This window comes from Ornithodoros turicata, chromosome 7 (assembly GCF_037126465.1).
Source record: "Ornithodoros turicata isolate Travis chromosome 7, ASM3712646v1, whole genome shotgun sequence".
Lineage (NCBI taxonomy): Eukaryota > Metazoa > Arthropoda > Arachnida > Ixodida > Argasidae > Ornithodoros > Ornithodoros turicata.
In genome coordinates this window covers 8420805-8479875 of record NC_088207.1, presented here as the reverse complement: position 1 = coordinate 8479875, position 59071 = coordinate 8420805, and the positions used below count along the sequence as shown (strand labels likewise).

The 59071-nt window shown below is 45.5% G+C and overlaps 1 protein-coding gene across 1 annotated transcript; it reads right to left on the bottom strand.

The window, feature by feature from the left end:
• Positions 1-7808: 7808 nt before the first annotated feature.
• On the bottom strand, positions 7809-33978 carry LOC135399500 (chitinase-3-like protein 1). The gene is made up of 4 exons (XM_064631256.1): positions 33435-33978; positions 17281-17508; positions 11991-12302; positions 7809-8132 (listed from the first exon to the last, which is right to left on the bottom strand). Exons 1-4 carry the CDS (start codon positions 33909-33911, stop codon positions 7845-7847), a joined length of 1305 nt encoding a protein of 434 aa, XP_064487326.1. The 5' UTR covers positions 33912-33978; the 3' UTR covers positions 7809-7844.
• Positions 33979-59071: the final 25093 nt, after the last annotated feature.

Genomic DNA, 59071 nt, shown 5'->3' with positions numbered 1-59071 from the left:
GCACATCATTCACTCTAATATTATCAGCCACCTAGATAATCATAATCTTCTTTTCCATCGGCAACACGCCTTTCGTAAGGGTTAATCATGCGAAACCCAACTAGCCCAGTTCGTTCATGACCTCCACGATAACCTCGACAGTCGCTATCAAACTTATACCATCTTCTTAGATTTTTTAAAGGCCTTCGACCGTGTTCCCCGCAACCGTCTGTTACTAAACTCCGCCGTTTTAACATCGATGACCTCAACCTATCGTGGATCAATTCCTTGTTTCACGTTCTCAGTTTGTCCATGTCAGTGACTGTTGTTCCGCGCTCACCCCCGTAGTCTCTGGCATCCCGCAAAGTTCCGTCCTTGGACCTCTCCTATTTATGATATACATCAACGCCCTCCTTGACCGCCTTTCCTCCAACATAAGGCTGTTCGCCGACGACTGCGTCTTGTACAGAAAAATCACAACCGCGGCAGACACAATAACACTCCAAGATGATCTCAACCTCGTGGACCAGTGGTGCAAGGAATGGCTCATGCCTCTTAACGTCGACAAGTGTTGTCACATCACGTTTTGTCGTCGCATTCCTAAGTTTTCATGGCCGTACAGCATCAATAATACTAGCATCCCGTCAAGCTCTTCATATAAATATCTTGGTGTCGTACTTCAATCTAATCTTTCTTGGAACACGCATGTCTCCACAATTGCCGCAAAGGCGAACCGTACGCTTGGCTATCTACGACGGAATCTTCGCCTTGCCTCCCCCCAAGTAAAACGCCTTTCCTTACCCTCGTTCGACCACAGTTAGAATATGCTGCTGCTATCTGGGACCCCTCCGTCGCGTACTTATCTAATGAATTGGTATAACCTATCTATAATTGGTCCAAAACCGTGCCGCGCGGTTGATCACTAACGATTACTCCACTACCGCTAGTATTTCCCAGCTAAAGCTTCGCCTTGACCTACCACCTTTGTCAACCCGTCGTTACATTTCGAAGCTTTGCCTTTTCCACAAGCTCTATCATTCTGGCATTCCTTCGTTTCCCTACATCACACCAGCTCACTCCATCTCTCCACGCATTGACCACCATCTCAAGGTATCACGTTTCCGCTGCAGAACGACGGCGTTTTCTAACTCATTCTTTCCCAAGACAGGCGTTGATTGGAGTAACCTCCCCATCGATGTCATCTCTCACCTTCCCCCTGATCGCTTCCGCAGTTCACTGTCCACATTTGTTTCGTAATAATCTTCATTTTTTTACGTCACATATCGGTTACTGCATTAATTGGCACATTTTGGTTCGTTTGTTCTGTTATGTTTGTTCGCTTGTTCAGTTATGCTCTGATATGTTGCAGTTTATGTACTTTTTATTGCCTATTTTCTATTGTATTGATATGCTTTTTTCCGTTGCCACCTCTGCCACTCTCCCATGTAATGCCCTCTGGGCCCTTGGGATTAATAAATGAAATGAAATGAAAAAAAAAACTTCAACTACGAACACCACTCAAGGACGTTCTCACAAAGATAACGGAAGATTTCTGGGCTTTGTGGAACTTTCCAAATTGTTTTGGCGCGCTGGATGGGAAACATGTAGTCATCCAAGCCCCTGCGAAATGCGGATCTGCGTACTGTAACTACAAAGGCACACAGCATTGTTCTTCTTGCAACCTGTAACACAACATACAAATTCACTATGGTTGATGTGGGAGAATGTGGGAAAGTGATGGAGGCAACTTCCGCAACAGCTGTATAGGTGATGTGTTGAATGATTGCGAAAAACTGCCTGACCCACAGTACTTTCGGGGAACATCTGCGAGCACGCCTTGTGTCTTACTAGGCGATGAGGCATTCCCGCTAATGATGAACCGATTGCGGCCATATCCTGGGAGACGCTTACCGCTCTCTTCCAAAGTGTTCAATGACAGACGTTCCAGAGCAAGCAGGATTACTATAAATGCTTTCGGGATTCTCTCGAGTCGCTGGAGAATTTAACGACAGCCCATCAATGCCTCCCTCGAGACAGTGAATGCTATTGTGTATGCCACTGTCTGTCTGCACAACTATCTAAAGACGTGTGACGAAACAGAAGGAAGGCATGTGTACTGCCCTCCAGGGTATTCAGCTTATGAAGATGTGTCTGGCAGGGTACACATGGGACAATGGCGACAGAGTGTGACTAATGGCGATGCAGTGAGGGACATGCAGAGAGCCGGGTCCAATATGCATTCCAGATCTGCAAAAGAAGTCCGTGACACACTTGCACAATATTTCTGCTCTGCATCTTGTGAACTGCCATGACAGTATATAAAGTAGTACTGATGGGTTCACGTGCTGACTAAGACTGCAACTGGCTATGAACAAGTGAAGCAACGTTAATGATGTAATTCATTCATTCATCAAATGCAAGACTGAACAACACATTCTGCATCTGCATTTATGCACTCCACTTTTTTTTCCACTTCCAAGGAACGTAGTTTGTTCCGAAGACTCAATAAAAATAAAGTTTCTTCATCATCTGTGTCCAAATGAGGTCTGGTGCACCGTCCCCCATTTTGCATATTTTCAATTGCCGGCCTGAATATCGAGGCGAGGCTTTCTTCTGATGCCTTCCTTCTCTTCGGCGCTGGTCTTGAAGCTGGGGGTGTCGTCTCTAGACTTTGCAGCTCTTAGCTGTGTAGCTGAGAAAAAGTCTGAGATGACAGAAAGGGCCATCCGTACTGTCCTCTGAGCACAATGTTGTAATATTCAAAAATGTGCGCGTCAAATATGTATTTTTGGGACTACGTCTTTCTTGTCAACTTGTGAGTTTTTTGAGCGTATGCAATAAAAGCACCTGGTTGAGCGTGCAGCTCGAGCAAGACATTCCATAGCTATCACAAGATTGGGGTCGGACGTGTATTCTTTGACTGCCGTTAGCAATCTGTTTGTCTGCGACGTGGTAGACTTCCACCGATCCCTTGCAACACACAATAAGTGTGAAGACGTTAAATACAAAGCTATTTAGCTATGTAGTGCAGGCTTTTGTTAAACACTTAATTCCACCATCTCTCATTCTATTGTTGCTGGCGTAGTTAGGATTTGAGAAAACAGCATAAATTTGCAGCAGTGTTGTACCCACTACCAAAACATAGTAACGCAACGCCGCTAACCGCTGGCGTCACCCTTAGCCCTGTGCCCCCAGCGGCCAGGCCCCGAAGTCGCCGAATCGAATTTTCCTTTCTAGGTTCGAACCCCCCGTGGGGGCCTTAGTTGGGGAGAGTGTGGTGACCCAGTTTGGGGAACACATAAGGAATCGTCCTGTGACCTCGACCCCCCCCCCCCAGGGATTCCTCGACTTAGGGGTTTTTCACTGGCCAGTTTGGCCGAGCTTCGGAGTAGGTCAGTGGAAGGTGTCTTGCGAGGGGACCCTGGGGAGGAAGAGGTCACTCTTGCCTAGGACTTGGAGCAGATCGGACGCTGCAAGAATAAAGGCTGCAATGTGAGTTATTCCAAACCTGTGTCAGAGTCGTTCTTGGTTGGCGATACGGGACGTACCGATTACTTAGACCACACCGCGATGGGGAAGACTGCTTGCAGGAGCAAACCCCACAAACTACAGCACTGCTTTCGTGGCATATGCATCAGCTTTCAGAAAAAGGGACACATAACAATACAATCCAGTCGCGTCAGCTTGAGCTTGTCGGCTTAAGCTTGCTCCATTCTCGACATCTAGGTCGTGGTCATTCCACTGGGCCGTCGGACAAAGCTCGCGATCATCACTATACAGCTCAAAGTCCTGACTGGAATCCACTGCAGCAGTCTAAGGGATGGGTCCGCATACTACGTCTCCTCTAGCGGATGCACATTCTACCACACGGGCCACCTGACGAAATATCGTTCCATCACAACTATGTGTACGTTTTGAAGTCAAACCCAGGATACAAGCAAGCTGGTGTAATCTTGGGTGGTGCAACATGACCTTGAGTCTCAGGAGAACTCGAGACTTCCTCGTAGGTCTAGTCTCGCTCTTGCCCTCAGACTCAAGGTTATGTTGTATCTGTTTTGTGTACGTTCATGTTCTCTTCTCGTATCCTCCATCACACCGATCTATCACAACCCAGACGCTGCAATAAAATGTATTCTCGTCTCCAACGAACTACAGGGGGCGCTCTGCTCCTTTCAAAATGGCGAATGGAAGGAGTATCAGCGATAAAAGACTCTCTCTGTCCGATATCTTACGTTTTGTAAACCTCTCAGAAGATACCGGAGTTTGTAAACCGGAGTTTGACCGAAGGTGAAAGGCTACTTGACGCGGAACACGTGATACTACGCGGAAGGACTGAAGAAAGCACGTCGGATGTAGAAATTGTAGCGCTGTGCCTATCGACAAGTGCGCTGAAAGTGGATCCCCACAATGTGACAGCAAGCTTGAAAGCACAACGGGACTCCTTTCCGGTATCCAAGACCGGTTGCACATGCAAGGCGGGGAACTCGGAATCCTGTAAGCAAGTGAAGTCGGTGTGCTTTTGCTATGTAACAGGTACGTGTAACATTGACAATTTGCGCAGCATTTCTCCATTGACGAGTACCATTAACTTAGCTGACGTTACCGATCTCGTGCATTGTTTTTTTTTTCAGGAAGGGTGTGGCGAACCTGGACATTATAAGCTGCACTGATATTGAATGCTCGTGGAAAGTGAGGGGCGGGAAAAGGCCATACGACGAAGTTTTTCCACTCGAAAACTACTGTCACGTAAAGGGAGTTCCAGCCCCATTTGTGTCGCCAGCTGACAGATCTGACGAAGTCAAGAGCCCCCTTATTGCATTGTGTCCACATTCAGTCCTTGCAAAGCACAGGTGCTATATAAACGCATGCATTAAACAAACTGTACTAGAAAGTCTGTATCTACGAGCCATCGAGGTTCCCACTTTGATGCTCTGGTAGAAATGATAAGGTGTAAAGCCCATCATTCATGCATCAGTATTATTATGCAGTAGCATAATGTGTTATTCTGTACTTAGTGATTGCTCCTTAGGGTAGCTAGATTACATTCTCGTGCTGTGTGTAAGCATCGACCTTTTCTGTTTTTACTTTCAGTAAGAGGCAACGCACTGGGATTTTGACAAGGTTTGCTACACAGAATGAACCATGTTAAGAATCTTGGTTAGAACGAATGGGTTAGTAACACTAGTGTTTGTAATCTTAGCTTGCAGTTGAAGAACGTTCAAGCTGGCAACCATATCCCCGAAATACTGGCACACTGCAAGAACAGTGCAGTTCTTCAGGAAGTGTGTGCAAGCGACAACTCACCACATGAACCAAAAGTGATGAAATTCAACCAGGAACATATGTCATAATCGATGAAATGACAGCAGCAACACTCATAAGTGACACCTTGCACAGCAAGGTTCTGTGGTTCGAGCAGAGAAAAGTCGGGATAACTGGTAGGCGTTATTACTTCTCTTCGCATTCCAGTATTGTATCAACTGGTATACTGCTTGCAATACGATTATGCGCAGTTTGCACATTGTGGTGAAACGGTACCCAGACAGCCAACGACCGAGACTGTACTCGCTTTGCATTTTTCCACTCGACCACTTCTGGTTGTCACCAGTGTACGAATGTATTCTGTTTTCGGGAAGATTTTTTCCTAAAATATTAACCAGTGAATTGCAGATTGCAAGCAACGCTAGCTTGCAACGGTGTTGTGTCATCTGCAGTTCCATGTGATGTTTTATACTTTTGTAGGTTGTCAGTTGTGAGCACCGTAGTCACAGTAGAAGCGTAACGGGATAACTCAATTTTATTTGATAGGTTACATACTAGATATAGCATAAAATTAAACGAGCCGTGCGGCCACGCGTCCGCTTCCGTTCGTGCCTCGTGGTCCTCTCCCTCGCGCGTCGGCCGGTGCGCCTCCGTTGTCATCTGATGCCTGTATTTCGATAAGCAGCGATGCCTGGCGATAGATTCTTACTTCGCTAACAAGGTACAACATGCTACCCTTTATACACTTACAAGAAAGAAGACTGGAGAAAAAAGGTTCACACTCCACTACACGCCACAGTTACTGGCAATCAAAACACCCAGTATGGAATTGCCATGGAGGGCAAAGCACGCGAACTGTACAGACACCAAGCAAACCGTGAGACAGTGCTGTGTGGACTTGTGGTGCCTTCAAGTAATCCGTGGCTCGGTTTCACGCCAGATGGTATTGTGTTCCAGAACGGCATACCAGAAAGGCTACTGGAGATCAGGTGTCCTGTTAAAGGCAAAAAAAAAAAAAGAAAAAGAAAACACTGCCAACTGCTGTTGCTGCTGGTTGCAGTTCTCTCAAGGTGTGTTGATGTCTCTTAGAACCTCAACGAGAGACACACGTATAATGCACACGTTCAGCTTGACATGGCTCTTGTAGATGTTGAGACCTGCGACTTTGTTGTATATTCAAGTTTCGACAACACCATCTGTGTTGTTAAAGTCCCCTTCAACAGGGATATCTGCTTATGCATGCTTCTTCACTTAAAGGCTATATATTTTAAACACATTGTGCCCATTCTTTGTGACACTGAAGCAGACGTACAAAGGTGACTGTGCGTGAAGCTCTTCCATGTATAAAGTCAAAGACAAATGAATAGAGCATATGAAAAGCTTTACTGAGAGCAAATAAATAGTAAAGCAAAGAAGTACACACACTGTGCTACGAAGAATTTTTTCCGGCTATAAACAGAATGATAATCACAGTATCGTTTGGTCACATGAAGTAGACACATTTACTGAAAAGAAAACGACATAACTCTCAGAGGAAACACTCATCTGCCAGGATAGGTGATGACAAGTTCGTTAGAGCTGCTGCAATAGTAACTATATCATCAGCAAGCGGAATCATATGCCATGGAAGTCTATGACGTAGTATCTTAAAAATTTTCTTTCTGTCGATAGCCCTTTCAACGTCGACTCTAGCTGACGCTATGCTTTTTGTCAACAGTGCTTCCTGTTTTGTGAATTGCTTCTTCTGTCGAAGAAAGGGAGGTCTAAAAACACTTATGAAGTTTTTTGTACATGTAGAGTCAATGAGTAGAGTCCTGCAGAACCCGCGGGTACCCGCGGATGACCCGCAATAGACTGCGGATGCGGGTCTAAATCCGAGATGCATGCGCGGGTTGCGGGCGGGTTCGGGTGTAATTGGCGCGAGTTGCGGGTCGGGTGCGGGCAGGTATACAAGAGTCGCCGTACAGGTCGACTGTCTGGTAAACGTCCTAGTTCTGCAATAGGAAGGGAGTTGCCTCAGGACAGAAGCCGCCGATATTTGGAACAGAGACTGTTCTTCTTCTGCCCAGAAGAAGAACAGTCTCTGTTCGAAATATCGGTGGCTTCTGTCCTGAGGCAACTCCCTTCCTACATTCTACCGGTTCGCTGGATTTCTACCCATCTAGTTCTGCAATAGTCAGTTGAGCCATATCGTTTTCACCTCGGTGCCTCGAAAAACTCATTTTTTGTCCGAACGTGTGTTTACGTGTTTATCCCCGTGTGGAACAGCCTTCCTCCGCAGCCTGTTCTCTCAAGGACTAGCGCCATGTTTACAAACAGGTTGTCACCCGTGTATTCTTAGTGATATTTGTAACTGTCTAGTCTTTTTGCTTTCTTTTGTTTTGCTCACTGATTCGCACTGCGCCCGTTTTAACTTTTTTTTTCTAGTGACTTGAACGGTGTCCTCTCTCCCCAACGTAATGCCACATCACGACGCTGTGGGGTTTCCTGTAATAAATAAATTACCTCTTCTTGTTGCCCCATAATTGTGATCCTTCACACCCACATTAGAACACAGGCAGCCAACGCACGTTTACTGTTACAAAGTGCATTTATGTCAGGTCTCATTTCGTTCTCGCAGCTGTAGAGGAAAGAGCATCGCTGATGACTCGCGTGATAGGGTTGATTTCTCCGCACAGCCCACGATAGTCATCACTCGTGACATCCCACAGTAGAGCGCCACCTAAAGAGTGGTTCCGGACCAATGACATCTTTAATCCAATGCTGTCGGGGTCTTCATAGCTCACTCCGTCGTGACCCTTGAATGCAACGGGGTTGCCCCCAATGACCATGCGTCGCCATCCGGTATCGCGCAGCATGCTGCAGACCTCAAAGTACGCCAACACACCAGACTGAAAAGAACCAGAACCATCCATTTAACTATAGAAGGTGCATTTATGATCGTCCAACAGAGCCAAAATGAATCAAGCCATACGCCATATTACGCGTATTACGCCAGTATTTTTTTTTTTTTTCATTCTACTGAGCTGCAAAACGTCGATATTGAGAGTTCAAGCAACCAGGAGCTCGGCAAGAAAAGCCAGGGCTTGATGAATGTTTCACTGCGTTCGTATTCTTTAGTGTCGAGATAGCTTTGCGTCACGAACTAGTAGCTCTTGTAGATAAGAAAATGCACCTCAGAAGTTCGCAAAAAAAGAAAAATGCATCGGTCTCTGCCCTGCATAGGACTTAATTTGCATTGCATCGCTACAAAACATACTGTAACACTTCTTCCTTAACCAAGCGCGGGTAGAAGGGCTCGAACCGATCTCCTTCAAGCACTCTCACGATTTCGTGGTGGATTTGTCGGCGTTGTAAAAATCATCTCGATATCTGCGTCACTAGTTTGTGCACTAGGCAGCACCGAGACCCGATGCTCATACTCTGTCGGTATTTTTGTGGGTAACATTTGCGGTTGATCGGCTACGCCAAATGAGAAACAATGTGGAAAGCTACTGCTCTAGGGCATCGGTGCACGACTGTCTTTGTAACTGACACCGGAAGCCTGTGAGCCCCATGGAAGTATGGAAGTACGAATGCGTGTATGAGTGAGAGAATATGTAAGAGTGAAAGAGGGATGAGTGACAGATTGGTTGGTTTGTCCCTTCAGATGACGCACCCTTGCAAGTCGCTGAGGATGTGTGTTAGCTTATATCAATTGGTAAGAGCCTTGGAGCCGTAATCCAGAAGATGTGGGTTCGAGTCCTACAGCTGGCTAACCTTTTGAGTGACTTTCATCTACGTAATTAATTTCTGAGGCACTTGAGGCTTGGTCTGTATTTGTCCCCTCTATGTGTTTCTGCATCAGAACATCAATAGCCATTAGGAGTGTGAGTTTACGACCATGTCGCTTGGAACACGGTGTTTCTTTCCTGGCTGTATGAACACGTCCGGTGGTAACCGAGAAGCGACATTTTATTATATGATCACGCCCTCTCCACGACCTGCAGACGCTGTCCCTCCCACCGCTCGCCAAATGGCACTCAGTGATTGGACTTGTACGAGTGACGTTTCTTCCGAATTCCAGAGAGGGGAACTCGGCATACTCTCTACATATGGCGTCTGCTATCTGGCGCACCCGGCGTAAGCGTTACATACACGCTTCCTTTGTTAGTTCTCAGCCGTTTTGGAGCGTAAGTGGCACACCAAATAAGGAATACATTATTAATGAAGCGACTTGCAACGCCAAAAGTGTCATAGGCCCATATGTTTTTAAACTGTGAAACACCTCATCCCGTCGTCATGCATGTAGATGTTGTTCAAATAGCGCAGAAACTACGTTACTAATCCGCTTCGGATACGGCGTTATTGCCGGTGATGCGCGACGAGCAAAACTGCACTATAGTTTCGGAATCAACGGGACGAATGCGAAGCCCCTTAAAGGGCCCAAAAAGACCCAGCTGAAAACTTCCGCTATGGATTGACAGATTATGAAACTGCACCAGTAGTGAAATTCGAACCCACACCTTCCGATTTCCGGACAGAGGTATCAATAGCGTGCACCTAGTACCATGAGCGGCAAGACCTGGTCTTTCTGCTCATGGTAGCGGAACAAGAGGTAGCGGTAGCAAGGGAGAAGAGGCGTCATCGTCTCCCCCGCCTTCACTCACGGCACCTGTCGCTCGTGACACCAGTTCTTGTTCCGCTTCCTCCTGAACAGTTCAGTCGGCACCCAGTTATATCCTTTTTTCACGGGTTTTTCCACTACTTAGGCAAGCTTCTCTGCACGCAAAGAGTCGACGTCGCCTACTCAGTAAACCACAAACCCTAAAAATGAACGTGCTTTGTAAGATCCTCGATGAATAATGGCTGCACTGCAAAGCACGTACACAGTTCAAATATGTTGTATATCAGGCTAGCGAAAATTGCATCGGGTCGCCGTTGCCGTGAAATCGAAGGAGCTGAAGTCGCTGAAACTCTTGGAGGACACGTTGGTGCGCCGGAGTTGTTGAAAACGGAATTTTGCCCCACTGATACATTACACTGGCGGCGAGTACGGAAACAGTATAAATGCGTGCTTTATAAATTGATGGCAGATCTCATCTGTACCATACTATCCACCAGTGCGAGGTGACAACTTGCAATCCGTGTAACACGTGTCCAAGAAAATAAGCGTGTTCTTGTTGGGAGGTGTTTGGTAGCGGTTGCCGTAATAATGCGTCTCCTACTTGGATTCGATTGGATTGGAAAAGGGAAGAAAAATATCGAGAGGTTAGTCCCGTCCCAGTCACAACCGGCTATTCCAAAACGCGTTTGGGGGTGAAAAAAGAAAAAGATGGGCTACGAAAAAGAGAAGAACAAACAAACAAACAACCAAAAAGAGGAAACAAGAAATGGGTAGAGTGGGTGTAGCACGATAAAGCTCCTACTTTGTTATCGGTTTCCCGGCAGTATTGAACTGCAGTTACGCTGTCAAACACACGAAGTCCACACAAAGTCCATCGAGGCTGATGCGTTCATCACAGAATCTGTTGTAGTTTTGCGTCTACTGCGATTTATTAATGGAAGGTGTCATTGCTCTTGCGTAGTGCCACCGAGGACAAGTACGGTACTTCATGATAAATCATGACTCTTCCCGAAGCTCTGGAAGGGCACGCGGAGCTCAACGAGAGTTCTCTACACTCTTAAAAATGAACTTCGCCGCATATCGCGCTCCTAACCAACCATCATCTCGAATGATATCGTTATCTGCTCTGATTTGTTAAAAACGGGAGGCGTACGCCTTTTTTGTGACACTTATGCTCTTCATAATTGTCACAAAAAAGGCTTACGCCTCCAGTTTTCAACAAGTCAGGGTCGATAACGATATCATTCGAGATGATGGTTGGTTAGGAGCGTGATATGCGGCGAAGTTCATTTTTAAGAGTGTATGGGGAAATAATGGATTCTTGCTCTTATGTATGGAAACTTGTAACCTGGCCACTTTCTTGGTACATGTTCATGCACATATATCTATGCACCTTTGCATCGTGGTAACGGAGTTCACGCTCAAATGGATAACCCCTTCAGCTTCACACATTCTCTGTCTTCCCAAAAAGCATTCAAACGTTGTGTATAACCAGAACGATACAGTACAACACGTTCCATGCGTTCTGATGCTGTTCAGATGCATGAGGCTGCACAAGGCTGATACAGCGAATCACTAGTACAAATGGTATTTGCAATGCATTCTTAAGGGTACCGTCAACGTGCAATCTCACAAGATCTATCTAGGCCTTCAGTACCTTACTCTAGTAAACTTCTACTCTAGTAGCCTTCTAGGCCTTACTCTCGTTGCTCTCATTCTAAAAAAGTGCAATTGAAATAGTTTGAGTGCCGCTGCGTCAAACTGCGCACCAACTGTACATTGCTCCTGAGTTGCGGCGGAAAACTACAGTGCATGCGGACAACACTTGGTCTAAAACGTAATAAGTTGGCTACGTGTCAGCTGCGTAGACACCTGGAGCAGAAAGTCAACCGGGAACATAGATAGCTGTTGCTTGACGAATTGGGGATTATATCCCACCAGGCTATGCACCGAGCCGTTTTCCCTCCATTTTTGCTAGCAATTTAAAAATATTAAGCATTCTCCGTCACGTATTTGTACGTCTTGCGATGGGTCCACAAGCAACAAGACTACACCGTCAACACAAACTCTCTGTTTGCTGCTTAACGCCACATTTCAAGCAGAAACGGTGAAAAGTAAAATGTAAAACGAAAACTTGCTTTACATGATTTGTATAGGGGCCGGGCATCCCAGGAACTGTGTCGTTCTCTAGCACACGAAAGGAGAGTCCGTCCAGGGCGAGCGACGTCAACAGCTTCTTGGAGGCGGCACCCGTCGCAAGCACGGCAGATACCGTTTTCTTTAAGCCGTCAATTCCGCCAACCATGCGTTCACGCACAGCTTCGTACACGGGCCGTTCGCTGTCATAGTTACGAATGGCGACGTAGTGGACGTTTTGACTCAGATGCCGGCCGTGTATCTTTGATCGCAGGAGAGGGATGTCCGCTGGCACAACGATCACAAGCGTCATTCCCGTCTGAAAGGCGGGAGAGTTGTTAATCATACTATTAACCAACATAATTGTTCGCATCCATGCGTAGAATGCATGTTGCTGCAACCCCAGGAAAGTATGTATGCCGAGCTCAAAGTATCTCATAACTGTTTCTTTCCTTATTGCACATGTTTCTTGAATCTTTCAGTATATTGTTAAAACAGAACCTCACCACATAGCACGCACTTAGCCAACCATCATTCCGAATGATATCAATCTGTGCATTGATTTGTTGAAAATGAGAGGAGGCGTCTATCTGGGACAGATTATCTTGTCCCAGATAGGCGCCTCCCCCTGTTTTGAAGAAATCATGACACAGAATGATATCATTCGGAATGATGGTTGGCTAAGTGCGTGCTATGTGGTGAAGTTCTGTTTCAACAGTGTATGGGGACTTTGGCACACGACACCCTTCTTCAGGTGAAGGGAGGCGTTACGCAGATTGGCTGCTCCATGCAAAGAAAGGAAACACTGGTGTGATAATTATAAAAACTGATGTCATATCTGTGACAGTGTTTGGGACTGTTGGACACACTTACAGGGTGTTCAAAATTAAGCTTTCACTAGCACTTTATAAATAGGCGAACAAAAGAAAACTGGTGCTACTTTTTCTTTTCCTGCACTCTTAAAAATGAACTTCACCGCATAGCACGCTCCTAGCCTACCATCATCGCGAATGATATCGTTATCTGCCCTGATTTGTTGAAAACGGGAGGCGTACTCCTTTTCTGTGACAATTATGAACAGCATAAGTGTCAGAAAAAAGGCGTACGCCTCCCGTTTTCAACAAATCAGGGCAGATAACGGTATCATTCGAGATGATGGTTGGCTAGGAGCGTGCTATGCGGTGAAGTTCATTTTTAAGGGTGTGGAGTAAGAAACAGGTGCTACATAATTAGCAGCACCTGTTTCTTACACAAGTAGCGTAAAGTTATCATCCGGTTTCCTGTCATCGCTGTGTTTGCGTAGCGCTCGTGAAAGCTTAATTTTGAACACCCTGTATAGACAGGCGCGGTGTATTGAATGCGGTTCTTTCAGGTTACGTTTTGTTGTGTCAGCCGGTGGGTGCTTGTGCAGTTCGTTTTGATAATAACTTACTTATTCTGTTGGACCGTAGTCTGGTGCGCATGTTACTCGGGGCAAGGATGGGATGAAGAGAGCAAGGACTTGGGCTTGTTCACAGGACATAATAAGAGAATAATTGCAGCGTAGCCTGTGTGTACCCGGTACCGAAACCAAGTAGCGCAACATCGCTACACGCTACTCCATAAAAAAGTTGCGCAATATAGCATCGCTACAAATTTTGAAAAAGTAACGTGAAACCGCTACCGATGCTAAATAAAAGCAACGTAATCACTTCGCCGCTACTGTATCCACGTCTAGGCAACACCTTTCCGTAGCCATCTCGCTGCCGAATGTGTCTAAAGAATGAGTTAAAACTACACTCTTAGAAATGAACTTCACATAGCACGCTCATAGCCAGCCATCATCCCGAATGACAACGTTCTCGCCCCTGATTTGTTGAAAACTGGAGGAGTTGGCTATTTTGGTCTATTATGCACGGCACAAAATAGGCCCCTCCTCCCGTGCGAGTGTAGAGCATGAAACACGGATGAAGAAGCCCACGAGACACCTACTCCACTATCAACTGATTTGGGTGGGGCGAAGTAGGGGGAAGGTGCTGTCAGCCTGATGCTCTGACGTGAAGGCTTGGTGCACCCAGTGGAGGGAGAAGACGGGAAGGTGAAAGAGGGAGAGATGATTGTGGCACATGTGAGGGAGGAGTGTGCTAACGCTTTGGATTTGGATAGTCCAAGAGGAATACCCACCACAGAAAACAAGCCAGCATCCCTCAGTAGTCTTCGTTGGGATGCTTCGTGTACCACGGTAACCGCCTGGCTTATTGGCGAAGTTGCCCCATCGACGCCCATCGACTTATTTATTTGCGGTACTTTTTAAAAGGAATTGCTCAAAGGAAAGGGCGAAGCAAGGAACAAGCCGAGGTAGCACTGAACCTTGGACCAATATTGGTTGGTCATAGGAAGGATTGGTCCAATATTGGACCAGCTTCACCAATGGCCAGCCAATAATGGTTTCAGAATGGAAATATTGGTCGGGCATTGCGTCGCGTACGTCGCTTCCGAAGGGGCTTGCTTCGGTTTGCAGGGTCGGTTCGCATGCGGACGTAAATGTGACAGACGCATTGAAACGCAATAGTCCGGACAGCTCTTGGTCACGGTCACGGTCATGATCCTGTCATGGTCACCTTCCGTTCTGCCTGCTGGACAGCAATCGGGATGACGCAGTTCTTTTGGTTTGAACATTGAACGACCAACTTGTGCGCTTGTAGCGTCGAAGACGTCGGAATACTTTTCGGTTTTCACCCGCTCGCTCTTTGAGCGGCATTAAAACACTTCAACTGGTGCAGATGTGGTCGGTTGCTATTGTGGTTAGCTGGTAGAGTTTGGTCACCCGACATTCGAATGGCCAGCCCTTCTTCGAACATGCAGCCGCGACCAGCCACTGCATCGCCCACTATCATCTCTCATTACGCCGTCAGCCCACCCGTATTCTGGCTTACTAATCCAGCGGCCCGCTTCACGCAGGCCAAATCCCAGTTCGCCCTTGCGAATGTCACATTGCAAGTTTCAAAATACCGGCATGTCGGCTGCGCCCTTCCTCAAGCAGTTATCGTCCACTTGGCTGACTTACGCGCCAACCGCATGAGACGTTTTGAGAGCGGCAGAGTCTCGCGCGTTTCTCAGCGACAAACGACGCTGGCAAAAAACGCTCGGAGCTCACCCATGCAGCGTTTCTACAACGGCGGATGGACGGCGTCTCATGCGAACGTTTCCGTAATCACTCAGAGAAAGCAACTCTACGTAACTTGATAAACAGTTTATTACGAGTGAAGAATATCAAACACGTGTGCTTTTGAGTGATAGCGCGCTGTAACGAACAAGATACTGCAGCAATGCACGCCCACGAAGTCATATTTCTTGTGAATCCTTGTCCCGCTATTCACAAGGTACCCGCTTCGTGTATTCAGACGGAGTGAAGTCAGCTTTCCGGTTCACACCTTCATCAAGATGTTGCACACTTCTCCTTGTGTTTTGTATGTTGGACATTCACACAAGAATTGCGTTCTCAAAATCGGCAACAAACGTCTGTTTTTCTGCCGAACACCGAGGCCGAACTGCAGTCCGAGCGATTCCGCGTGCCGCCATCTATGGGGCTTCGCGAAAATTGGCATGACCGGATGAACCTATGCCAAGGTTAATCCCTGATTGGCCACTTGCACGCGTCGTCCCCGCCTCTTCCGTCTCCCAACCCTGAATTATCTACTCGCTTCGGACGTCGAGGGGAGCGTGGCGCGCCTATTGTTTCACAACGCTTTGACTTGACGCTCGCCAAACGCCGCGGCAGGACGCTCGATAAACGCTGGAGAAACGCTTCATGCGGTTGGCGCTTTATGGTAACTCCACCTGCTTTGCACTCCTATGATTATCTTAAGTCTGCGATTATGGAACGCACCTCTGCCTCTGAGCGCAGTCGACTTCGGCACCTGCTGACCGCAGAAGAGATTGGTGATAGAAGGTTCTCGCAACGTGCAGGCTCTACTCGGCGATCGCGGGCCAGCGTTCGATAGCGTCGTTCTCAAGGACCTTTTCCTGGAGCACTTACCACCCAACGGTCAGATGCTTTTGGCCTCCACTTCCAACCTGCCTCTTTCCGAATTAGTGTAACACGCTGACAAGATCATGGAAGTCACGACGTCATCCATCTGTGCTGTACCTTCAACCCTGAGCCCTCTACCATTCAGTGATTTGGACTTCCTCCATCAAAGATGTTAGTGAGCTGCGCCTCAACCGACTCTCTCAGCCGGTCGTTGCTGCCATTCCTCCCCAACCCAACCGGCCCCGCAATCGTCGCCGTAACCGAAGTCAAAGCCGCAACTCCTTTCGCACATCATCAGGTTCGCCCCTCCTGCTGACGATGTCCTAGGTATCTGGTGGTACTACCATCGCTTTGGTGCTGCTGCTCAAAAATGGACACGGCCCGCCAGCTGGACGAGAAATGGCATCGAGGACCACTAGCGGCGGGCGTTCCCACTGGCCCCTCTCGAGACTACTTGTTCTTCACTGTTGACCTTGCCCCAAAGCTCAAGTTTCTAGTGGACACCGGCGCTCAGGACTCCCGTGCTGAGTGATTAGGTCTCCCACTCTACCACTTGACCGCCGTCAACACCACTTCGATTACTGCATTCGCCAAACGCCCCCTTACCCTGAACCTTTGCCTTCGCCGCCCTTTCCCGTGGGTTTTCCTGGCAGCCGTCTCTCAGTGAGAGAAAACAAGTGGAACAGAAGGAGTAAAGGAATATGACAGTAGTGTGCCTAAATACTATAAGAGAACCGCGTCGTCTGCTGCGAATTTCCGCCATGTTGACGCCCACACAGAGCTCGCGATGCGCTCACAAAACTGTAGCTATACGGTTAGCTATGCACTACATTTTGGAGTTGAGCAAATACATAGCAGAGAAGGTTTGAAAAAGTAAGTGAAATCGGTACACAGTGTTTCATGCATGGTTAGCGTGGCCGTAAACATGGTGGCTTTGCAGCATTCTCTTCTACAAATGTTGGCTCCACCCTACACAGAGGGAGCTAGTATTCAGGCATACTAGGATTGGGAAGCTGGAAGTAACACATAGGGGAGAGAATAATAATAATAATTTGTAGTACATTAAGACGTAAGGTGAGAGAATATCGGACAGGGTGAATGGGGGAGAAGCGCGCCTGGACAGAATTCATTCATTCGAATTTCCATCTCCAATGCCCATTGCCACGCTGCCTGAGAACCCTTTGCTCAACCAGCGTACGGTATAATGTCTAGATAATTTTTCCCTTCGCACCACGTGTGCAGGCAATAGAGCGTTGCTGCTAATAGAAATAGGTTATAGAGGTACCTGTTTGAATAGCGTGTAGAGTTTCTTGAGAAGCCTGGACATTGTGCGGCGCTCTTCCTCTGGTGTAGGAAACATGCCTTCCAGTACAACGCCGTCGAGTCGATTGCTGCGAAGCCATTTGTACAAGTTCCTGGCAAAAAGCATCGCCATCGATTCCGTCTGCCCCACCCATTCGAGGAGATTGTACCGCTCAGGATGCGCCCGACGAGTGTCCACGTAGACAAGGACCTGCAGAAAACAAATTGTCAATGACACGGTGTTCCTATTGGGATCAGCTGGTGTAGCAACTTATAGACAAGATACATGGCACTGAGCTTCAGACATGCGCAATAAATTGTACTGATAATCTGACAAGAAGTAGGCCTCGTTCCGGCGGTGATCTTACTAAAGCGCAAATCACAGCGTGACAACAACGTGCGTTATTTGTTGCAGGCATCAGCTTTGCCAGAACAGAATCTTGATGCAAAGTTTTTGTGAATAGGAGCAGTGAGGTGACCCCTCAAAATATTTTTGGTTTTCGCTGCGGCGTGTTCTGCAATGAATAAAACGAGCTCCTGCGAATGTACGACGAGCGTAGGGGACCTACTGAGCGCGCACGAGGCCTGTGTTCCGTCTACCTTTAAAAAAATCATATTTTCGTGGAAAGAGCGCATCACAGAGCGAGAGGATGTCATGACGTAACATGATCTCCGGTACGTCATCCGTGACGCACAGCGACACAGCTGAAACATGTATAAGCGGTGTCTGAACTGAGAATAAAAAGCAAAGAGAAAAGGCCCGGGGCGTTTCTCGCGTCAGGCGAGCATCGTGTTGGCCGTCCGCGGCTGCGACACTTTTTTGTAAATACGATTGTGCAGCTATAATACACCGCTGTGCGGAAATATTTTGCATGGTGACTCCTGGTGGACAGCGTCACAGATGAGGCAAGGCTTCAAGTCATTCTAGATGTCATCTCATTGCTTCTTTTAGAGTTGATGTTCATGGTCACAGAAAGGGTGGGCTCTACACTATAAGAAAAAAAAGGAGTAAAACGAGGAGTAATTGCAGCTTCTACTTCCCTAGTCTGCAATTACTCCCCATTTTAGTCCCCTAACCCGACATGTGGTCCCGACATTTACTCCCCAGGACTGCAAATTGTCACTAAACTTCGTGAATGGTCTCCTGAATGCAATAGTCTACGTAAATATGTGTCCTTGGTCAATTTAAACGACATAAGGCTGTATACCTCAGACAACGTAGCAATTTTTCAGCCACACAGGGTAAGAAACAGTTAGCGCATCTTTCTTCACAAATTGTGCCCTATGTATGGCGCACGATTTTATATCACGCGATATATCACGGTTGACGGCCTCCTTCAAAGTATTTTCATGCATGCACACAAATTATGTACCTGGGACTCTTACAACAGCGCGTGAAATGCAGTCTCCACTCTGTGACGTTCATTTGCTCCCGTGCATTTATTCCCGAGAGGGACTATATTTTGTGGCAATTTATTTAGTCCCCTAAAGGAGTAAAATTACTCCTTTTTTTTCTGACAGTGTGGACTTCACCAGTGAGAAGGGATGGGTCATCGACATTCATTTTATTGACGCTCCCAGAAGACGCGGCGCAGGTTTTCGGGAACGACCAAACCGAAAGGCCCATCCACGCGCACTGCAACATACCGGTGAAATTGCGCTGTGGATAATGGGGAGTTTATTCCAGTAATTGCCTCTGGAGCGAACACCACAAAAGAAAAACCGCAAGATTAATGTGCGGTGCTACGTAGACAGAACTGAGACGCAAGACACTTTCGGGAATATAAAGCGCATTGTAGCCAGTGCAGTTAATAAGGGCGTTTCCACTAAATTCGAACAACAGATGCTGGTGCGGATTTTTACGACAAGCTCCTGGTTCGTACATCTGCTGTCTCTCCGAAATTTCGGGACAAAATGTTCTTCATAGCATGCGATTAATTTTTACTAGTCAATCTACTGAATGTCAAGCGAGATTGGCTCCGATCGACTGTTGCAGTAAAACAGAATCTGTTGACTTTATCAAACGAGTTGTGGTTCCACCTACTCGTGGTTGCTTTTCACGAGAACTTTTTGCGCTACCCTAGTTTTTGGAGGTTGAACATTTAGGTCAAATCAGTGACCACCAACCAGCGCTTTCAATTATTGTAGCCGTGTAAGCTGTTCGATATAATAATAATAATAATAATAATAATAACAATAATTTTTATTAGTGCCCAAGAACGGCCGCTAAGGCCATGGTGTTGGCGCACACAATACACATAACTCACAGTGGATACAATACAGACATAAACGCACAAATAATTATGTACAGACATATATATATGACATATATATGACATATGACATATATATAAGACATATATATAGTGTATACAGTAAACCAATTTCCAACTACAAAAATCTCGCTGTGCGGTCACACATGAACGATAATGCTTCAACGTTGTTAACTACACTCAGGGAAAACTCGAGAGCTGCGGCCACAGATGTATGTCTTCGGAGGCGGAGAATGTGGACCGCGCATTGGGAGTGAAACATACGAGAACACAGTGGTGCCCTACCAGATATTTCTTCGTGTACGATACCGTGGCAAGGGAACGCAGCGCTTTCTGGACCGGTCCTTGCCTGACGTCATTACAAACGTCATCACATGATGTTCCTGAGAAGGACGTTTCACTGCTAAAGACTGGACTGAATTGGCAGCACGCCCAGACAGTTCCTAGAAACAATGCGGAGATAACAAATTTCCCGCCAAAGCTGAACGAGAACAGTGTTGAGGCAGTTTGTGCTTGGACATCCCTGCAAGTGCCATTGAACATAGAGTTCCAACCAATGAGCCGTCTCGGCTTAACTCGTTGTTTTCTCTCGGCAAACACGTTATGTCACATCAAGAAGACCACATCTAATGACGCTTGACTTTGGGTTTTGTGTGCAGTGAGCCGGGTTTTTTTTTACGAACAACCACTGAAGGAATTGAAGCAACGAGGTCGGTACATACCTCGTGGTACAGCGGCAAGAGGAACAAGACAGAGTTTTAGTGCATAATACGCTGTCGCCTTCGCGTACGTTAGGGACAGCGTGGTGGTTCAGCTAATATAATTGATATTAATAATTGGAGGTTTACGTCGCGAGACAACTGAGATCATGAGCGACGCCACAGCGGATTGCTTTTGCCCACCTGAGGGTTCTTTAACGTGCGATGAAAGCTTACCGCACGACCCCCCGTATTAAACGTCCCTTGCGGAAGACGGCGTGTCTAAGCAACTTGTACCCCGCCATCAAGTTGCCGGCGTCCTTCGGCGGGTTCGAACCCGAGGTCTCGGGATCAGAAGGCGAACAGACTAATGGCTGAGCCACTGATGCCGGTCGTGGTTCAGCGCAATGCAAGAAGCACCCTTTATGTTTCGCGCGTGCGCAGAATCACCAACAGTATCTCTTACGTACGCAAACGCGATAGCGTACGATGCACTAAAAATAACTAATGTGACGTTGAAAGAACATAAAACAGTCATGGAGGGCAACCTATACCAACCAACGGTCACAGAGGAGCACGTGCAGGTTTTCAACTGTTTGTTACCGTTACAGAGCTCAGAAATTTTATATCGATCAAGAGCCACGTACGAACAAAGGATACAGTGAAGTAGAATGGATGGTGCGCTGAACCCGGCTGCAACGAGGTCAAGTCGGTCGAATCTCAAAATCGCAGGTTCGATCTTGGCCGAGGGCAACAGCAATGTGGAGGAGGTTGCTTCCATCACCGTGTGTTGGAGATTTCCGGGGCACGTCAAAAGAACCTCAGTGATCCAAATTATCCGCAATCTACTCTGCGGCACCTGCAACATGTCGCCACACTGCGCAGGCAAACGTTATGCTTAACATCACGGTGTCATTATTATTGTTATGGTCACGTTACCCCATGTGGAAAGAGCACCTGTGACCGCCAAGGAGTATCCGGGATGGGGAAATTGAATAAATCCACCGTAGATACGGGGGCAAAGAAAAATATGGGCAGCTGATATGCCACGCGCAACAGATATTACGACAGACGTACGAGTTTCTCGTTTTGAAATCTGTGGTAGAGGTAGCGTCTCAGTGCGTACCCGTCTCGAATATCTTGTCACAGGTAATGGAAAGTAACATGCTGTTCGGACTGATAGTCGCATCCATTAGGTACACTGTCTCTTTTATACCCTCGTCTTACAAGCCAACGCTTTCGCTTACGAGTTCAGAACAGCGTTTATACAGTAATGTCATGCTTCCCAAACTCCCTCCACCCTTTTCCCGGCTTTTCGCGATGCCAGAAGCAGTACATGCACACCAATACACAAAATTGACGTTGACATTTTATTTGACAGTTAACATAATCTGAGTGAATGGGTTGGGTTAAAACCCAGCGCACACGGGAAAAATAAAAGGAAACACGTGGCAGGCAGAAGTGACTCTTCCTACGGGGTGATATGAGTTTCTATCTTACAGTAGAGTATGTAGAGTACAGTTTCTCAAAACGAGGGCAGTATTTCGACACAGCACCTCTCAGCACCGACTCCATGATGAGCAGTCCAGTAACCCATACTTTGTTTTAACTGACGCCACCACAGATAAGTCAAGTTCGCTACATACATCGCGACAAAAGAAAATATAATCTTCATGCTCAGGAGCAGCTACTATCCTTCCAAACACGTCCAAATTTCTAGAAGCGGCTTCAGCACAGCCAGCATCTCCAAACTTGAGCCACTTCGTGAACCTTGCTGAATCTGCGGCGGCCTTCCTGGGGCTGAGGGTCACTATGTGTTAGAATGCGAGGTGCCCTTTGATGCTGGTATCCTATGCCGAGAGTAGGAGGCGACACCGGTTAGAGCCCGGGCGCCATGTGTGTGCTGTCTGAGTGTTTTCCCTGGGCTTTCCTCAAACGTTTTAAAGGGAAGGTCGCATGCGGAAACCCATCTATGAAACCGACAGCATTGTGCTCGGCATCGTCAAACAGCCTGCCTGGCTAATTTTTGAGTCTGAAAACTGCTCACATATTGTGAAGCGAACCGAACTCTCGTTTTCGGCACGTGGTTTGGGTGTCCGTGCCCACGTGTTATCACAAGCGTGCGATAACAATTTTGCGCCCGTTGCGCGCGAGGGGGCGTGACACAGATGGTTAAAAGCGAGAGTGAACGCGACAAAAATGGCTCTTTCTGTTAGCGGTGCGGTGACGGATCCATGTCCGGTATGGAATAAGCCTTCGTTCTTTGTTATTGCAACCTGTTGTTCTGCTTTCCACGCGTAGCTTTGGAGCGGAAGGCGGACGCCCCGAGAGTCGGAACACAGATTTCCACAATATTAACTAAACGAATTTTAGAGACCGGCGGTATTTCCGCGGCCGCAGAAACTCCAGCGGCGTGGGTCACTTCATACACGGAGGAGTGCGAGGGCGGCGCGCAGAGTAGAGGAGGAAAGGCGCCGTTCAGACGCCCCGTAACTCTATCAGACGCCCGTATGGCCGCGGCATTCCTTTTCTCAAAGGCGCACCATAATTGGCCGGTTACAGAATGTCTTTCTCTTTTTTCCATAGAGGGAATTCCAGCATACTCTCAACATCCCTCGTCTGCTCTTGTCATGTATTCCGTCAAATAACAGTGAAACCACACCAGTATTTCGCGTGAGGTTTTCGATTTCGGGTCACTGGTGGTCCCCGAGGAATGAAATAATACTATACTATCGATCCCCCCTATCCCCCGCCCCCGGACCAATATACCGCCGACATGGGGCTCTACCACCACCACAATATGCTACAGACATGTTACATACTACAGGCAGACCAGGGGTTTCCCCAGAAATTCATTGCTGGGGGGGGGGGGGGTGCCGAGTTTTCAGGGGGGTTACTTGGTGAAGCTTCAACTTACGAAATTTTTCTTAGATACCCAAACTTGGCACAGTGGTGACATATCTGCACAGCTTCCCAGTTTTATTTGTAGGTGTTATTACGTTAGAACACAGTACATTTGAATACAGATTCATTATGAACGACATTTCAACATTAAAGGTCAGCTATGCCGATATCCCAAATAGTCGAAACGGTTGTGACATTCTGAAAGCCCACATCCAGCTCTCCCCAAAATGCACCTTCATTCTTTCAGTTCGGTACAGTACCATGTAAAAAAAAAATAGATAATTCATTCCTAAACACACATGGGCGCAGCCATTTTTATGACGTAGATGCACCCGAACGGGCATTGTGACGTGTACGTGCCTTCGTACTTGTCAGTGGATTTCAGCTACGGCTTCTCGCGGCTTCACGTATCTGTGCTTGAAGATCGTGGACAGCCGGGTTCCACCGTTCCGCGATAAGTAAACAGTGCAGCAGCTGCGAACTCATTCGCGAACCAACCTCTGTGCGATGTTGTGACTGGAATTCGTCGTTTGTGTTTTGTGAGCACGTACAATTTGTATCAAGTCGCGTCTGCGTTAGCCCCTTTACAGCACTTGCCCATTGTAGAGACTGACGTTTCGACAGCCGTGTTAGCAAGAAAATGCCGACAGCGCTATATTCCTGCAGGAAAAAATTTTGCTATGTATTTGAGAAACCGCATACTGCTATAGGACAAGTTGTACGTACGATTTATCAATGTGCAACAGCGTCGACGACGGTATGTAACGACGAGAGACGTAAAGCGAAATACAAATCACATTTTAAACTTTTTTTGGGATTCTGTGCATTTTCCAGAAGCTTTCTTTGAATCACACACTCCCATGTCCAGTGATGGCCAGTAGTTAACTACATGTAGTTAAACTACTAGTTAAACTACCTGATTGTAGTTAAAAAGTAGTTATCAACTACTTGCAGAAATCTAGTGGCAACTACTAGTTAAACTACTATTTTAAGTAGTTAACTACAGTAGTTAGGTTACTGAAGGCGCCAACTACTTCCGATTGTGCCGTAAGCTTTACGGCACGATTGTGCTTCCGACTTTTACCTTGAGCTACTTGTTTGATGAGAACGGAGGTGCACAGCAATTGTGTCGTGCATGTGTACTAAATCTTCACTTTTAATGCTTGTCTAGTGAAGCCTCATTTGCTGCGAAATAATTCTGCAACTTAGTTTATCACGTAGGTACAGAAAGAATCCCGCCGCAAGCTTTGTATTTGACGATCGTAGCAATGGCTTGAGCCAAAGTTTATTATTGCTTGTGATTCATATTTAGGTGTCCAAGAACACTACAAGGGATTGGTGTTGGTGGACATCGTTAAGTAGTTATAGATGTAGTTAAACTACATTGCAGTAGTTAAAAAAGTAGTTTTAACTACTTCCCTGAAAAGTAGTTGAACTACTAGTTAAACTATTCAATCACAAAGTAGTTAGTAGTTATAGTTAAACTACTGTAGAAGTAGTTAGTGGCCATCACTGCCCATGTCACGCTGCGTTGTGTGGCACGCTACAAACTACTGCATTTTATGTCTAACATCTGGATATTGTTTGTAATGAGCACCGTCCCACAAAAACATGCACACGAAAGCTCCAGTAGCCATGTGGTTGCACACTATGCAGACGCAAAACAAGTACCAGAGCACATATTGCCACTTAGAAATGATGTTTTCAGAAATGTGGTGTCTGAAGAGTTAGGGCATAGCATAGATCCTAGAAATCAGGTGAACCTTATCCTTCTGTAGAGTGCTCTTTCAATTCACAACTCAGCCCATGGGGTGTAAGTGTTAGAGGCAATTATGTGACTTGTCGTCCTGGGTGACATCACTGGCCAGCCTCGGAATTAATTCCGTCCTCAGGAATTATTGTACAAATCACTTTGTATGTAGGACATGATAAGCAATATGTAAGTTGCACCCTTGTCTGCAGCATTCTCGATTGCCTCTTACCTTTACAGTTAGAGACACATTACCAAACCATTTGCAAAGGGCACTCTTACAGGGACCGTGTAACTTGAGTTTTTAATTTATAAAATTTATAAAAATATAAGTATACAATATGTAATATGAAATTGATATAAAATAAAAATAACATTTATAAAAAGAATTTATAAAAAATAAAAAGGCTACATGGAAGCAATCCGTTAGCATACCCATTGCACATGAAGCACAATTATATATGCTTGGACATCATCTAATTACCATATGTGTGGCTGCATATGACATTTTTTATGCGCATGCTCTACCTTCCTATTCCTACATGTGCACACAAATATATGTGAAGTGGCAAAAAGCAACGCTAGACTCTAGCATCATTGTGCCCCTTTAACTTTTACACATTTATGTCTGGTGAACAGGGAATATCTCACTAGAAAAGAAGACATTTGTGCATTGTTTGGCAAGCAAATAAATATATGTATTTACATTTTCCATCAATCAACAATGTTGTGACCTGGTGCAAATATTAATGTCAACAAGGAAAGTACTTACAAAGTATTCCTATGTGCTCAAATGCAGATATGACAATTCTCTTTTTGTACCTCAGCACAGTACAGTTTCAAAATTAACAAGCTGCACAGCATCAGCAATCTTAAAGTGTCTCAAGAGGGGAATCACATAAAGTTCCAATAATAGACTGTGCAAACAAAGCTCCAAAAAACAAAGTACTTCAAGAAAAATCTGAATAATCGTTGCCGTTGTGATATGTACTACTTTGCACAGTTCATGAATGGAACATGTTACCTCATTGCATTGCCTCCATGTGAGCACTAGAAGAGGCAGCTTTTTAGGTCGCTCTTTTCGTGTTTTTCTATTGTCTTTTTTTGTTTTCTGTTTTTGCAATAGCAAGCATGGCGATAGTGAAACACAAGCAGCCAAGGACAGGATGAGACATCTACATTTGACTGCTAGCTTTAAACTGATATACTTATTAGCAGACTCTGGAATATACACGTATATGCTGCGAAGCAAATGACAATTTAACCAATAGAATAACAGACAAGAAAAAAGGGTTATATATCTTCCCCCTCTCCTCATTCTATTTCACAAGCAGCCCTAGTATCATTCTGAGTGTGTCCGTGCGTTCCCTATGAGATAACGTATCTCGGACAGAAGCAAATCCAACAGCGGACTGCTTACACATGCAACTTTCTTGGATTTCTCTAACCACTTGTCATTTAACCGCTGCCTTGAGCTGTGTGTTCTGAAAATTTAGGCAGCATCCAGAGTTCCTGCAACGTGTTGCCATGTTTCTCGAGGGCATCAAAAGTCTGTCCTTGGCTGCCTGTGTTTCACTATGGCTCTCAGCTACAAACTACCCCATTTCAACACAGTAGAAAGCACAGATTTGTAAACAGCATCTGTTGATTGCACTGTACATACCCCCATATAAATGATCATAGTGGATACTACATCTTGTGCGATAATGTCAGGAACACAAAAAAGCTAGATTTGAAACCACTCTTACGTCGTAGGAGTAGTATTTATGTGAAGCTACGCAATTCCTGTCCTGCAAATAATATATAATATATAGAATATAATATAATTTAAACCATATGTTTCATCTGCGAGCGTGATGATCCCCTGAAAAGCAATTCACACTTGGCCGGAACTACCGGTTCTGAAACCTATCCCTGACATGTGTAGCCATCAGGGAGGAAACCCAAGGGCTGCGGTGGAAAAGACAAACACACACGGGCTATGTTCTCACTGTGTATCAGCTGCTCTGGCTACTAAGAAGAACATGTTCCAAATTAATATAACATGGCTTGACATGATACGCCGGCGAAAGCTAACCAATAAAATTAGTAGTTAAACGCACAATACGTAAACACTTGCCATAACATGACAGTTTCCTTCCTGCATCATGCGCTACCATTCAACCCACATAAACAGTGTACTGAATTTTTTTATAGCATTACACGTCGTTTGACAGAACTTGAACAAGATTATATAGCTCACGATAAAAGTAGAGTGAACATAATGTGCAGAAAAAATGGCTAGGAAGCAAGCGAGCTGGTGAAGATGATGCATATGTAAAACCCCGAGACTAGGGAACACAAAGGGACGTGTTTGTGTCTGTCCCTTCGTGTTCCCTACTCTTGGGGTTTTACATCATGCATCATGTGCAGCTTTCTATTCAGGCTTAATGGTCGTAGCAGTAATGCATGAAGGCCACTGCTAAGTTGTGTTGAGAAACACCACTTTATGTTTGCCATGTCTAAATGGAACGTACCTGACCTGATCCAAATTAACCGTTCTGAGTCTGGAACCCACAAAGAGACAAACGCAACACACGCCACAACATTAACAGATAGGCAAATGAGCTGTGGCGAGCTCCACCTTGGGACAAAGTCAACAAGTAATTCACCAAAAGTCAATGAGCGCCTGAAATGTAAGATCTCTGACTGGTAGCAGGACGGTCACGTTCAATTCCTGGTGCTAGCACTGACTGGCTTTTTCATGAATTATTTGTTGAAATTTCGATGTGCTTGAGAACCATTCGTGAACCCTTGTGTCCTCATGAGGTGATGAGGGTTTGTCATCCCAAAGAGACTCCCTTTCTGGCATGTGTCCTTATGGATGCTCATCACTGCAGAAAAAAAGGAAAGAAAAGGTATTTAATGACAAGAAGTGGATAGTCCTATTTACTGTATAAGGATTGTGCGCAACAGAAAGAAGACTTTCGCACAGAAGGCTGTACTTCTCGAGGTCTAACATCAAGTTACACAATTCCAGAATATATAAGACATGTTGTAAGGTAGAGAAAAGTAGAGTTATTGAGTTGTCGAGTTGTGTTGAGGGGGGAGTTGTACCCCCTTTTTATTTTATTATATATGATTGTATAATTATTTCTATGTCTGTACCAACCCTCGCTCTCTACATTACAACGTGTTTTATATATTCTGGGATTTTGTAACTTCATGTTAGACATTAACAAGAGCAGCCTTGTGCACGAAAGTCTCGTCTCATTAAAATTTAGATGCTCTCAACAGTCTTCTTTCTGTTGTGAATCTGTATCGCAGCATACCTGCACATTGCTGTTCTACGTACTGTGACTTTGCACTAAGAGTATGGACTTTGGGTAAAAAGACTACACAGCACTGCTCAGGTATTTTTGCCTATCGAACAGTATGTATGTATGCAGTATGCACACAGTATTTGTGCGCCGGACCAACTAAAAATGCAATGAATGTGGCATTGCCCACGGTAATGCACCAAGTTCAACACAATTATTGTAGAATCCAGGTATTTTAGCTTACATGTCAATCCAGTACCTCATCCAGTGTGAAGGTGTGACAAATAAATAGTTTCCATTTTTCTTAGCTCTCAGAACACAGACAGTGAATTAATAAGAGTAGACAATGTTAACATGAATTCTGGGCTATTCTTCAATTAAAGATTCACAGATAGTAAAGGCACCTTCCTCAATGGACGTTGATGACACTGAAAATTCGAAAATGTTATCAGAGGCGACATCAGCTTCTGTGTGTCAAAGGATTGTATGTCCAACAGTAATCCAGCTAACAGTAACAAAAATGTGCAAAAGACAAATTAACTGAACTAATGTAACGTACCTTCTATATCAGACAGTGAAGCTTGCAACAGCCCATCCGCAGGAACCAGTGTCCAGACAGCAAAAGTGCTTGAACTGGGAGATAGCAGCTAATCGGAATGGCGACCTTTGTTTTCCACCCTGAAAGCACAGGTTGTAACTTTGAGGGCAGATTTAAAAGTGGTGTCAAGATGTCTGCATGCGAGTGCACATGAAAAGTTGAACACAGGTGAATACTCAAACTATAACATCACATTGTCCTACCTGTTGGTGGAGGTAGACTGCAACTAACGTGTCAGCAATTTCTTCATGCACCAGATGCAAGCCAGATCATGCTTCATTTCCGCCTTCAGCGTGCACCTGTGATAACTCAAAAGTTATATTATCAATACTATTGTGTTGTTAATCGTGGTTATATCAGAGTAAGTGCAGTAGGACAGCTGCACAATCGATTTATTAAGCCTGCTATTTTTTATATCTGAACCTCGACTTACCCTTTTTGCTCTCGTTTTTTTCCTTGTCCCTCCGTGGCACGTTCAAAATGTTGTGCGTCGGGCACCTCAGATTTCCATCAGACGATTTCGTGCCGAGATTCCAAATTGCCTCTGGAGTCGCGCGTAACCTATGATAACATTCGTGGACGAAATCCTTGCAGTGGAAATTAGCAGGCACCACTGTCAGCCAAGAGCTTCGCACTGCTTGGTCTTTTGGCAGCTTATAATAGGTAACACTTGAATGCTCCGATGAATTGTTCTAACAGCGTAGCACCGTCGCATCTTCGACAACTTCGCCGTGGCATATCACGTATCATATCGCTCCAGCCCATTAAAGGCAAGGTCAGAACAAGGAAGTGCAGTTTCCAAACGACGCCGTGCCAAAAAAAAAATATTCACATGCTTTGTTTCCGGCTTAGCAACAACGTAACAGCTGTTCGCTTATGTACGATGCACAGAGCGCACAGAGGACGACACGAAAGAAGCCGAAGCGGCAAAGCCAAGAGTCCACCCATGCCAAGCCAAAGACAGATAAACCGAGAGCAGTGACGTCGGTGCGCCCGTGCGCAGGGTTTGCCGACGGTCTGACGGCCGGGCGTGGGAACTAAAAAAACTGTTTTCTAAAAAACTACGAACAGTTGGAGCAAGATATTTCGCACACGTATTCAGTGTTCGGTAATGAACACACTGCGCGAGTATCGCTCAGTTGTGCGGCACTTCAAAATCGGCATATCTGACCTTTAAGATGCATATAATCACATGGCCGACAAACAAAAAATCACAAAGCTCAATGAATACCTAGCAACCAGCGGTGAAACCTTAGACGAAAAGAGCTGAATACCTCGTTTGATTGGGTTGGGTGCAGATAGTTCTTGATGATCCACATTGAGTTTGCGTGTCCGCACGCATTTTTGCTCGTATATGCGCCCAATATATGCGTTGAACAGTCACTTACAAATGATTTACGATAAATACATGGTACGATCATCTGCATGACTGTGTAATTCGCTGCGCCGGACTCACTACCAGAACGTGTTGGTGGCAAAGATGGGTGGGGTCACCTGAGAAATTTCAGGGGGGTGTTGCAAAAATTCCGGGAGGGTGTATAGCCCTCCTGGGGGGGGGGGGTGTATAGGGAAATCACTGAGGCAGACTATGACAATATATATGCAATATCCTACATATTCCGAGCTACTCCCGTAGTTTCAGGACCACTTGTAATGTTTATCACTTGTAGAATCACATCATCTTTCGCTATTACCAATTATCATGATACATGCCGAGCGCAGCTGCTTTTTTTTTTTCTTCATAATCAACAAAGTTTTGTGTTCGCTACGAACGAAGCTGCTCCGTAGTATATATTTTTTCTTTACATTTTACAGCAGCAGATTTCTTTGTTAGCAAGAGAAAACAATAGGTAGTTTGCTTGAAGAAAACAGAAAAAAACGCGTTGACTACGTGCACCTTCAGGCGTTCTGGCTGGTGCATATTCGCGGAACACGGACGCTGAAATTTTTATTTTACTGTAGATTTGATTTTGTCGTTCTTACCTCGAACTTTAGCGAAGTTCCTCCATTGCGTGTTATTCAGTACTGGCATTCACAAACCAAGTAGTATGCATACCGGCTACATGTTCTATACACCAAGTACGTAGTGGTTTTCCTAAACACAGTTGAGTTCTTACATGGAGTATCCGTTCTTTAAACTAGCCAATGATAAGCAGCAGTTAGGATATGACACTGAACAGCAGGGGCATTATCGCCGAATTTCTTGTCACTTGTAAGATTACAGAACGGAAGAAATCGTTCGGGGGCTTATCGCGATGAGATAACAAGTGAAAATGTTGCATCTGTTGCAGGCGGATCCTGTGGAGTAATTTATATTGCATCAAACACGTTGCGGGCTATATAGGACATATCGAAACCGCATTTGATGAGGCAGTAGTCAGTAAAGCACCTTATTTCTGGTAAACCACTACACGGTCCTATATGTTTATTAGCCGGACAGTGTCCGAAGCGACGGAGTTCTATCTGGGGCTGACTCAACCGTCTAACACTTGACTGTTTAGCCGCACAACACTTTCCTGCCCATGATCCCGGCCCGATACGATGTGAAAGAATACAATCCCTGATCCCCAAGTCAGGTCCAAGAATCCTTGCACTGTGCACGAATCCGACCTGTGCTCTAACTTGTGTGCCACAGAAACGTTTTGCAAAAACTCTGTTGAAATGATGTGAGAAAATGTAATCTCCAACGATTTGTTTCCGCTGCTTTCGGTTATTGAAATCGTGCTGTCTCGGTCATCCTGTAAGATCATGTCGTGGCCCGTCCCTTTCCTTCGAGACACAATCCTGTCATACTTGCGCATGGACGCCGTCTTTATATGACAGTCGATCTCGAACACTAGGAAACAAGCACGGCTAGATTGCAAGCGATAGCCATTATTCGTCGTCCGAACAAGTCTACCCGTACTTTACAATCAGTGATTTATCGAGATCCCTAAAACCCCGAACTGTTTGGCGGCATGTTGTGGGTTCGATTCCGGCAGAGGACGCTATCGTCTAGGAGGCAAGGTACAAGTTGCTTTGACCCTCGTCTGTTCAATCGACGTTAAATACGGTGTGCCGTGCGCTAAGCTTCAGGCGCAGGTTCATTGAAGCCTCAAGTGGGCAAAATTAGTCCACGGACCAACCTCTGTCGCCTCGCACATTATCTCACGACGTAAATCACCAAATTATAAATTACAAACGCTAGAGCGGTACAACCTCATGCGGCGAGCAACGACCTTGTACTAAACAAGAACTCGTGAGGCCCTGATAAGCCATCCACCGGCGCTCTTCGGTTTCCTAGCCGGCGCGGTGCGAACCTCTGAATTTCACGGGAACGGCTGTTTCAAGTTGAAACAGAAGGGTACCTCGGAGCCGGCGCAAACATCACTCCGCAAGGCGCGCAGCGAGCGTCAGCGCATCCATGTAAACAACCTAACGTGACCACGTGTCATTTCCGCGGCCGAGCGCACGCGTGCATTGGATAGTCCGGTAAGCACTCTAGCTCACCATTGAAAGGTAAGAGAAGAGAGGCAAGCGTCTGGTGCACAAGTTCCGAATCGGTGGCCTTTTCCGTGAAAAAGTATGACATAGATAAATACGCCATGAGGTAATAGTCACTTGTCTAGCCGCTTTGGAGGTAAAGGTGTTTGGAGAACGCAAATGTTTGGAGGTTTATGAGAGAGACGCTCTTTGGCAATAAAGATTCCGAAGCTTTATGCACTGAAAGTTCCACTACATAGGGGTAGCTGGCAGGTGTCTTACCATTGTGGTGCTTCCACAGAGTCCATGAAGGAAAACAATTCATCTTGATCTACACGGTCAACCCTATACAGGGTGTTTCACCTAAAGCGATAACAAATTCTAACTGGAGACGTACTCGCCGGAGGATTGTGGGACTTTCGAAAGATACCTTCTGGGAACATTTGCCGCCAGCAATAAAGGCTTTGGACAGTTTTTAATTGTGGGAAGTATCTTTTTTTCTGTCGAATTTTGAAAATTGCCAAACGAACCTCTCTTTTCTTTTCGTTTTCACAGAAATATGAAGCCATCCACGGATAACCAGACCCAACAAAAGCTATGCACACTATCGCAACAGAAATAGTCGAAAAAAATAGTAATATTTCCACTTCCCCACTTATACCTGCTGTACACCACCTGTCGCGACAACGACTGAAGGACAATTGGATCGTGGGCAGTTTAGCATCATGAATGGTGCTCGAGCTGTTTTATGGTCAGCTTTCAAAGATCATTGACTGTCCTCGTGACACCATTATAAAGCTCATCCATAGCAGGCACTGAGCTACACCGACACTGGATAGAAGCTCCGGCGATAAAGAAACAAGCGAAGCAAAAACCAAGGCTCTGCAGCGAGGGTAAATATATCTTCACGACCTCTAAGTGAGCTTCGTCAGAACGGCTCCACGAAAGTCACTATCCACATGAAAGTTTGAGGGCTATGCTTTTCTATTCACAACGTCCATTACTTTATGAATGAGAATGAATACTTTATGAAGCTAGTTATGTAATAATGTTGTCTTTAGTCATGTAGTAATGTAATGTTGTCTTTTAGTGACATAACTCCTGATATACTTGAAACATGAAGTTCGCACAGGAATAATTTATTGCATCATACCTTGGTTTTGTAGTTCTTTCGCAGGTATTCCATGTCGCTGTAGAGCGTAGGGTGCGCCGCACTTTGGTAAGCATCATAATTAAGCATGTCGTCAAACCAGTCCTGCAAACCATGTAACGGATAGACGACATGGGTGCACCGGTTGGCAGGCACGTCGTACACAGAGTAGCGTAGTTCTTGCAACCTACTGAACGCTGTCAGATTTAAATGGCAGAAGATCGCTGGCGATCGCGACTCAATAAACCTCCGGGGAGCATCAGAAGCGTCGAGGGCTACGTCGTCCGCTATAACACCCTTGAGGAAATGTACTCGACGCAGGTAGTTGAACAAGGCTCCTGGAAGGAGGGTGAGAAACACGACGACCAGAAGAAGGCACGAACCACAGATGTAGATGAGGGAGTTCTTCAAGACGTGGTCGTTCGTAGAGAGCAGGGCCCGACGCGTTCGCCGCAGCAGCCGTTCCTCAGACTGAGCCATCAACTCTAGGTCCTGTTCAGTTCACGCACCGGCTATGGTTAGCCCAACAGTTTCTTCTTCTTTATTCGCAGTCATACCCTGCGGCACGTGCAGCATGAAGCCACATAATCGTGGGCAAACTCACCTTGTGACTGAGTGAGTTTGCATTTGTCTGTGTTGCTTTAGTATATGAAAGTGCAGATTTGTGCAACTTTCGATACAGCATTACGCAATAATCCGCGGCATTGCAGCATTCAATACGAACGATTATAATAATAATAATATGGTCAACATTAGTTATTTACATGCAGGCTGCTGCCGGCTCACTGATGAGGGCCAAGGCAGGTTAAAGCATCCTCAAACTCACACCAGACAAATTTAACAAGTAAAAAGCATTGAAAAGAAATACGGTCTGACCAGGACTAGTCGACTGAATCCAAGGGACCCTTAAAGGCACTGTAAAGCAGTGGGCAAGCTGTTAATATTGGCTGCGACATTTGAAAGCTTATTCTGAAAGAAATCCACCCTGCAAATTTTATGGGCGACAGAAAACTCTAAATATTTTTTTAATCGCGACCGAAATTGCGGTGCAAAGACGCGGGGCGACGCCTTGTTGGAAATAATTGCGTATTCGTCGAGCAACAGTGTTACATGTGCCGAACCCTATATCGGCTAAGTCACGGGCTAAGTAGCTGGCTTCATGCATTTTCCTTAAAAAGATAGTTCCTGATATATATTCTCTCAAAACGCAAGGACATTGGTACATTGTAGAAATGAGTAACAGAACTGTCATCAGAATCACCATGAGAGTCACCTGCTTAAAAATGCACCACGTCCGGCAAGCTGGGGTGGTGATGGCAGCCGTCCACAGATGTCGCTGTACGCTCCATTGTTATTGGCATTTTTATGTTCGCTGCCTACATAGCGGGAACTGCGGAGTTCCTGTCGGGTCTTAGACGCAGGGTTGCCTGTAATATTTAATCTCAATTTTCTAAAACGACTACGAGGAGGACCTGAACGAAATTTATGGCGTTTGTGCACTTAGCACCCGAGCTGTCAAATGAGCCAGCAGAATAAAATTGTACGCCTGCTGCTTTACATCACTTTAACCTTTACCAGTACCGTTAAGAGCACTGGAGAAGATCGCCGAAATTCGAATACCTGTCCAACTTTCATGTGCCTTGTTCCGCTCTCGCAGAATACGAGGGGAAAAAAATAAAAAATAAAATGCATCTTTTTTTGCAACGAAACCAGTTTACGAACGAAATCAGCTTATCGTCTTTCTGCATTGTGTTACAACTCTTGTTGTTCTTTATATAGTCAGCGAATTTAAGTCTCGTTTTCCTGCATATGATACTATGCAGAAAGTTTAGATACCTGGCCTTTGTACGACACGCTCAAGCATGAAATCTGTGTATCTCTCCCATACGCATTATAATCGAATCTTAGTGCCTTCTTTCGAACACTTTCCAGTACATCAGTTTGCTCCGCAGCATTCATAACGTCCGAGTTCGAATCCATCATCGTCCGAGTAGCGCGAAACACTGTCCACGACCTATAGTTCTCCACCTTCGGACGCATCGCCCGTGCACAAAAAATCTGTCGATCACCTCAGCATGAAGTGAGGTGTAACTATTGCTACTGCTTAAGCTGTCTGAAGTCGACGTACTTGACTCATTGAAAGCATCCAACATCTGCAGTAGGTCTGCCGGTTCCATGGCGGCCATGTTAAGCAAGTGTACACCGTGGAAAGGAAGGTGAGAAGGAGCGGAAAGCGGAAGTTGAGAGCTCCACACGGCCGATATCTCGGTGTGACCAAACCTGCACGGATTCAGTGCTCGCGATCACACGCTGCACGCGAACGACCAGCGGAACATGTTGCATGTTGCCCTGAAACGACCAGATGAACATGCACGTTCGAGCCAGTGCAACTTTTCCTACACGAAAACGACCAGCTGAATTCGCTATGAGACTCGAACTCAACTTTTATGCAAACGGCTGATGTTCTGTGAAACGCGGCAGTGTTTATTGTTGAAACCACATTGCGCCTTCCTTCACCTGATCCTGTATGTGATATAACTATGTCACCTATTTCCATTTTTCCGGCTGGCATTGTAAAGCTCATAGAGACCCTGAAGTCATCCTCATCACCTGGCCTTGACATGATTAACTCCAAAATACTGAAAAGCACCCGACATACCTCTAGTCATATCTTATCCCGTAGATGATAGAGAGGTAGCAAGCGAGCTGGTGGTATAGATCCATAACTTAAAAACCCGAGACTAGGGGACCTTGATACCTTCTCTGTGTTTGTCGTTTTTTTGTCCCCTAGTCTCGGGTTTTTAAGTTATGGATTTATTCCTTAGCTTTACCCAATGTCTACAAGCTGGGGAGGTTCGAATGGACTAGCGCCAAGACAAAGTCATTCCCATTCCAGAGAGCCCCCCCCCCCCCCCCTCGAACACCTTTCTGTTCCATCAAACTTCAGGCCCATCTCATTGACCAGTATACCATGCAAGCATATCGTTCACTCTCATCTTGCCAAGCACCTCGAACGCATCAACTTCTTTTCGGAATACCACATGGTTTCAGAAAGGGGGTTCTCTTGCGAGACCCAGCTGGTCGAGTTTGTCCATGACATTCAAATGTCACTTGACAACAGGGGTCGTACAGACGCGATTTTTATTTTTTATTTTGCAAAAGCCTTTGACATCATTCTCCACTCTCGATACAAACTTGCGTCACTAGACCTCGGCCCCGCGGCCCTCAACTTTATTGGTGTATTTTTATCACGCAGAAGACAGGCGGTTTTTGCTAATGATACCTTGTCAGAGTTTCTCCCTGTCTCATCAGGCATTCCTCAAGGACCCGTCCTAGGACCACTTCTTTTCCTCATATACATTAACGAAATATACCCTAATCCCTGTCTGGCTCCATCCGTCTATTTGCTGACGACTGTGTCATTTATCGTCAGACACATAGAAATCTTACGGAGAGAGGCTAGAAGGAAAGCTGGGGAGGAGGATCGGAGGAGAGCATAGCACTTGAACGGGGCTCTTCCCTCTCTCAATGTATGCGCTCGGAAGCAGCCATATTGAATCAGCCGGGGAAACGTCGTGTATTTCCAGCCCGTGAAAGCAGCCACAGTTCCAAAAACTGTTGCAACACTTGCTCGGTTGCTCCTCTGCTTCCGTCGGCTACATATTTTGCCAGTGTCCGCCCCTATCCAGGCTTGTAGTCAAGGCTGGTTGAGGCAGCGGCGGAGACGGCGTCCCCATGTGGCGTCCGTGTCGCGTCTGTTTCTCCGTGTGTGTATGTGTTTTCATATATCTTACGGTTTCATGGGTTCTGGTGGTGTGTTACTGTTCCAAAAACATTTTTGGCGTTATGTTTGCTGTATGCTCACTGGATTCATTTGTTTGCATCGCCGCGACAACAGTAGCTGATTCAATATGGCGCTCCCCTCGCCCGTACGTCCCAGTTTCGGAGGTTTCCTTCTAGCATACTCCGTAAGATTTCTATGGTCAGATAGAGTTTAGTACTGATGCCGAACTCATTCAAAATGATCTTTATACAATTTTCAGCGGCGCAAAACATGGCTCATGTCACTAAGTGTCTCGAAATGATCACTTTTGCACATTCTGAAACTAGTCCGAACCCATCCTACTCACTTAACAACACTCAGCTCTCACCACCTCACTCTGCACCACCTCATGTAAAACTGTTTCAGACCGTCTATTCGTGCTGCCCAAACTCGAATACGCATCGACCATATGGGATCCCTGTCAAGAGTACTTAATTCAAGCATTAGAGTCAGTTCAAAACCCCCAAGGCGATGCGCATCATTATACATCAAACTATTCTAGAGTGTTCCACATAGTAAGAATATAGCCTTGACGTTGATCTTCTGTCGTCAAGACGGTTGTTAGCCAGCCAGGTTGTTCCTCTCCATAAAATTGATTACAACACAAACGCTCGCTATCGTCTCCTAGTCCCTGCACACTACACTTCATCTCGTCTGGACCACATCCATAAGATTAAGATACCGCACTGTAATACCACTTCCTTTCTAAAATCATTCTTTCCTAAAACAATTAGTGGTTGGAATCTTCTGCCTGAACGTGTTGCTTATACACACGACCCTGCTGGTCTTAAGGCTGTCCTCCTCCAATCCACGGCTTTAGATTCATCATGTTCTTCCCACGGTACACCTGGTCTTCTTCCCTTGTGAACTTGATATTTCATTTTTCACTTTTTGTAATACTTTGTTTCAATTGTATTTTTCCTATGTGCTTCTCACCACTCCGTTATGCAATACCCCGGGGGTCTTTCACGTACTTAAATAAATGAATAAATAAATAGCTCCGCACACGAACATGATCAAAAAGAAACATGGCTCCTTGAGCAGAAAATAAATTTCATAAGTGTTCTGAAATTAAATTACGACATAATCATCCTGAACGACTCACGGGATCAGAACGACTCGCGCAATAATAGAGAGTTTTAGCAGACAGTTGATAACGTAGCTAGCGTCTCACCGTATCAACCGGAACCAATCAGTGGATAAAATTCTGAGTCACGCACGAGTGCGATTGGTTCCGATACAGACGATAACTTTATCAACGGTATACTAAAACTCACTAATATATCCTGGATTAATGTTGACGGTACGTATAACAGATCTTATCTCTATTGTGGAAACATTCCCCTTCCATCAGCCAACTCAAGCTCTTTCTTTCTCTCCCCCCGAACCCGGCTGAAGTCACGTCCGTTATAGGCCTCTTGAAGTAAAGTAAGAGGGGAGTTGCCTCAGGACAGAAGCCGCCGATATTTCGAACAGAGACTGTTCTTCTTCTGGGCACCGTCCTCCTCATTGGCATGGTATTTAAAGGGTTAGGTGTGACGTGTTTAAATGTTCATGGGAATTGTGGGTCAACAGCCCCGAGGGAAGAAAGGGTCCGTACGGGCTTCTACGGCCGGAGTGAATAGCCTCTTTGTTAGGGTGTGGTGGGGATTATGTGAACGTAGTGATCTAGGCTCCAGACCGGTTACAGAAAAACGGGAGGTTCACGGACACATGGACGAAACGGGACAACAGGCAAACATTTGCAAACATAGTGAAAGATAAGGAGGCCAGTGGTTACGTGGGGAAAATTACAGAGCGAGCAAAGTTTCTTTTTTTTTAAATATTAGTAATACAAAGTTGTGGCATGCAATAAAGAAAGCAGAAAGCAGCAGCCATAACAGATGATATAGATGATCCAGAACATAACAGATGATAAGGGAGATAGAAGGGAAAAGCATATTTTATTTGCGAAGTGTTTCTAGGGTGCCTTGTGATTTGTTGATACCGGACGGGTGAAGAGCGTCGAACTTGTATATGAGATAAGACTCCCTATCGCGTCTGTCACGTGTGGATCTAAACCCGGTTTCTAGAATGTATAGTTTAATGTTGTCAAAATTGTGACCAGGAACGTTAAAGTGTTCGGCGACTGCTTTGGGGAGTTGGACGTGTCGGTTCTGTGTCCGGTAAGGCGGTTGTTCATTTGTTGACCGGTTTCACCGATGTATTGCATAGAGCAGTCACCGCATCAATGCAGTTAATGACATTGGAGCTTGTGCATGTGAATGCGTGGTTAACGTGGTGGGTGTAATGGCTCGCAGTGCTTTTGATGGAGTTAGCGTGTTGAACGTGCTTGCATGTTTTGCAGCGCGGGAGGTTGCAGGGTCGTGTTCCCGTGTACGGGGTGCTCGTTTTGCTGATTTTGGCATTGACCAAGGAGTCTGCTAGGTTTTTTGCGCGTCGGTATGGGTCACCTGTATGGGATGGGTGAATATATTGCTAAGTCGGTCACTGCTTTGAAGGAGGGGCTCGTGCTTCTGTAGTATGGCTTTGATGTTTGGAAGTGCGTTGGAATATCTTGTGATGAAGCTTATTTGGCACGCGTCAGGATTTTTTCGGTTTTCCAGAACCTCATTTCGATGGAGTGTGAGCGCCTTGCGACGGAATTCGGTTAGGAGGGAGTCTGGGTAGTCCTTTTGGGCAGGTGTACTGCAGAGTTCGCCAAGCTTGTCAGCGTAATCTGTGTCGTTTGAACAAATTCTGCGTAGTCTTACACTCTGCCCATTAGGAATTCCAACCTTACAGTGACGCGGGTGGTGACTCTTGAAGTGAAGGTATTGTTGTTTGTCAGTTGGCTTTTTGTACAGGGTTGTGGTGAGGTTGCCGTTGTCTAGTGATATTGTGCTGTCGAGGAAGTTAATTAAGTGAGTTGACTGTTGTGAAGCGGCCATTCACTCCGGCCGTAGCAGCCCGTACGAACCCTTTCTTTCCTCGGGGCTGTTGACCCACAATTCGCATGAACCTTTAAACACGTCACACCTAACCCTTTAAATACCATGCCAATGAGGAGGACGGTGCACAGAAGAAGAACAGTCTCTGTTCGAAATATCGGCGGCTTCTGTCCTGAGGCAACTCCCTTCCTACATCTCTACCAGTTCGCTGGATTTCTACCCTTGAAGTAAAGTAAGTCAGTCAGACATGATGGAATATCCGTGGATTTCATCAAGTGCTTCCGTGTTAACCAAGCAGAGCCTCTGGCGTACACTATAAATGAAGTGTTTGTAGATGGAAAATTTCCTGATATCTTGGAAATTGCTAAAGTTGTTCCGATAATCAAAAAAGGAAATTGGAGTGAGATAGTTAACTACCCCCCGATATCCCTCGTTCCATCTATTAGCGAGGTTATCGAAAAATCATTCTATGATATTTAGATGCATTTCTCAATCATTATAACTTGTTTAGTCCTTTTCAGTTTGGTTTTCGTAAAGGAAACTCCACGGCCCTTGCATTAATCCATGCGACAGAGAAAATAAAGAACAATATAGCAGGGGCATTTTCATTGACTTAACTAAAACTTTCGATTTAATTAATCATAATATTCTCCTACAAAAGATGGAACGATATGGAATACGGGGCCAACCACGCGAATTATTTCGCAGCTACTTGTCCAACAGAAAGCAATTCGTCAGCATAAATGGTTGTACGTCCGAGTTAAGTGACGTGGTTACAGGAGTGCCGCAGGGTTTCATCCTGGGGCCAATATTACCTCTTTAGTACGTCAATGGCTTACCAGATTATCTTTCCGAATCACGCTTTCTGTATGCTGATGATGCAAACATTTTTGTCAAAGCTGAGACTGTGTCGTCATTGTACTCAAAGGCAAACCACGTGTTACAGATATTTTGTGTCTGGCTTACTACAAACATGCTTGCGACTAGCATCGAGAAATCGTCTTATGCTATCTTTCACTCGCAACAAAAAGGCATCAATGACGTTAATGAAAAACTGTTAGTTGCTAACTGTCTTCTAAAACGGGTACTTCGCCTCATATTTCCAGGCATTATAATCCCGGAAAATCTCAGGTGGCATGAGCCCATTCAGTATGTGCATTCCAAGATTTCTTCATGCATATTGGCGTTGTCACGCATCCGCAACTTTGTACATCATAATACACTCATTTGTGGAATATGGCCGGCTTCGGCATAAACACGGGAGCCAACTGGGCAACCCTGGAAGTATTGCGCAAGAACGTGCGTGATAATGTATTCCGAAACTTTACACTGCACTGTCTCTCCTACCTTCAACTCATGTAGTCACGCGTTTGTTCTCGGTTGTAATAAACCGCTTTGTGGGTCCTAACTCCATAATGTTGGCATTAGGCATTTCCACGGCGACAACTCGGCTACATTTCAGAAGTGGGATTGGATTGGTGACCTACCACTCGCGGTGAGCAGTCTTTACACCCAGCGCTGAATAGTGACCGCAATGCCAGGACACAAAGGACGAAATGGTGTCGAGCCCTGTGGGGACTGTGGCGCTAGCCAATCTACAAGCGACGGGACCTCGGACACACCAGGAAGACGCACAGCAAGCTCCGAACTACAACCTTCCGATTTCGCCATGATTATGAAGGCCGCTGTCGAGACAGCCGTGAGAGAAGCCATGACGCTTCAGGCTTCCCAGACGGTGCAACCCGATCCTCGTGCTCGTCACATATCAATGAAGAGCGGAAAGCTTGTACCTGCGTTCAACCCCACCGACAACGCCCTGATGTCCGCGGCGGAGTGGATAACAAGAGTGGATGATTTGGCATTTGCTTACGGGTGGAATGACAAGCAGACTTGTTGCTACGCATTATTAAAACTGAATGGAGTGGCGAAAACGTGGTATGAGGGTGTTTCCACCTCGTACAGAACTTGGACCGAATGGAAAGAAGCCTGCTAAAGGCCTTTCCCGACACAGTGACCAGTCATCGCCGATTCCGCGGTAAGGAATGCAGAAGAAAACAGAAGAACGAATCAATTGAGCAGTACTACTATGATAAGCTAACGAAGTGTAGACATTGCAAACTGGGAGATACCGTTGCTGTGGAATACATCATCGCTGGCATTGGTGATGCAGATTATGCTCGAGCATTGGGCTCGGCTGTGTTCACATCCACTGAGGACTTATCGTGCGCGTTGAAACGCATTGATGACCGAATTTCATTTACACAACATACCGCAGCTGGACAGTCTGCAGGACCTCAGGTGGCAAAAAGTGACAAGAAAGATGACACTTCAAAGAAGGACGGTGGAAATAAGGGACCACGATGCTACAACTGCAATGAGTTTGGTCAAATTTCCTCAAAGCTAAAAAGTCAGATGCTGTGTGCCTTCTGCAAGAAACAGATCCTGAAATAAATAATACCAAGCATTTTATGGATGCGGTGGTAAATGGCAACGTAATTCCAGCGTACTTGGATTTGGGCAGTCAAAGCGTTACATTGCGACAGTCGGATGCAACATCGATTCAACTGGCGTACCTAAAGCTACGGAAACCATTTCCATCTGTGGATATGGGTCTGGCAAAGTAGTTCCAGTGGGTCAAGCAAGAGCGACCATCAAGATAGACCAAGCTACTGCCGACTTCGAATTGTACATTGTACCAGATGACGCTCAAAAGATTCCGCTTCTTGTGGGACAACTGTTTACTGAGCAAAAGCACAGTGGTGAGTCGGAGAAATACTGTCCGAGTGTTCGAGGAGCTGTTCGAGGAGCTGATCACGGATGATGATGACTCGGGTGCTTCACTTCTGGATATGAAGGTACCTGAATTACCTCAATGACGAGTAAGCATGTGGGGCTTCCGGGGCTACTGTTATTCATCGAGGCTACGTTGGATTCGTATCTGTTTTGGTACCAGAAGACACCCCACCAGGCAATATTCATCGAAGCGCAATTCAGACCGCAACTGGGCCGTGAGCACTGCATTCCCCGGTGCGTAGTTGGGGTGGAAGATGATGGCTCAACATGGGTACCCATTGTAAACGTCTCCTATCATGACATCAGTTTTCAAGCTGAGGAATGCGAGTTCGAGGATGTTCTTGCATTGAAGAAGACTCCACCATGTTGTTACATGCGGCGGCCGAAGAAAGAGAAAGCACGTCTATTAACCCGTCAAGCGTTAACATAGGAGAAGCCGTATCGGAAGAAGATCAAGAGAACTTTCGACAAACTTCTCGACGAGTACAGCGTCTGCTTCGGCACTACACTAACCGAACTGGGCTGCACAAAGCTCGCAGAAATGCATATAGATCTAACTACCAATGTCCCTGTGACTTTTCGGCCGTACCGGATGTCGTATTCGGAACGAGAAAAGGTCAGGAACTTAGTGGATGACCTGAAGAATGCTGGAAGTTTTGTAGATTCTAACTCTGCCTACTCCAGTCCTGTTTCACTCGTGCTAAAGAAAACTGGAGGATCAAGGTTGTGCATTGACTTTCGACCACTGAACCGTGTAACGAAACCTAACCTTTATCCATTACCACTAATGGATGACCAGCTGGACAGATTGAGAGGTCACTGTTACTTCACTAGTCTGGACTTAGCATCCGGGTACTAACAAATACCGATAGCTAAGGACTCTCAACACAGAACAGCGTTCGCTACTCCGGACGGTCAATACGAATTTGTCCGGATGCCATTCCGGCTCACCAATGCCCCTGCAGTCTTCCATGCAGGGACTGATCAATACCGTCTTGGGTCCACTGCGTTGCTCAGTAGTGATGGCCTACATTGATGACATTCTTATCCCGTCGGTAACAGTCACTGAGGGTCTTGAGTCTCTTGACAAAGTGCTTCGGGCTTTGAAAGACGCTGAGTTGACGCTTCGCCTGAGCAAGTGCTACTTCTTTCAAGACCAGGTTGATTATTTGGTCTACAAAGTGTCCGTGCAGGGCATAAGACCTGGACGTCTAAAGACCGAAAGCATCCGTAACTACCCACGGCCCACCGACATACATGGTGTGCGACAGTTTTTGGGACTTACCGGGCACTTCAGGAGATTCGTAAAAGGATACGCGAATATCGCGTTGCCTCTGATCAGATTAACAGCCAAGAATACTGCTTGAGATTGGACTACTGAACATCAAGTGGCTTTCACTATACTCTGAAGGAAAGGCTTGTTGAACGTCCAGTACTGGCTCACTATTCACAGACAGCCGAAACACAGGTTCACACTGCCGCAAGCCAAGACGGCCTTGCTGCAATTTTGATGCAAGAGAACGTGGTAACGCAAGTACCATTCACATGAGCTACAAACCCTGGCGATTGTACTTGCGTTACCACGTTCTCTTGCATCAAAATTGCAGCAAGGCCGTCTTGGCTTGGCCGTATGGCCACTTGAGAAATTCCGAGTGTATGTTCTGGGACGTCACTTCACCGTGGTGACCGACTGCGACGCCGTGCGATGTACACTTAGCAAACGACATTTGCTCCCATGAATCGCACGCTGGTGGCTCCGACTGCAGGAGTTCGCCTTTGACGTTGAACATAAACCTGGAATTCATATGCCTCACGTCGATGCTCTAAAAGAAGGGAAAATACCTAAGAAGGGAAATACCTTTCTCGTGGTGGCAGTCGACGGTTTTACTAAATACGTCATTCTGCGGGCTGTGCGTAGCGCTGCCGCTGGACCCGCTGTGCAGTTTCTTGAGGACTTAGTCGCCATCTTTGGTAGTCCTTACCGTGTTATCACAGACAGAGGGACGTCCTACACGGCGAGAGCATTTGAGCAGTTTTGCAAGGAGCATAACATTGTCCACGCGAAGACTTGTACTGCAACTCCTCGTGCTAAAGGACAAGTTGAACGTGTCAACCGTATCCTCACTCCTGCCCTTGCAAGTTTGTCGGCAGATCCACACGGTAGAGACTGGGACAAGCAGCTACTACAAGTGCAGTACGCAATCAACAGCACTGTACACAGAACAAGTAAGAGAACTCCGTTTGGGTTGCTGTTCAACTTTAACCCCAGACGTTTTGATGGGAACCGGTTGGATGATGCCCTACGGGAGGACTCCGATGAAGCCTTGATACAGAAGCGCCAAGGGGCAATCTCGTGTATCGAACGCGACCAAAGGAAACAAAGGGAAACGCATAACAAAAGACGTTGCGATGCAGAACGGTTCGAACCCGGAGATCTCGTGGTCGTCGAGAGAGATCCTTTACCACACGACCAGCCGACCAAGCTCTCGAAGCGATACAAAGGGCCATACGTTGTGACGGAAGCGATGCCCTGTGACAGATACAGGATTGAAGACCTACCAGAACAGCAGCGCACCAGACGTTTCTACTCTGGATGTGCTCCCGTTGACAAGATGAAACGTTGGGTCATCTATGACCTGGACCCCGGTTCTGACACCGATGATGTCGACCGGGACGATCGTCACTGAAGGATGGCCGAATGTGGAATATGGCCGGCTTCGGCATAAACACGGGAGCCCAACGGGCAACCCTGGAAGTATTGCTCAAGAATGTGCAAGATAATCTATTCCGAAACTTTACACTGCACTGTCTCTCCTACATTCGACTCATGTAGTCACGCGTTTGTTCTCGGTTGTAATACACGGCTTTGTGTGTCCTAACTCCTTAATGTGTGATTAGGCATTTCCACGGCGACAACTCGGCTACACGTTAATGTAGCATATTATGCTTTAGTTTACTCCCACGTTTCTTATACCCTTGAAGTATATGGTGTAACATACAAAACAAACCCCTTTCTTGTTATGCAGAAGCGAGCTCTTCGCATAATGTTATCAATCCATGCCCGCGACTGAGTGTCGTTCGCATACTCGCTACTAAATACCTACGTCATATATAGGTTGCTTCACTATAAAATTGCAATACAAATGCACAAGTTCTTTTTCTTATCTTCTGATAGACTTTCCACACTTTAGCATACCTCTTGAGAGACACCGATAACGCCTTGCAGTTATTCACATTACGCACAAGTTACGGTCGTTTCACAGTTGCAGCGCTCGGCTCTATTGTGCGAAATGGGTTACCTTTGGAAATAAGACATACTCCTAGTCTCTATTCTTTTAAAAGAAAACTAAAATTACACTTTACAACTAAGCCGTGATATGTGTTAACATCATTGTACCTTTGCTTTTCATTTTCTATATTTGATCAGTCAATATATTTTTAATTTCTTTTACTGTTGATGTTGTTCAACTGTGTTTCAATTGTATCTAACTTGAAGTATATGTATTCTTTGTAGGGACTGTTTTATAGGGTGCGCCCTAACAGTCCCGCTCTGTACCTAGGTTTGTACATACAGGGTGTTTGCTCTAACGTGTCGAGAAATTATATTTAAAGCGAGCGATAAAAGAAAAGCAAGTGGTACTTTTTTGCTACTTAAGTAAGAAACAGGTACTGCTTGACTAGTAGCACCTGTTTCTTAGGACCTGAAAAGTAGCGCTCGTTTCTCTTTCATCGCTCGCTTTAAATAAAACTTCTAGACACTTTAGAGCAAACACCCTGTATATGAAACTAAAAATCCTTGAAAATCCCGCTCACTCATGATCAATGTGACGAATGAGTTGAGCATGAGATAAGAAACGGGGAACTGAGCGGGATTGAGTGCACATGAGTGAGCAAACGGTAAACTGAGCAAGAAGTGAGCGAGCATGAATGAGCAAACAAGGGGCTGAGCTGAAGATGATTGAGCAGGAGTGGGCAGGACTGAGCAGGCGTCACAAGTGCCGACCCCTGCACGGGCAGTCATTCAATTCATTAATTCAGCGCTTACTGGCATATTGCTGGTCTTGGGTATCTTTTTACACTTAAAGAAACCACTTGATACAGTTAATCGTGACATATTTTCTCCCTTATTTTCTAGATGTGTTGTTTACTTTCTGTATGTATTAATTGTAGCGTCCGTAGTATTTTCTAGTGTCGTATCCAAGTTGCATTATTCGCGGTATCTTGTAGTGATGTATTCAAATTGCATTCACTATCAGTAGGAGAGCCAGAACCGTGTGAAGCTGTAAACGCAGCTTTTTTTTCTCTGAGCGTCCCACATCACGACTGATCCCCAGCAACACCGAACGTCCGTCGGATGTACATCATACATCCGAATGTTCACAGTCCCTAGCGTACATCCATCGGACGTGCGTTTAAACGTTGGGTCTGCCAAAATCGCCAAGCGCTGCGAAGTACGCGATATGGGGCGCGGGGGAACATCCAAACGGGACCTATCACGCACATCTGGGACAAAAAGTCAAAAAGTGCGGCCGGCATAGTTGTAGTAATAAATGTATTTCAAATGTGTCATTTACAATTCAAAATAAAGTGTTGTTTTCGCTTTGGACGCTTAATTTGAGAGAAATATCTGACGGCGCAATTCGAACCTGAATGCCTAGATGGCGCTAGCGTCCGCTCATCCGCGCCTTGCCTCCCTACACTTCGTGCTGCGTACTGCTGTGCTGTGTGTGTTGGGTTTGCCTTGCCGTTGTTCCGCGCCTGCATGTGTTTGAAAAGCTCATAGTAACAGAAATTATTGTCGCAACTACAAGGCACGACACGAACGGTACGTCAACTACTGGAACGTAAAATTTTGAAATTGTCGTGCGAGTTACGTGGTACGCTGCGGTGACGCGAATGTGGTACGCAGACAGGTGCACGCCCTACTTTCAAGTAAACGCCGGTTGAAAATGACTCATCGTAGGTTAACATTTTACCAAAAGTTGCAAAGAAAGGTTCGTCACACTTGTCAAATGTGAGTGAGGAAGCTTCCAGCGGTTTTTCGCATGTCGTTCCGACGGCTTTGTCCACACCGGTTTGCACGACTCTTGGAGCTGCAAAGAATGAGCTCCTGGAGGAAACAACCTTCTATTTGTTTCAACGAATTTCTACACAGTGCTATTGTGCACTGTGTATTTTGTGCAGTGCACAGTGCATTTCTACACGGTGCATTGAAACAATGTTACCAATGCATGAGTCTGGAGTATTTCTGGACAAATATAGACGTGTGTAAATTATGTCAACATTACGTTCGCCTTACGAAACAAAACCGACGGAATATACAATATAAGAAGCCAATATACGTCCACTTCACTGCCCATTTTGATCCGTCGATGTGCGCACTGAACATCCCTGGGAGCTACAATGGCGCCCTTTTTCTGTCTCATTCTGCCCTTCTCTCTCACATAAAACGGACATAAAAAGTGTGTAGGTACATTTGATGTCCGAATGTCCGTTCTCCGATATTCCCCGGACATCCATAACAAGGTTGTTTGGGATGTGAATAAACGACTCATCCATTCATTCATTCATATGGTTCTGGATAAATTTGAAGTTACGGATTTAAGAGTCACATCAACTTATTTCTCCAGAGCAACCTTAACAGTTAGTAGACAGATGGTCACAATTAGTAACATAACAGACTGCCAACAAGTAAACACTGGTGCACCCCAAGGGCCGGAATTGTGGTCAGTGGCGTAGCCACGGGGGGCTAGGGGGGGCCTCGAGCCCCCCCCCCCTACCTGCCACGGACCAACCAACGCAAATCGTGCAAATCCGAGGAGAACATAATATATAGGGGTGGGAGGGGGGACCAGAGTGACGATCGCGAAAGTTCTTGCAGTTCATGGCATCCATCTAAGCAGCACTTTTGAATGGTTTTCAAAGTATGAGCTTTCCAAAATACTTCCAATCGCGTGACACCACTTCATTGATCATGACAGCCTATATATGTAATCGTATTGTGAACGTCCAAATCAACTATTTTCGTTCCTTTTTTTTGTTTTTGCATCCTTGCGGTGTGCACAAGTAAGTGTGCTTCCTCTCTCCGGGGGGGGGGGGGAGTGGGGCGAGTTTTCGTATCGAGCCCCCCCTTCCTTGGAGGTCTGGCTACGCCGCTGATTGTGGTCAATCTCATTCTCTCTCTTCATTATCGATCCCCCTAGCGTTCTAAAGGTCGTATCGCCGTCGCCTACGCCTACGACACAAGTCTCTTTTACTCAGGTAAAAATCTGGACCAGATTAACAGAGCTATAGTTAGTGATGTTCTAGGGTTAGAAACGCGGTTGTTTTGTAGTGAACTTACTTGAAACACGTCCAAGACCACGTACAGAATATTCGGCACTCCTAAGGCCATATGCGAACACTTTTTCATTGACATTATGCAATGCTTTGATACTACAAACACATCAAGTCAAGTGTCTCGGCATTATTTTGAGGGCACATTCTTCTTGAGGCCACACCTAACATTAGTATCCTAATGTTACTGGGGTATCCCGGAATTCGACAACCGTACGAAAGTTTCTTTTTGCAAAAGAAACTTGCGTACGGATGTCATGTATTAATTAATTATTTCCCGCGCAACTAATGAGATTATAGCACTTTAGTTATATCCAAACTCACATCACATTTTGTTTGGAAGCGTGGGACATAGATCATACGTGAGCATAGATACATAACTGACCTTGTACGTCTACAAAAGCTGTTACATCCCACTTCGCCTAATCCGGATTATCGGATTAAAGAGGTCGGAGGGGTGATAGGCGTTAGGCGAAATGGGACTGCCGTTCAATCTCATTAGGCGAAATGCGACTGTCTGCGAGTGGGCGTTACTTACGCGTCCCACCTCTATGGTGACATCTGTAAGAAATGAATGCTTCGTCCGACAACAACCTTACGTCGCCCGAAACAAGGACCCTTTACATTTGCAAATGAAGGTGTGCGTGATAGAAAGCGGACAATTACTTGCCAGACATTTGCTCACCAGTCCACAGCTGAGACCGGACATTTGCTCACCCCGTTCTATTTTACCATGAGCCCACCCTGAGAGTTTCATAATTTATCTTCGGCCTTTCCCTCTGCGTAAAACAGTGAATTATAGTAAGCGTTGTATTTTCCAGATCAGTTTTATTTTTCGAACCTTTTACAAAGACAGCATCGATCAACAGCTGATATTTATACATAAAAAGGTCAGTTTCGGTCTTGCCTTAGTGGAAGTAATGGCTTTGATGAAGCATATTATGACAATCTTTGATGCTGTCAGTCGTTTTGGCCCTTTATAGCCGTGGCCACAGCACGCTCTTCTTTGTTGTTTGGAGGCACTGAACGCAAAATGAATTTTTTTTGTATTACAGAGCTACAACAATGTATTTTGTATTTATGTTTAAATACACCAACATTTATTTTTGCCCATCCCTGTTCGAAACTAGGAAAAAAAAAACAAGCAGCGACGTCCAGTGGTTAACTACCTGATTGTAGTTAAAAAGTAGTTGTCAACTGCTTGCAGAAATGTAGTGGCACCTACTAGTTAAACAACTATTTTGAGTAGTTAACCACAGTGGTTAGGTTACTGCAGGCGCCAACTACTTCTGATTTTGCCGCAAGCTTTACGGCACAATTGTGCTTCCGACTTTTACCTTGAGCTACTTGTTTGGTGAGAACAGAGGCGCAGAGCAATTGTGTCGTGCATGTGTATTAACTCTTCACTTTTAATGCTTGTCTAGTGAAGCCTCATTTGCTGTGAAATAATTCTGCAACTTAGTTTATCGAGTAGGCACAGAAAGAGTCTCGCCGCAAGCTTTGTATTTGACCATAGTAGCAATGGCTTGAGCCAAAGTTTATCGTTGCTTGTGATTCATATTTAGGTGTCCAAGAACACTACAAGGGATTGGTGTTGATGGGCAACGTTAAGTAGTTATAGATGTAGTTAAAGAAGTAGTTTGAACTCCTCCCCTCAAAAGTAGTTGAACTACTAGTTAAACTACTTCATCGCGAAGTAGTTAGTAGTTATAGTTAAACTACTCTAGAAGTAGTTAGTGGCCATCACTGCAAACAAGGATGCACTGTAGAAAAGCACTGAACGCAGTGCCCCACTTGCTTACCTCCTACGACTTTAAGGAAGCGTAACTGCTTAATGCGTTCGGTTGTCGCTGTCTGCGTCCACTTCGTCTATACCTCCGCTAGTATAGATGTGTGTTATCACCTCCGAGCCAGCGCCGCTCCTCTTCTTTTCCAATACAGCTTTGTGTCGTTTCGAGAATGCGTCTCGTAAGCTCTTCCATCTGTTTTGAACTGCAGCAACTGTATGGGGAGCAACGTGAGCAAAAAGGGGAGCAATATGATTAATTGAACCTCGTTCAATTTCTAGATTCGCACTTCATTGCGTTGCATTGGCTTAGGATTTCATTACTGTTCATGTTGAGCGTTTCGGCAACTGGAATCCACAAGAGGTGTTTTTTCGTCGGGTCCTTGTGTCAGGTTCCATAGAGGCCTCCGCATGTGCACTCTAGCAACTAGCTTTTCGCTTAAGAGGATTTTTGACATTGTTCGTGAAACCATCTCAACTCCTCGAGGACGAAGGAAACATGAAAGAAAGTGATTAAATAAACACAGTAAAGAACACCACAAGAGGTGGGCGATAGAGATCAATCGATTCCAAAGACGGAGGATCAGTTTCAAATTTATAGGCTAATCAGACAACGCGAAATCCAGAGTATTTCCAGCAATATTAGTGTACGAGTCATTTTTGTGTTTTGTGCCCCTATCAGGCTATCACTGAGAGCACTGAGACATTGTCTCAGTGCTCCAGTATATACGTGCGCAACGCGCAAAGCAGCGTAAGACACGGAAAAGGCGGAACTAGACAATACAACAATTCCAGTACGTTTCTGATAGATTAAAATCTCCGTATCCTCATCATAACAGGGAGCAAGATAATAATTACCAACTAATAATCTGGGCCTATCCAAACAGGGAATATCATCCAAAACATATTCCTGACAGAGTTCCACCTCACAACGTCTGAATGTTTGCAAAGAAATATTAGTGACGATCAACACTCCACCACCCAACTTACAAGCAGTACTTCTTCTGTCGCGGTCATAACGAGAACTGAACACTCCAATGAAAGGTACTCACTGTCTTCAATGTCGTCATGAATCTACGTTTCACTCCTGCGGATAACGTCGTACCACGAGCTTACGACTCTTGTGGATAGAAACGCCTTCATGCGTAATGCACGCATATTGGTGGCACGCAAACCGAGTGGAACTCACTCCCACAGAACATTGTTGACATCGCAGATTCCCTAACCTTCCGCAGGCATTTACTTTGGCATTTGTTTCATTAATAATAAGGCATTTCATTAATAATAACTTTGTTGTCACATAGATTTCCTTGCCAGTCTACTGTGGCCAGTGTATCATCGTTATTGCTTTGAACTACTATTGTTATTATTGTTATAATTCTCGTTTGTTCTCCTTCTAAACTAATAGTGTGCAAAGGCTGTCGTTAGGTTTTCTTTATCGTTTACCCATGTAATCACCCTTAGTGGTCCCTTGGGTTTTTGAATAATAAATAAATAAATAAATATTTTGATGATATATACTCAACTTATGTTTTTACGCCGTACTGTGCTGTGTGCAATGATATCATAGCAGAGTCTGATAAACGTTCTTTATCGGAAAACCTTTAATATCGATCTTTATCTACAGGCGATGGCAACGTCGTCGATTCAGTCCGAGGTTCAGGCGGGGCAACACACCAAAAATGTACGAAAAACGTAGCCAGCAAGTGTTTTCTTTTTATTGTCTCTGAGGGGGGAAGGATGTGTGTATTTTGCCAGGAAAATTCTGCCAGAAAATCCGGGTTACTATTCTTTGCTTCCAGGTTATAACCACTCCTTCCTTCTTTTCTGTATAGCTTTGATTGATTGCCGTGGTTGCGGTTCTATTGGCTTTCTCAAATATTCTTTTCAGAAAGAATTAAATATTCTATTGAACTAAGTTTCCATAATGCACTGTTCAGTCTGAACTGTGCAGAACCTTGAACATAGTAAAGTAAGTTCGCTCAGAACAGTGCAAAAAAGGCGCCCCTTTCATATGCAGAAGCAACAACTACTGTAATTCCCGGAAATACGAATTATGATATTCCTGCTTTATTTGATGGTGCTTGTGTCCTCGTCACATTGTAATAAAAATGCACGGTCACAAACAAACACATTTTGCTTGTAAGCGAAAAAAGATTAAGTTATTGCTTGTCCATTTGCAGGTCTGTGCATCATGCCATGCGCATCGCGAAAACTCTTCTTATGTCCCTAACTCTATGAGAGCATGAGAATTGATGTTCTGAGGCTGGAACACATAGAAAGGACAAATACAGCTGGCTAACCTTTTCAGTGACTTCCATCTTTCTTTCATCTGTAGGAGAGGCTGTTCACCCTTCCGATTCCTTATAGTTTATTTTTTATATTCTACTTATTTTCTTCCGGAATGGCAAGCCGGCACTCCGCTCGGATGGCCTTTCCTTCTCTTATTTCCCCTCTTCCCCCTTTCGTCTTCTAATAAATCTACCCCCTGCGTTTCTGAGTAATGCAATGTAATGCAACGTAATGTAATGTAATGTAATGTAAGGTAAGGTAAGGTGTATCCAGACGTCCCGATTTAGGCGGGACAGGCCCTGCTTGAGCGGTCGTGGTCCCGCTGTCCCTACATTGGGACGGTGTTTTATCCAGCTTTTGGCCGGAACAATCCCCGAATGAAAGAAAAATGTGGCTAAACAAAGATTTTCTACTCCCACGCTACCCTCTTCCGGCAGTCTTTTCACGATTTAACCAATGCTTAGTCGGTATAGCCCGCCTGCTGATCCCAGGATCGTCGGTTCAAACCTGGTCGAGGACGGTGGCGACTTCATTGGTGGAATGGTTCAAGACACGCGAGGGTCGTTAAGTGTCGTGTGTCGAAATTTCGGCGCACGTTAAAGGTGTTCTGCACAGTCCGAAAAACGCTGCTACTGTTTCCTGCATCTCATAAAGTTCCCGAAGAACAACAACTCTGCAAAGTTTCGTCGCATTTAGTAGGCGCAAACATATTTTAAAGTCATTCCCGAGTATGTAAAAGCTCGCTGGCTCTTCGGTGTTGGCAACCACTCCTGCACGAACGGAAGCTGCCGCCTTCGCGTCTTCGCAGTCGGCCGCAACCGGCTATTTGGCTCCGCTGCGACTTCGACTCGCGGCATTCTCCTGCGAAATGGCCTTCCAGTCCGGCTCACCTTGACCGAAACCGGCTACCCCGAGATCGGAAGGGCGCACCCCTGACGGCTGGCATGAAGGTGTGACGTCGTATTACACAGGAAAATAGCGCTTCTTTTGAAACGGCGAAACCGAAACCGAACGGTTAAACGCAGTTAATTACCAGTGTTGTGTAACAACCACAGATACCAATACTAGCCGACTATGAGTTTTGAGTCCACGCAAGCGTTATGCACCCAACATTAGAAAAGTTTCGGTCTCTCTGTGCAGAACTCCTTTAAAGAACACTCACGGGTCAATTTAATTCACAGTCCCGCCCACTGTGGCGTCGCTCATGATCACAGTTGTCTCGCGATGTAAAGCCCCGAATTATTAGACTTCATGAAGAGGAAAGACCGAAGGTCGCCGGCGCACGCTCTGCTCCTCAAGCTGCCCCGGCTCGAGGGGAATGGTTTCGATATAATGTCGAAATGACGATAATGATGAAGGGTGAGTGCAACAGACAGAATACAATCTGAACAACAACTCGTGCTCGAGAGGAATATGGTCACATTATTCATGGGCCACGAGCCAGTCAACACCAAAAAGGTGATCCGTGTGGAGTGCTGGTGCCATCCAGGTCCAATTCATAGAGCTTGCAGTCGCGCATATTTTTTTATGAATTACGTCACTTTCGGTGGCTAGGTATTCGACGGGGGGGGGGGGGGGGAGCCCCGCATCACTGTATCAAATAGGGCCCCACAGATGCTAAGGCCGGCCCTGTTTCTAGGCATCGCTTCAATAGCTGAGCTCTACCGTTTCAGGTCTTGCTGTACCCATCTTGGTTTCTGTGTATCTTCGGAGTCCGCTTGGCCCAGGTTCTTCTACATTGACCTCTTTCACCACTCCCTGATATTAAACCGATTTACGAATTATTTCTGTGTCGCAATTCCTTGTCCTGTCACGCTAGCACCTCGTCCTAACCTTCAGTGATGGTCACTTTGACCGACCACCCCATATAATATCACATGTCTGTTACACGGCCAGTCTGCGACGACCGTTCAGGCCAACTGCCTTAAAAAACTCGCGCAGCGCCAGCAAGTGTGTAATGTGTAAACTTTCTACAGGTTGACACGATAAGCGCTTGCTGGCGCTCCGCGCGTTTTTCAAAGCAGTTGGTTCTAACGGTTGTCGAACACTGCAGTGTAATATCCCTGACACACGGGCACTCTAAAGGCCTTTCCAGAGGAGGACACCTACCGGAACGGCGTTTGTGCTCATTGACACACGATACCGGAGATTCTGCTTTTAGATAATGGGCCTTTGGGAAAAGAAAATTGACTATCTCCTTTCCGACCGGAAAGGCACATCCTCGAAAGCTGCATCCGTCAATGTTTCTGCAGATCCCGACGGTTTAGCATAAAAATAACTATCTTCAAGATTTTCTTCAGTCGTTAAAATAGTTTTCCGAAAAAACAGGGAGTTCGGGTGATCATACATTCAATAATCTCGCGCCCAAATAATATCGCTCAAAATGCCGCATGTAGAGTTGCAAGAAAGGGATACATGGGCTGTACTAAAGTTACGGGAATGCAATTTAGATGACCTGCGTGGAGAGAAACACAATGGTGAAGCCAACGCTCGTAGCAACGAGGCATTGAGCAATTCCCGAGTGCACTAAAGCGAGATCGCCATTGTCCTGTATTAGCGGCGCGAACTCCTTTCCATAAGCGGCCCTTCAAAGTTGTCAAGGACCCCTACTTCAAAGGACTTGTCGCCTGCCCTTGTAGGACTTGTAGTGTCGCGGCTACAGCAGGCAGGGTGTCTACCAACCTGGAAAACATGGAATTATCATGGAATTTTCATGTGACTGGAAAAGATATAGGATTGTTAAGGAAAAGCAGTGTTGTACGTAGCGCCGTTACTATAGTCGTGGCGCTGACGTATCCGTTGCTCTTTTCGGGAGCGGAGTACAGATGGCGGTACTTTTTTTAAATAGGTAACGTAAGAAGTATTTCCGTTACAAATTTGCAGTAGCGCAATCTTTGAGCGCTACCGCTACCGCTACTTCCCGATCGCAGGTACGTGACAGCTCGACTTCGATCTATCATGAAGCCTTCACTCTGCCTGCCTTCGAACAAGCTGCCCAATATCACGGCCCATTCTGGGAAGACCGGGCACCTGGCACATAGCCCGAAAGGAGGGCACAGAGGTGGTTATCTTACAAAGAGGATGTGCCCTCCACGTGTTCCCTATTTGGGATTAAGCTTCTTGGGGATTCGGTGTATGGTTGGAGCTGTCCGCAAACCGAGCTTCCGGTTGCCAGGATGACTTCCGATCCTTCCGCGACTACGGACGCTCAGAATCAGCCGCCATGGAGAATTATATCTTTCGCTTTCCTGATTTGACGAAAACGCGAGGCGTACGCCTTTTTGTGGCGATTTGAATTGACACAAAAAGGCGTATACGACCCTCTCTCTCCTCAAATGAGAAGAGATAGTTGTGTCAATCGGCACAGTGCTTGGTGCAGAGCGTGTTTGCTGTGAAGCCGGATGTCGTTTTCGCATCAAACCGGAACCGGTAAAAACGGCATGTATAGGTACCGATTCCACAGCCTTCAGCGTAGATGGGATAAAAAATATAAAATATCGTATAACGTGGATTTGGGGAAATCTCGATGATATCAATACAAATATTGGTATCGTTTCATCCCAACTTCAGTTGCTTCCCTAGAACTCTGTGATGGGTGAAGGTCACAAACAGAGTTGTACACGTTACTCGAAAAAAGTAATTGATTACAGTTACTGTTACTGCTGCACGAAAAGTAAAATTACTTCATCAAAAATGTAATACGTTACCGATTAAAAATGCAACGCGTTGCTTTTCCCGTTACTTTTAAATAGTGGGCCATAGCAAAGCCAACAAGCCTGCAGTGAATGCAACCATGCAACTCTTGTTGCAAATTCTAATATGAGACACCAGCATACATGATAAGTGAAATTCACAAATACATTTGAAAGCAACATACAAAACACATACACGCGTTTATTACAGATTTATACATACATTTCAAACAACATCGAAACTTCGGCTTCGTTTTGTTACTGTCGTTATGTTCAGCCCCCACAATTTATCAACACAGTCACGTTTTTTACTGTTGCTCTAGTAGGTCGCGGTTGTAATATTATCGTATTACTGTGGTAATAACGCGTGTGTATAACACGTGTGGACTAGAGACGGCCGTCACAGTGACTTCTGCGTCATTGCTTCAGTCGAACTGGTGGTGGAACAGAAGAACAGATTGGCTTGCTGAAAAGGGTTGCCATTGTTAACAGAAGGTTAAAAAGTAATCAATTACTCAGTAATTGATTACCGTAAATTGTAATCGGATTACTTGGAAAATTACTTGCTCACAAAATTAATTGATTACGTTAAAAAATTACTGAAAAAAGTAATTGATTACTAGTAACGCGTTACGTGCAACTCTGGTCACAAGCACCATAAGGAGAAATAGTATAGTATAGCTGTGCTCGGAAACACTTCAAGAGGAACAGGCTATACCGAGCAATTTCCCGGGTCAACAACGAAAAATAGAGAAATGAAATTCCAGTCACCAGCGGGCATGGTCGAGCGGGAAACAAAAAACAGTCCACTCGATGGTGACTGCCAATGTCCTGCCGAAGACTGGGTGGTAAAGACTTCGAATGTTACCATCAGCTGTGCTGTCTCAGGTTTTCTCTGGGTTTGCCGACAGCTTTTCCACGCGAACGTCAGCAGGTTCTCCTTGTACTTGGTCCAGCACGCATGCTGACCTCCATGTCCCTCCCCACCTTTCTGCTGTGCTCTCTCCATCATTCCACGTGGGGATATCGGGTAATTAAAAAAAGAAAAAAAGGAAACAAAGAGAAAACTGTGTCGCATTTCCAGCCTCTTTCCTGATGCTAACGTCACAATTAGGCCACTCCCGAGAAAATCGGAGGTGGGCAATAATACTCATATTTTGTCTTATAATACTAATACATAATACTTCATAGAAATCGGTAATATAATACTAATAGATAGTAATTTGAATCTGAAGTATTATACTGAGGGTTGAACAAAACCCGGATATTTTTAGAAAGATCCTCTCCAGTGGGCTTTTTTCTTTTTTGATAAAACCGGGATATTTTTGGAGAATATAGACCAGTCTAGAAATGGTGGCACAGAGCAAAGCAGATGTGTTTTGTGTTGTTCCTGATTTCGGGTTACCTCTCATAGTTTCGGTTTATGAAATTGCCTGTCCCAGTAACATTGAATGAGTTTCCATTGTTTTCCGAAAGGTACAGCACCATGCACGCGCGTGTGAATGATGTAGACAGTACACGCCTGGATTAGCTGTTGTACTTCAGTTACCATGCCTCCAGCAAGCAGAAGAAAGCCTCTCCTGGAATGGGCAGAAGTAGAAGAAAACGGGAAAAAGGGAAAAAGAAATCTGAAACGTTCAAAAAGTCAAGTTAAAAAGTTACAAAGTTTAAAAAGTTAGAAGTTAATGTAATTAACCTGGGCTTTTGTAAACAGCCAACACTACAATAAAATAAGGCGGGAGTTTTCTGTGTGACGTTGAATTAAGATTGTCTTTCACGTGCATCTGGACAAAATCGCTAAAAAATCTGAATTAAATTGTGTGGATAAAATCAAAAAACAAATCCACCGGATCAAATCCGTGTAGATTACATCCAAACAACCCTGATTACAATACATATGACTAATATTTATGTGTATTACACAAGTGTGTATGTGCATTTGTCTATTCACAAATTCTAGAGGCGTTCCACATTAGTTTACACGAGCA

What these genes read in the sequence shown, in the direction of transcription:
- LOC135399500 (XM_064631256.1), bottom strand. Translation starts at nt 33,911, where the DNA reads ATGGCTCAGTCTGAGGAACGGCTGCTGCGGCGAACGCGTCGGGCCCTG. An exon ending in GAAAGAACTACAAAACCAAG is followed by an intron (nt 17,509 to 33,434) that starts GTATGATGCAAT and finishes TGTTTTCTGCAG; the next exon opens with GTCCTTGTCTACGTGGACAC. An exon ending in CCGGCCCCTATACAAATCAT is followed by an intron (nt 8,133 to 11,990) that starts GTAAAGCAAGTT and finishes GGTTCTTTTCAG; the next exon opens with TCTGGTGTGTTGGCGTACTT.